At 33.0% G+C, this 72,089-nt stretch overlaps 4 protein-coding genes and 1 pseudogene across 18 annotated transcripts in view; 3 read left to right on the top strand and 2 right to left on the bottom strand.

Annotated features, from left to right (window-relative positions):
• LOC129314863 (endoglucanase 9-like) overlaps positions 1-4,958 on the top strand; it is a 7,164-nt gene extending 2,206 nt beyond the window's left edge. Inside the window, exons 2-6 of the mRNA XM_054958347.1 lie at positions 1,416-1,919; positions 2,193-2,342; positions 2,692-2,803; positions 2,924-3,087; positions 4,585-4,958. Of these exons, the coding sequence (XP_054814322.1) occupies positions 1,473-1,919; positions 2,193-2,342; positions 2,692-2,803; positions 2,924-3,087; positions 4,585-4,923 (1,212 nt within the window). The 5' untranslated portion in view covers positions 1,416-1,472 and the 3' untranslated portion in view covers positions 4,924-4,958. The remainder of the gene's footprint in view (positions 1-1,415; positions 1,920-2,192; positions 2,343-2,691; positions 2,804-2,923; positions 3,088-4,584) is intronic.
• A 14,203-nt stretch (positions 4,959-19,161) lies between these two features.
• Positions 19,162-41,590, top strand: LOC129315179 (molybdenum cofactor sulfurase). 5 transcript variants are annotated; one of them, XM_054958741.1, is made up of 22 exons: positions 19,162-19,342; positions 19,818-19,916; positions 20,903-20,961; positions 21,339-21,499; positions 22,405-22,556; positions 22,636-22,762; positions 23,586-23,670; positions 23,778-23,823; positions 25,107-25,145; positions 25,220-25,376; positions 27,457-27,559; positions 28,008-28,124; positions 28,278-28,355; positions 28,462-28,563; positions 28,855-28,927; positions 29,185-29,295; positions 33,026-33,090; positions 35,676-35,827; positions 38,330-38,562; positions 39,096-39,232; positions 39,934-40,044; positions 41,207-41,590. In XM_054958741.1, the coding sequence occupies exons 1-22, from the start codon at positions 19,231-19,233 to the stop codon at positions 41,312-41,314; spliced, it is 2,427 nt and encodes an 808-aa protein (XP_054814716.1). In that variant the 5' UTR covers positions 19,162-19,230; the 3' UTR covers positions 41,315-41,590. The 5 variants fall into 5 exon arrangements, 4 of the variants coding, with proteins under 4 accessions (XP_054814716.1, XP_054814715.1, XP_054814717.1 ...); XM_054958740.1 differs by having other exon boundaries at positions 23,586-23,691; XM_054958742.1 differs by having other exon boundaries at positions 23,586-23,691; positions 28,855-28,929; positions 29,214-29,295.
• Positions 41,591-43,005: 1,415 nt separating this feature from the next.
• On the bottom strand, positions 43,006-45,307 carry LOC129315170 (CAX-interacting protein 4-like). The gene is made up of 2 exons (XM_054958727.1): positions 45,149-45,307; positions 43,006-44,526 (listed from the first exon to the last, which is right to left on the bottom strand). The coding sequence occupies exon 2, from the start codon at positions 44,502-44,504 to the stop codon at positions 43,536-43,538; it is 969 nt and encodes a 322-aa protein (XP_054814702.1). The 5' UTR covers positions 44,505-44,526; positions 45,149-45,307; the 3' UTR covers positions 43,006-43,535.
• A 5,481-nt stretch (positions 45,308-50,788) lies between these two features.
• Positions 50,789-56,898, top strand: LOC129315475 (pentatricopeptide repeat-containing protein At5g16860). 11 transcript variants are annotated; one of them, XM_054959168.1, is made up of 4 exons: positions 50,789-53,815; positions 54,380-54,740; positions 55,129-55,182; positions 55,418-56,898. In XM_054959168.1, exon 1 carries the CDS (start codon positions 51,094-51,096, stop codon positions 53,674-53,676), a length of 2,583 nt encoding a protein of 860 aa, XP_054815143.1. In that variant the 5' UTR covers positions 50,789-51,093; the 3' UTR covers positions 53,677-53,815; positions 54,380-54,740; positions 55,129-55,182; positions 55,418-56,898. The 11 variants fall into 11 exon arrangements, with proteins under 11 accessions (XP_054815143.1, XP_054815149.1, XP_054815150.1 ...); XM_054959174.1 differs by adding an exon at positions 54,095-54,205 and having other exon boundaries at positions 54,380-54,459; positions 54,585-56,898; XM_054959175.1 differs by having other exon boundaries at positions 50,789-53,810; positions 54,380-54,459; positions 54,585-56,898.
• A 1,028-nt stretch (positions 56,899-57,926) lies between these two features.
• Positions 57,927-64,271, bottom strand: LOC129316553 (TMV resistance protein N-like; annotated as a pseudogene).
• Between the last annotated feature and the right edge of the window lie 7,818 nt (positions 64,272-72,089).

Here is a 72,089-nt window from a genome sequence, read left to right as displayed (position 1 = left end):
AGAGGCTCAATTATAAACTAATTATTAACCAGATGTAGCAGAGAAGCATCATTAGCGGATGTTGACATTGAGGTTCCCAGACGGACACAATTAAGCAGCTTTGCTATTTTTTACTCATTCAATTATTTTGATTGGCTATGTATACTTTGAATAAATTATTTAAAATTAGGGTATTTTTTGAGAGTATATGATTTAACAAAAAAAAGTGGTTATTAATGAAATGAAATGGGATAAAGTGAGATAGGGTGGCACTGAATGAAACATCTTATCATTTGGGAGTTTTGTTAGAAGAATAAACAATTTTATTTAATTATGATAAAATTTATATATTTGAATTAGATATAAGTTAAAGAATATTTTTAGTCATCTAACTTTACACAAGGTTATATTTTAGTCTCTTGATTTCATAAAGTGTCTTTTTTAATTTTTTAACTCTAATACCATTAATTTTGTCACAAAAAATTCATATATTAAAATTTTAAATTTTTTTACTTTTAAATATTAAAAAATATTTTTAAATATTGACATATTAAGTTTAGTTTTTTTAAAATAATATTGAGTGGCATGTAAAATAATCATTTAAAACTAACAATATTAAAATTAGAAAATTAAAAAGATACTTTTTAAAATTCAAGGATCAAATTAAAATTTTATATAAAATTAAAAGATAAAAAGTATCGTTTAATCTTAGATATAATTATGTTTTTTTAGTGTTAGAGTGAGACAAGTTAAGAAAGATGATGGTAATTGTGTAATAATATTATTATTCATATAAAGTCATTCTATCCTCTACTCATTCTGGGAGATCACAAGTCATTTCATTCCTTTTTAAAAATTCTTTTATAAAACGATATAAAATATTTAGGCATCCAGCATTCCACTTCATCCCATTAAAAAACAAAACTCCTAAACAGTACAAACACTACCCAAACATTCATTAGACCATATTGGCCATTAAAAAAAAATTTCATTACGTTATTTCTTAGAGTGCGACTTAAAAAAAAAAATCCTCAAGTAGACAAAACAAGAACAAAGAAATAATTAAAATAAGAAGAGGCCTGGTGGTTTTTTCCTTTTGTCAAATGATCATGTCATGTCCTTTCCCTTCGTTGTTCTCCTTGTCACATGTCAATTACTTTCATTTCATCTTACTAAAAATTACAGTTAATTTAATATCAACCTTTTAATTTGAAATACCCTGTATTAATTTAAATGTATTTTCTGATAACCTAAAATCACAGGATACTTTAAAAATTTTTAAAAAATATGATAAAGGGTAAAATAATTTGACTTATGTAATTTTAATGAAATTAAAATAAATTTAAGTAGTAAACAAAAAAATAATATAGCTTCCTCTAAATTAAACAAAAAATAAAAAAAAGTTCAAATGATCACATAATATTTATATTTCGCAGGTGGATCTAACAGGAGGCTACTATGATGCTGGAGATAATGTCAAATTCAACTTTCCAATGGCCTTCACCACCACTATGTTATCTTGGGGCACACTTGAATATGGCCATAGAATGGGTCTGCATATCCAAGAGGCTCAGGCCGCGATCCGCTGGGCCACTGACTACCTCCTCAAGTGTGCTACAGCAACACCCGGTCGACTTTATGTTGGAGTTGGTGACCCAAATGCAGACCACAATTGTTGGGAAAGGCCCGAAGACATGGACACGATTCGAACTGTGTATTGGGTCTCACCCAACAAACCGGGTTCAGAAGTGGCCGGTGAAACTGCCGCAGCCCTAGCTGCTGCTTCTATTGTTTTCCATAAGAGTGATCTAGCATACTCAAAGATTTTGTTGAAGACATCACAAGAAGTGTTCAAATTTGCTTGGCAATATCAAGGTTCATATAATAGTTCACTCGGATCTGCTGTTTGCCCTTTTTATTGCTCATATAATGGTTACAAGGTAATTAATTAACACCATTCCAATTATGTTTTTTTAGATTCCAAAATATTTTCAATTCTTTTCCTAGAAATGAGCTTTTTATATGTTGTGTTTCATGTTTATCCTTTTTAGGGTATTGCTTGCTGTGTTAAATTAAAACTTGATGGGCATCATTCAACAATGAGAATAAAAAAAATATTTTATGTATATTATAATTTGGTCTCTCTATTTTTTTTTTTGCCAAATTAGTTGTTTAAAGAGTATGGTCTTAAATAATTTCTCCTTTTGATTTAGGATGAATTATTGTGGGGAGCTGCATGGCTTTTTAGGGCAACAAAAGCTATTTATTACTATAATTTGATTAAGAATTTGGGAGCTGATGACCAACCAGATATCTTTAGTTGGGACAACAAGTATGCTGGTGCATATGTGCTTCTCTCAAGGGTAAATAATAAATACTCTTTCAGTTATATTTATGAGGTAGAGAGAGAATATTTATTTTGATTCTATTCATTTTATAATTTTTTTAAATGCTGGGCATCTAAAGGTTGTTAAATTTAATTAGTATTTTATGTTTAAAATGTGTGTATTTAATGGGAGTAAGATTGGAAACTTGTTAAATAGATAAAGTCAATGATATTTAAGGTTTTATTTGGTTGTGGTTAAACATGCTGGAAATGACTTATAAGTAAGATTAAATGAGTATCTTTGAGTCAGTTATTTTTTTCAATAATCAATGTGTTTGTATAACATAAATAAAGTTTGTTTAAGCCTTTAAATGTTATTAATGCAGAGAGCATTGTTAAATCATGATAAGAACTTTGATCAATACAAGCAAGAAGCTGAGAAATTTGTGTGCAAGATTTTGCCTAATTCTCCCTCTTCAACCACCCAATATACAGAAGGTATATACAAAGGCAACACTAATGAGAAGAATATGTGTTAGAAATTAAATTATCCTTCATTTATTTTGTAACATGGTGAAAAAGTAATTAATTAATTAAAGATAGTTGTTTTATTTGTAGGAGGGCTGATGTACAAGCTTCCTCAAACCAATCTTCAGTATGTGACATCTATAACATTCTTGCTCACAACCTATGCCAAGTACATGTCTTTCAAAAAGCATACATTCAATTGTGGGAATCTATTGGTCACTCCAAGCACCTTAAGAAGTCTTGTAAAGAGACAGGTTATAAGTTCTTCATCACTTGTTTGATTTCAAATTTCATGTGGTTGAAGAGATTTTAGAGTCATCCGATCTAAGATTTCAAAAAGAGTAAAATAGCAATTGTGTTAAATAGATTGTTGAGATTTGGGACTACACAAGATTAAAAAACTCCTTGAATTATATATGGAATGCAAATCCCAATAATTAAATCTTTAAGTTTCAAGAAATACAATAATAGTAGGTCCTTTTACTTTAATTGCGCTTTATTTTAGTTTGTATAACTTTATTACAATTTTTCCAATGCTTTAGTTAATTTGATTGACAATAATTTGAAAGAGAAATTGGGAGATCAAATTGTACCTCAAGTGGAAAAGTTTAGATATTTGGGAGCCATTATTCAAAATGATGGCGAAATCAGTGGAGATATTTCACATAGGATTCAAGCTAGGTGGTTTAATTGGAGAAAAGCTAAAGGAGTTATTTGTGACCGTAAGGTGCCTAATAAACTTAAAGGAAAGTTTTATCGCACTGCTATCAAACCGGCAATGTTATATAGTAGTAAATGCTGGTCTCTAACAGGACAGCAAGAGCATAAAGTTGGAGTAGCCAAGATGAGAATGTTATAATGGATGTACGGACATACATGTAAAGATAAAATTCGAAATGAGCACGTACGCGAAAAGGTGAGGGTAGCACCTATTGAGAAAAAAATGGTAGAAAATCGGTTGAGATAGTTTGGGTATGTACAAAGAAGACCAAGGGAGGCACCCGTGAGAAGAGTGGAACATATAACTTTGAGTCCGATTAAGAGGGGTAGAGGAAGGCTTAAGAGAATACTCTTAGAATTTGTTGAATGTGATCTCTTAATTAATAATATTCCTAAAAGTTTGATAAATGATAGAGTACAATGGCGTCTTGCAATCCATGTAGCTGACCCCACCTACTAAGATAAAGGCTTGTTATTGTTGTTGTTGTTGTTTAGTTAATTTGATCCATCTACAATATTTGTTTCTATAGTTTTAGTTAATTTTGTTGATGTGTACTTCTTTTCTAACCTTTTTGTTAACTTGTACTTAATCTTGCCTTTGTCTCTCATATTTTGTTTAAGTGGAATATAAAAGAAAGCTTTCCCCCTATACCTTTTATATTTTTATTATACCTAATCAATTTATTTTCATGTTGTCATATTTTTACCATGTCTATAAAAGATTAATAGAATTACAATGAAATTAACTCTATCAAAGTCAATTCATGGTCTTTATATATATATATATATATATATTTATTTATTTATTTATTTATATTTAAAATTATAGGGATTAACGTTATAGATAAATCAAACTAGTTAAAGGAATTAGGAGCAACAAAATAAAATTGTAGAGACTAAAAACAAAATGCAATTAAAATATAGGGATCTATTGTTATATTTTCCCTTTTATTATTATTATTATTATTATTATTATTATTATTTATCTCATCATTTCAATTTATTAAAAAAATATGATTAAATACTTTTAGGTGGACTACATCCTTGGAGACAACCCATTGAGGATGTCCTACATGGTAGGGTATGGTCCTTATTTTCCAAAGAGGATTCATCATAGAGGATCCTCCTTGCCCTCCCTAGCGGCTCATCCCCAAAGCTTAGGATGTAAAGGTGGCTTTAGACCATTCTTCTACTCCATGAAATCTAACCCTAACATATTGGTTGGAGCCATTATTGGCGGCCCAGATCAGAGTGACACATTCTTAGATGATCGCAAAGATTATAATCACTCAGAACCTACAACTTACACCAATGGTGCCATTGTTGGAACTCTTGCATACTTTGCCATTGCCAATTTGAAGTCAAGTTAATTTAGCCATTGTCTCCATTAGGAGTTGGCCTACATGTGCCAACCCAATACAGAAAAAAAATGAATGAAGGCATTGAATTTAGTTGAATGTGTGAGTTTTTAATTTATGTGATGTTCATGAGCTACAACTCAAACCTAAGTCTTGGATAAGTCCTAAACCCTAAATCTTCTTATATTAATCTCAAAGATTATGAGGTTGGTTCTTGATGAACTATAAGCTCATTGGTACAAAGTTCTTTTACTTGCACGAATCATGTAATTATCAAGTCAATTATCCCAAGTTTGCTATTGCCATTCATAGTTTTATGATAAATTTAGAAAATTAAACGTAACTTTGCCATGTTATAGTACCACACAAATTAGCAAAAGCATGACCATTGAGCTTTTTGAAACTTCTTGTTTACATAAAAGAATTGATGATATATATGTCACTCTATTATGCCTATGAGGAGAGAAAAATATAATATATTGATAAATGGTATTCTTAGAGCTTGTTTAGCTTCTATTTTTTAAAATTTATTTTCTATTTTAAAAAATAGAAAAAAAAACTCTTTTGGATGAGTGATTTTTTTGGGGGGGTTAAGGGTGGTGGTTTATGATATAATTTGGTTAAGTTAATTATATCTTTTGATAATCAAATGTAGTGTGTTTTTAAAGAAAAATGAAAGGTCAAATGACAGATTGACCCCTAAAATATATGTTTGGGAGCATATAAGACTTTAAACTCATCTTTGATGTAACGTTCCTTTTCAACTTTTGAAAATGATACAATTTAACTTTTATCATTAATAAAAATTAACTTTAACAGTAATAATCTTAAAATTACTTAATAAACAAGTCTTGTTATGGAATTAACAAGTAAATTTAAGCCATTAACAAGTCCTGTTGAGTAATTAAAAAGTAAAGTTAAGGATTTAATAAGTAATGTTAAGAAATTAACAAGTAATGTGGTTGAGTTTTGGAGTTATGGAATGAACAAGTCTTATCATGGAATTAACAATCAAAGTTAGGCTATTAACAAGTAAAATTAAGATACTAACAAGAAATGTTGTTGAGTTTATGAGCTACGGAGTGAGCAAGTCTTATCATAGAATTAACAAGTAAAGTTAAATAATTAATAAGTAATATAGATGGAGTTATGAAGTTATGGAATGAACAAGTTTTGTCACAAAATTAAAAAGTATAATTGAGAAGTTAACCAAGTCTTATTGAAGAATTAATAAGTAATGTAGCTAAGATTAGAAGTTACGGAATGAACAATTCTTGTCACTAAATTAACAAAAAAATGTAAGCAATTAATAGTTAAAGTGAAGACATTAATAATTAATGTAGTTGAGTTGATGAGTTACAAAATAATGAACATGTCATGTCACATAATTAACAAATAAAATTAAATAATAACAAGTCTTGTTAAGATATTAATAATTAAAGTTAAGAAATTAATAAGTATTGTAATTGAGTTTAGGAGTTACAAAATAAAATCTTGTCAAGGAATTAATAAGTAATTAAAATCAAGCAATTAACAAGCTCTGTTAAGTAATTAATAAGTTATAAAAATTAACTAGTAATGTAGTTTAGTTTAGGAGTTACAAAATGAACTAATCACATTAATAATAAGTCTTGAACTCAACAACATTATTTGTTAATGTTGTAGCTTAACTTGTTAATTTTGTAATTTTACTTATTAATTTTGTAATAAGACTTATTCATTTCATAATTCCTAAACTCAACTACATTATTTTTTATTTGTTAATTCTTTAATCTTTAATAGGACTTGTTGATTGTTTAACTTTATTTGTTGATTTGGTTACAATACTTGTTTCTTTCATAACTCCTAAAGTTAACTACATTACTTATTAATTCCTTCACAAAATGTGTTAATTGCATAACCTTACTTGTTAATTCCGTGACAAGAATTGATTACATTACTCATAAAATCAATATAGCGAGTTTCTTGTTCAATCATTTACAAGACTTGTTAAACATGTAATGTTACATATTGATTCCCTATCACTACTTGTTAGATCACACTTAATAAATTTTAGGTGAACAAGTAACATAAACCTCTAAAAAAAGAACTAAAAAACATTAAAAAAAAAGGACTACGTATGCAGCTAGCTTTTGGCCAACCAAATTATTTCTTCTTACTAATCCAACCCTCTTAATCTTAATTATCATAATCTAATTAGAACTCATAATCATATCATTCTTAAAGTCCTTAATAACTCAACACAGCATATTTGCTCCTCATTCTTCCCTTTCATCCTCTTCTTCTCTGTGTTGTCTACATCTCCTGGTGAAGTATGTTCAACTGGTAGTATTATAAACTCTTCTTTGCTTATGCTAAATGATGCTATGAAATCAGGTCCCAACAAGGTTGGAATGAGTCCAACTAATAGTATTACAGACTCTTCCTCCTACCATATATTGAGGCATGTTCTTTTTTGCTAATGTCGTGAACTCGATGAACTCTAAGATAAGGCCTTGTTTGGTAGGAAGCATTGAGAGGGTGGGATTAGGATGGAGATTAAGTAAACCCAACTTATCATGTTTGGCATGCATTATTGGTGAAGCCAATCCTAGTTCTAATCCCACGCTACATGGGATTATGTAATACCACCTACACCTTAGTATTGTAAAAACAATTTTGGAATTAATTTTTTTAAGACCAAAATGCATTTGTTCAGAGTTGATAATCTTGCAATGAGTGGGATCCCATCATTGTTGTGGTTGAAGTTGTCATTTGTGTCATGGTCATATTCGCTTTTGATTTTGGTGTTCATCGTCCTCACTTCTAGATCTAAGTTTCTAGTTCTTTATCAACTCCTTCCCTTTTCCATTCACCTTTGGATATGAGTTTCTAGGTTCTTCATCACCATCATGGTCATACTCTTATACCAACATCCTTGCCATTACCACTTTTAACCTTGTTAGTTGTTATCGTGGTTAAGGAAGAAAGTAAAGAAGAAACAGTGTGAGAGAAGGAGAGGGGGAAGATGAAGAGAAGCATCAATAGAGTTGCATACAAGTGCTTAAGGCTTTGATTCATATTACCTATAATCAGAATTAATAGAGGCATGGAAGGGAGAAGGCCATCTTTTTGTCAAAGGTTCAGTAGCAAAAGTAGAAGGAAGAAGATGATGGCATTTGTGACTTTTTCACCAAATTTTATTTGTTCTTAGGTTTGATTTTTTTTTGTTTAATCCCATAACATACCAAACATGATTTAAAAAATCATTCCCACTCTCAAATCCCACTCTTAGTTCCATCTGCAATCATTTAAAATTCAATATCTCATACTAAATAGGGCATAATAATCCCAATCTTGATGCAGTTTGATTGAATAGGAAATATGTTAGTATGAAGAACACATAAGTTGCAGTTTTGTGCCTTTTTTCATATTATCATCTTCCATTTTTCCCTTTATTTCTCGAAGGGCATTTCAATCATTTTGGTTCAAAAATTTATTTCATTTCAAACCCAAATTCCCATAGAGTATTTTCAAAATTTCTTGGATGCTCATTAGTAAATTATTTTCTACTATGATCCTAATATGAAGTTCTGCCTAAACAAAATGTGGGAGATAAAGGCAAGCATGACTAAGGTAGAGAACATCTTTGTTTAGAAGTCTCAATCTTTTTTTCCTGCTAACAAAATATATATCTATTTTATTAAAACATAAAAGTCCAATATAATAAAAAAAGAAAAAAATAATAAAAGAAAAGAAAATCAACCACAATCTTGAAACTTCTCCCAATCAACATCTAATAAAAGATCTAAAAGGAATTGGAAATCTAGAAACCCAATTCAAGGGACACAATTCCTTTAGTAAAGCTTTAGCAACCCAATTATCTATTGAGTTAGCTTCTTTGGGAACCTAAGAGAAAATGTTTTTTCGTAACAAATTCCTCATAAAGAGGATGTTCATAAAAATATGAAGACATTTCCAATTATTTGGTACAAGACCAATGCTATCAATCATAATTTTTAAATCAACTTCAAAACAAACATCATTAAGTTCATTTGTACAAGCAAACTCTATTGTAGAATGAGCTTCATAAATAAAATAAGTACCATCAAGAAGCTATCCATTAGAATCTCTGACAGCAAAAACTATATAAGCTACTTTTTTAACATCATAGAAAGTAGCATCTACATTAATTTTTAGTTCATTTCCTGCTGGTGTTGACCATGGTTTGGAAAATTAGACAGGATTGGTTGGTTAGACTAGTGAAATAGTGATTTGGTCGTATGTTTATCTAATTTGTTATGTGAATTAGCTAGAGGTCAACCCGGATTAATTCAGGTGACCTGAGGAAAACTGGGAATACCATTCAATCTTATGGGTCAGACAGGTGAACGAGTTACTTTTTCCCTTTTTAGAGGTTGCCAGAAAAATAAAGAAGAAGCACTAAAAGAGAAGAGAAAGATGAAGAATTGAGAAGAAAAAAGAAAAAAAAATCAATGAAACATTTTAACCCTAACCCATAGTCTTGCTATTCATGCTTAGCATCTTGAATCATTATCTAAGGTTAAATGCTGAAGTTCTTCATAGGCTCATAGCCTCGTACAGTTTAAAACTCTAACAAACTTCTTTGTGCTTTCGTTTTTCTAAATTATGCCAATATGAAAGCTTGAGTTATGAGAAGTGAGAATGAAAACGAAAAGGTTGTACATGAGAGAGAGAGAGAGAGAGTGTATTTAAAATAGATAATGGTATAGAGATGTCATCTTGCTTGACACTTGCACAAAAGTTACACTTTCCAACCAAAGTTCTTGGACATGTTTCATATTTTCATATTTTTGCTTTTAAGACACATTAAATTTAATAGGAATTGGTTGAACCATAAAATATTAGGTTGATTATTTGACTAGAACTAATATATTTTATTTAAATATGAATATTTTATGTATTTAAATTAGATTATATTATTTTAATTAAGATTGGTTTGACTTTGAGTTGACCCTTAGTTGAACCACTAAACCTTGACCTATTGTCATTGTAAGGTCCCCTTTACTAATTTTCAATTAACTCCATATTCAAGGTAATCAAGGAATTATCCCTATTAGGATTACCAAGTTTGTAAAATTACAAATTAGGATCTCAATTTTTTTTAGAAAATTTAATACTACCCAAAATATCTTTGCAAGTTGAAAATCATAGTTTAATTGTGTATTTTGAGCTTTAAGGCGTATATATATTGATTGTAAAATCCATAATAGTGTCAAAATACTAATGTAAGTAAGAGATGTGTATAACATGTGATTGATGATTATATGATTGGAGCTCCCCTTTTTGTTTTTGAAATTAAGGGGTTGAGTAATGAAAATATGTTGCAATTGATATTTGTGAGGTGTGGTATGTTGCATAGGTTCATCATGGTCTATTGAAAGTGTACTAGGGTGTAAATTAAGCTCATAGCACTTGAATTGTGAATTAAACACCCAAGTTATTTGATAAGATTGAAACTAAGTGAATTTTGAAATAGATGTCCAACTTTTGTTTGGAAAATGGTATTTGTGTGAAATTAATGCCATTAGCTAGAATTAGAAGGAAGCTTTTTATAAATATTTAGATCACCTCAATTAGACTTCGGATAGAGAAATTGGGTGCTTCGGAAGTTCGCCTTGTTATCAAATATATGCAATACACTCTTTTTCACCATATCACACAACTGGGGTGTCCAAATCACAACACATGTGTCAAAAACCTACAACAACCCTTAAACCGTACTTAATGAACCATTTTAAACTCATGCAACACACGATAGTCAACCCAATACACATATTTCATAAATTTACTGCTTAACCCCTTGATTCACAAAAACATGAGAGGGAGTTAATCTTTCATAAAAACCATCAAATATTCATCTAAGACAACCAAATACACCTTACCCTACTTCCATTAGTTAAGCTTTACAATCACATAACACTAGCTCGAGGCATAAAATATACAAGATATTCTCAACTATAATGTAAGTAGCTAAAAGAATTGCATAAAATCTTGGTTAGTAAATTAACAATTGAAATACACATAAAAGTAAATCTAGAGACCTACTATTAGGATTTACGCATGATTCTTGGCCTTTGGTTGTTTTTTCCAATCTTAATCTAATAAGTTAGACTCTATAATATTAAAGAATGAGGGGTGAGTATAACTATTTAGCAACCAAGGGCAACCTAGTCTATACAGTTGCATATCGATTAAATATGAATGCAAATGACAACAAACTCCATTATGATATTCACATATATCAAATATAGTCTCAACCACAAAAATAACAACATGTGATTGGGTATGTAACACATAATCTTCAGATATATTTCAATTATGCATATCATGGGGTTGCAAAAATAACAACTATACCCTCTTACTTAAAACATGTCAAACCACAACAATAACAACCATGTGGCCAGAGTTATAAATATATGATTAATGTCAATTTTATACCCTTCTGATACCTCCAACATGAAATCGGTGGCTATTAAGTAATTACATCTATAACTTGAACTAACCCAGCCTTCCATTTGTGAGAAGTTATCGAGTCAGGGTTAACTTCCTTACTCTTGTTTGAGTGGTTTGACATTTTTCTCTTTATTTTTCTCACTTTTTGATATTTGAGTAGCCTGACCTTATTACGAACCCAATCCAAGGGTTGAAATCACAATCCAAAATGCATATTAGCTCTCTGCAATGACACACCATATAAATTTAATTAATTATCCTCTTTTACTCAATTAATTCATAGTTAAATTTTCCACAATGTTATAGTCATAACCGATTCAATGACCAGTCCAATTTTCAATTCCTAGTCATTGATCAAACAAGATTAGGAACACATAAAGGGCTATCATTAGAATAATCATCCTTATAACTCCAACCATTAGCCTTCCAAAATTCAATAATTATATTAGTAACTCATTTGTTAATAAGAATTGGATCAACCTTAGATTTTTCATACACAAATGAACATCTAGCTTTCCAAATATACCATAAAGTGCAAGCTAGCAATGCCTTTTGTTTTTGGTCTAATTTTCCATCTAAAAACTAAGAGGATAGCTATTGATTCATAGAAGAAATATTAATATCATATTCTAGACAACTTTAACCTAATCACAGAGTAAGGAAAGGTATTCTAAGGATTTTGTCTTAGAAGAACAAATGCTGCAACGATAAGTATTACATCCTCAATTAAGAAGACTATCAAAATTTGATAAAGCTTTATACACTAATTTTCACAAGAAAAACTTAATTTTGTTGGGTATTTCCATATTCTAGATAGTTTTTCACAATTCTTGAGGAATTATAAAAGAAGAGGATGCTTTAGTGGACATCCAAGCAAGCTCCAACATTCTTGCAACCTTAAAACCCTCCTTCACTAAATAGTTATAGCCTTTTCCCCTAACCCAAACCCATCTATATTCTTGGTTTGAAAGAGCCTTTCTAGTTTTACAAATAGCATATATTTCCTCATTAGACAACTAATTTGCTAGAAAATTTAGATACTATTGATCACCTCTAATATTAGACTTAACTTTCATTTCCTTCATGTATCAAATGGACACGGGGAAGAAATTTTCATACTTAGAAGAGATGGAATCCATACATCAAGCCATACTCTAGTGTTTTTCTGTTTCCAATGCAAGAAAATACATGATCTTCCAATACTCTCCTTCCCTCAATAATGCTGCTCCAAATGCAATAAGCTTTCCTTCCTTTTTTTTACCTCAATAAATTCACATTTTTGGAAATATATACCTTTTAAAATTCGCACCTAGAGCTTGTTAGGATTCTACAAAATACGCCAACCTAATTTAGCCAACAAAGCAATATTAAAAACTTGAAAATCCTTAAAACATGAACCGCCTTGACATGTACTTTTCTTCAATTTATCCATAGCAATCTAATGGATGTTCCTACAATTCTCGTTGTCTTTCCACTGGAAACTTGATATACTATGATCAAGCTCCTTGCAAATTGATTTTGGGAACAAAAACAAGAGATTGAGTAAATTGGAATGGAATTAATTATAGATTTAATTAGTACTTCTCTTCCAGCTTTAGATAAGAAATTCCTTAACCAACCTTGAGTCTTCTTTCTAACTCTATCCACAATAATGTTTAGAGCTTGAGTGTTGGATTTACCCTAGAAAATGAGCAGACTAAATAACTTCCCAGAATATCTACCAAAGTGATTTGAAAAATTTGGCCAATTTTCTCCTTGAGTAAGTCTAGTGTATTTTTTTTTTTGAGAAAAGGCCAAATTTATTTTCATTTATTTTCTGTTTTGATGCAAGACAATAATCATCAAGGATATCCTTTAAGCTTCTACAACTATCATGGTTAACTTAAAGGAAAAATATAGAATGATCTACAAAAAGACTATGTGTTACAGGAGGGCAGGAACGAGCCAATTTAATGGCTTGAAGTTCCCCTAGCTTTAGCTTGTTGATCAATTTGGAAAGGACATTACTAACAAGAATGAAAAGACGAGGGGATCTTAGGACCTCTTTCCAGATAGATTTAAGCCATCCTCTTACCAGCCAACATAACATTAAACTTGATAGAGGAGACACCCCATAAAATGTGGTCCACCATCTTTTTGAGAACCCATTTTAATTAAAACATGGTATAAGAAATCCCACTCAACTCTATCGTAGGCTCTATCCATGTCAAGTTTGATGGCCAATCACATTTTCTTGAGATTTTCCTCTTAAGATAATGGAAGGTGTCATGGAAAATCACAATATTATCTTGAATCAGCCTTCTAGGAACAAAACCTCTTTGACCTCAGAAATGAATTGATCAAGAAAAGGATTTAGTATGTTACTTATTACTTTTGAAACCACATTGTAAGAGAAATCACATTGACTAATTGGATGAAATTCATTAACAGTAGTAGGGCATTCAATCTTTGTGACCAAATCTATAAGTCAGCCTAATTAATGGGATTTAACTCAAAACCTTTGGAAAATAAATTTTTAACAAGTTAGCATACCTGATCATCCACAATGTCCTAGTGCTTCTGGTAGAAGCCACCTGTGAATCCATCTAGTCCTAAGGCTTTAAAAGCCCTGAGATCAAAATCAGCAGATCTAACTTCTTCAGCTGTGACTTCACTCATTAAAACTTCATTAATCTCATCAGTTACAACTTTATCAATAGCATTCAGGACAACATCAAATTTCCTACTTCCATAATGAGAAAAAAGTTGATTATGGAAATCAGAAAATTTATTGACATTTTCCTCTTCTTTATCCAACCACTTCCCATCATCACCTTTGATCCTAGTTATCTTATTTCTATATCTCCTTTAGATAGCGATCAAATGGAAAATTTTGTATCATATCTAAGCCATTGAATGCACGATTTCTGAGCCCAAAATAGTTCCTCTTGCTGCCAAAGATTATCAATTTTTTACTTCAATTCAGCTATTTGCCTTGCTATGTCCTTATTCCATTCCCCTTGTAAAAGATGTTCAACTTTCCCATCAATCTATTATTCAATCTAAGCGATTTCCAAATTCGTTCTTACTCTAATCTGATAACTTTCCTGAAAGATATTTAATATTATTTGCAAACTCAACAATGATATTTTCATTATTAGTTCCTCTCCAATTATCCTTTATCATTTTAATAAAATCAGGGTGGGAGAGCTCCTCTCATCAAATCTGAAAAGTTTCTCACCCTTCAAATCCTTAAATTCGAAGTCAACAAAAATGGGGCAATCAGAACCTATAGCTTCAAGAAGACCCCCCCCCAAACATTAGGAAAAATTTCCCTCGATGAGTATTAATTAAGACACAATCAAGTTTCTCCTGAATAAAATCACGATCATCCCTATTATTTGCCCAAGTAAATTTTCCCCCCCTTAATTCCAAATCAATCAAATCACAGTCTATAATAAATTTTCTAAACTAACCTTTTCCGAATTATAAAGAATATTGTTAAAATCCCTCAACAATGACCATGTTGAATCTTCCCTTAGAGAAAGCCTCGATAAATGCCTCCACCAATGAGATTTTGCATTAACAAAATTGGGACCATACCCAAAAGAAATATTACCAAAAGATTTCCCCTCCCAACAAACATTCCTAGCCCGAATAGAACCAATGTCAGGCACATTAAAATTAATTCCTATATTCACCTTTTCCAATTGCACGTGAGTCTCATTAGAAGAATTGGGGCCCACATTAAGAGTATGATCAACCATATTCTTAGCTGCAACTATATTTAATATTCCACTGTTAATAACATTTTTTTGCAAGCCAATTACTTCAGCCTCGGATACATAAACATCATATCTTTCCTCTTCCATATCAATATTCCCTGTACTTTCTCCACGCAAATTATTATTTGGCTCTTTCCCATACAAAACTTGATCTCCACGCCCAACATCTCTCTACTCATTAATGATAGGAATAATCTCTTCATCTTCTTCTTCAAGGGTCCCCAGAAACATTTCTCCGTTCAGGCAAATAATCTTTCCATATAGCTTTTGAGAAGTTGGCATAAATATCAGAATTAAAAACTTTGGGTAACTCACTGCTATTACTTTGATGATCATTCAAACAACAATTTTTCAGTTCATGACCTAATCTACCACAATGAAAATAGAACTTCTGTAGTCTTTCATATTTAACTAAATCCTTTACTCGAGGTAAGTTTGGATGTTGAACCCAAAGAATAGTAGGTAAGAGGGTTTAGAGGATTCACAGTCACCTTTGCTCTTCCAAAAAATTTAACAAGTCTATCTCTTTTTAAAGGATCTTCAACAGCTAAAATTGTGCCAATTCTTGAGCCCAGAAGAAAAATATTCTCAGCAAATAATCCTTCCTTAAGCAAATCATGAAATTGAACCCAGAAGTCACAAGAAGTAACTTTAATTTCTCTAAGGTTAAGAAAGGGAGTATGTTTCATTAGGGAGAGCATATGTCCTCTAACAATCCAGGGACCATCCTCCAATATACATTGCGATTTGTCCTTGTTTTCAAAGGAGAAAACAAAATGATTATCAACACCATTCTGAATCTCCAACTCACTAGCAACTCTCCAAGCGACTTTGGTCATTCTCTCAACCAATACCCTTGGAATAGGAGCCAGTGAGAAAACTTTCCCCGTAAGAAATCTACATTCTTCCCCTCAAACCGTGACCTTCTCAATTTAATCTTTACATTATTAGGATTGCCGATTTGACCCCCTACCCCCCCCCCCCTGTCAATCTCCATGACTTGGTTTAACTACTTCCCTTCTTGAAGAAAAAACCACACAATAGAAAGACAAAAAGAGCATTGCAATTAAACTCAAAATAAAGCAAAGATGAAGGACCAGAACCAGTATAGTCACTCACACAAGATTCTCAGAGCTGAGAAAGGAAGCTCTCAGAGCGAGAGAGAGTGAACTTGTTTAGAAGTCTCAATCACCAAAAGATGAAGGAGTTAAAAAATCTAAGTATATATTAGTAAAATTAATTTCGTTAGTGTCATGTCATGATTCTTCTGTGTTTTTTTTTTTGGGCTAGATTCTCGTATGTAATGCTTCTCTTAATTTTATTTACGGTCAATTCAACTGTAATGCTAACAGTTTAGCTAGACATAGTTCTAGAATTACTAAAAAGTTTTGTATCTTTGATCAACCCCACTTTTTATTACCAAAGAGGGTGGTTGATAAAAGTTTTTTTTATTTCTTTGCTGTTTTGCTTTGTGCTTTGTACTGTTTATAGTTGTGGTTGAATTTTAGTTCTCATTTCTACTAATAAAAAATAGTATAAGGATTAACAAATTAAGGGCTGTGAACACAAAAAGAAATAAAATCATAAAAAATTAAAAATGAAATACAATTAAAATATAGGGATCTAATATTGTATTTTCCCAAGTTCATACGAAGCATGATTCGCGCAAATCGTAACAAAATAACTTCAACAAATTCCATTACAATAATTTATCAGTAAAGACAACAAAAAAACTAATGAAACACTCGTGTGTACAAGTTCTGCCCCACCCATCTTGACGATTTTCTAATAAATTTTTAGAAGATAATAAAGGAAAAGAATGAAAAAGCGAGAAAGTATATTCTATGTTCAGTCAAAAACGCATCCTTCTTCAAAATTGTTTTATAGGGAACATATTTGACTCTAAAATATTTAATTTATTGTTGTATTGACTGAACCTGATATATTAATTGAATTATTTACCCAAAGGTTAACTAAAGATCCTTCACACATAGCTCAAGATTAAAGAATTATTTATATAATAAAAATAAAATTTAAAACATTCACAACCATTGAAATATTAAATTTTGTCTAGAGTCGGGAATATGGGTCGGGTTACGTGAGTTAGCCCAAATAACTGGTGATAAGAATAGGATTGTGTTGAAAAAATTGATCCAAATATTAACAAGTTTTTTTGGCCTAAACCATATAGCCTATGAATCATATAGTTTAACCTTGATAGATTTGGGTTGACTCGTTTAATCTATATTATTTTAAAAAATTAAAAAATAAAAAATGAAAAAAATTTATGAATATAAACAATATTAGGTATGACTTAATTAACTGGATCAACTTATATATTTTGTACAAACATAATCAATTAATATTTTAATATATTCAGAATGAATAATGAAAGAATATCAAATTAAAACTTATTATTTAGGTATTTTTTTAAATTTATAAAAAATAAATTAAAAATAAATAAATGAGTTGATGAGTTAACCCATTTAATTAGCCAACCTTCAAGGGTTGGGTTGGATTAAGATTTTTTTAACCCATATGAAAATGGATTGAACCCAACTTAATTTACATTTTTCTCAACCCATATGGATCATATTGGCCCATATTCTCACTTCTAATTTTAATGGTGAAATAATAAACTAATTAGTAATAAGAGTGAAATAGATATTCCAAAAAATGCAACTTAGCTAAGATAGAGGCAAAACGGAAACAAGAAATGCATCCCCCAATTTTTGAGGTAAGATGTAATTTTGAATATTTTAAAATATAATTAATGATGTATTTCTAAAATATCATTTATTAAAAATATAAGAAATAAGATTTTTTAATTGAGACAGTTATAAAAAAAAGTAGAGAGAGATATATATATATTTTCTCCATACGGTTGGCTGGATAAGAGAAAATAGAAGTTAGGGAAAAATTGTTAGTTTCAAATTAACAATAATAATTTTATTATTATTTATATATTTTTATATTTATAATATATTAATGATGGACTAAAAATATAATTGTAAATTATTTTATCATGTTAGAAAAAAATATTTTGTCTAATTTTAAATTTTATTTCTTAAATTATTAAATATATAATAATCTAAATTCTAGAGTGAAGTGACAATTAGGATGAAAATGAAGGGAGGCATCAATCAACAAGAGATGAAAAGATTTGTAGACAAATTTGAAAATTGAATTTTCTCTTCAAAAATTTTTTATATTAGAAAAGATAAATTGGAGATAAAAATGTGTTTATTTTTCTCTAAATTTCTTCCCCCTCCCTTTTTCTCTCCTTAACTAAGTGGGAAAAAAGACATATTATTTTCTTCTCACTTTTCTCTTCTTTCTATTTTTTCTCCTACTAAGCACATCATTAAATAGGATAAACATGGAAATGATACATAATTTTAAAGATAGTCATAACATGTGTGTGTACGCATATACTCCTTCAATTATGAAATTTGAGACATTTTTAAAAAAATTAAATGTTAAAAAATATAAGATATTTTTAATATTTTAAAGAGTAACCATTGTCTTTTCTTAAAAATGTTCTTAATGAATAAATAATTTATATTTATTTTAAAGTAAAATAATTTATTAAATAGAGGTAAATATAAAAATATAATGTTAAATTGAAGATAAACAATTAATTTATTAAAAATTTAATTAAAAATACCTTATATTTTTTAATATGAGGAATATATTATTGAAAAAAATTTATATACTTTGCTTTATATATTTAAAGTGTTTGTATTTCATTAAATCATGTGAATTTTTTATAAATTATTTTTTAATAATAAATTTTTTATTAATTAAATTAATGCATAAAGATTCACATGATTTGATTATAAATATTAATATTAATACCAAAATGAATAAATGAATGAAATAATGAATAATACGCGTGGATCTCAGGGGAATCGGCTATGACCGCTAGGGGCAATCGAACCTCGGTTTTATATTTATTCATTTATTCATTTCATTATTTCATTCATTTATTTATTTTGGACTAGCCCAAACTTGCTTGCTTGGCTTCTCGAGTTTCATCATCTTCTTTCCTTCTCTGGAGATTTCTGTGCAATTGAACATGGAAGCTGCCAAGGAAGAATTTCTCAAGGAGTTTGGCCACGATTACGGGTATCCCAACGGTCCCAAGAACATTGATGAACTTCGAGCCACTGAATTCAAGAGGTTACAAGGTCAATAGTTTATCTCCGTAGAGAATTTCACTTAAAGAAAGATAGGAAAGTGGGAATGTTATTAATTTTTCTTTGACTTTTTTGACTTGTATTTTGGTTCCACTACGGTATTAATATGAAGCATTGTTTACTGTGATTTTCCTATCATATAGACAAAATAGAAGAAAAGAAGTACCTGAAGCTGCTTCTGTGAAACATCTCAAACAATGGTGGCACGCTAAAATTCAACAATCCTCTTTCCTTTCCATTACAATTGCAAGAATGCATTCACTTATTCTTCATGTCCGATATATATGTAGAACTGTGAACAGTTTTGATTAAGATGACTTTGATTAACGGTGAAATATTTGCTTAAACTTTGTGAGGGCAAAATGTGTGATTTCTGTTTCAAGTAGAAGGTTTTCTGTAATCCTCACTACTTATCGTTTTCTTTTTTGTGTGAATTAACTATTTCTGTTGCAATTCTAAATTCTAGATCTCGTATACTTGGATCATGCTGGAGCCACTTTATACTCCGATGAGCAGATGGGGTTGGTTTTCAAAGATCTTACTAGTAATGTATACGGAAATCCTCGTATCCTGATATGGCAGTGATAACATTTATGATTTTCCTTTTCCTTACACACGTGTTAACATGTATGTTTATACGAAGAATTATTTGGTTTTATCTCATCTTCAATTCATGTGAATCAAGGTCTTAAGGCTCTGCATATCATTTGCTTGCCAGTTGAAACCAGTCTGTATTTTGGATGTTTTGGCTTAGTGGTTTGATTTGATTTTCAAAAAATATTTTCTTTCACAGGATTGCCAAATGACAGATTTTAAAGAGAAACAGTGCTATTTCATTTCCTTTATGAAATACTTCCATTTAGCAAGGCCTCTATTTGGCCTTCAATATTACCAGTTATGCTGTCTGTTAAGTATTTTGTAACTTGAAGTTAAAGCCCAAAATTTCAAATTTTAAAGCATAACTGTGTTGTTCAGGATGCTGCAAACACTCTTCTATCAGCAGCAACTGTGCTTGCAGTTAAGGTAATTGGATCTGGCTTGTGCAAAATCTAAAGCAGGGGTGGAACTCTTGCAAATTTTCTAATGATCACCTGTATTAAGGCCTTGTGTGTAAGAAGAAAATTTCATCTATTCTGTGCTTGATGTGATTAATGTGGTCAGTGGAAACTAGAGAAGAATGAAACAATTTCTAAGTACTACTTCCCACATCCTCATTTCACACGCTGATATCTCATTTATGTTTATCAAGGAATTTTGCTTTTGGGAATTGGGGATCTTAGAAACACACACACACACACACACACACACACGTTCAAACTAAACTGGATTTTTTTTTTTTTGGGCATTGGTCAGTATTTGGTGTTTTAAATTAATGGCCCCTGAGGATTTCTGCTTGTTATTATACTCTTCTAATTGTCTTCAATTCAGTAAATATTCTGGCTTAAAAGAAATCCTCTTCATAGAACTTGCATTTTTAGATGTGGGGCTAACTTATATTACTGGTAATTTGCAATGACTGTATCAAGTAAAATTCCTTAATCTTCACACCAGATAGCCAAAGTGACTCCAGTTCTGCTACATTGGAGATCATGAAAGAAGCTCGTCAGCAGGTACATTGAGTTGTCTTAACACATTAGCTACCTGTTATAAAAGTCAATAAAGTTAATTCAAAAACAGCTTTTGTATTAAGAGATCCTTAGGATCAATGACTTAAAAATCAGTCCTGTCTACCTAGGAGATGGTGAATGAAGTACTAAGTTAAATTTCACAAGGGACGACTGAATGCAAATTTTTCTTGGGCAATGTGCCACTGTAGATGGCATTGTCCTTTTGCTTTGCTTAGCAACTTTGTAGGTTGGGTCATGTTGCTACTACTCGCTTACTAGGCTTTTGATATTTTTCTTTTGTTTTCAGTTTTTGTAGAGAGAATTAACATGTCTATAAAATTTTACATTTGGCTTGAATTTTTGAACTGTGAACCATACAGGTCCTTGACTACTGCAAAGCATCTCCAAAAGACTATAAATGTATATTTACCTCCGGGGCTACAGCAGCATTGAAGTTGGTTGGCGAGGCTTTTCCATGGAGTTGTAAGAGCCATTTCATGTATTCAATGGAGAATCATAATAGTGTTCTTGGAATAAGAGAGTATCCTTTCTGATAACTAAATTATTCAGGACTATAGATATGATGAGTTTATGAGTACCAAACACAATTGGCTCTTCAAGTGGCATTGAAGCCACTTTGAACTATATCTACGATTAACCATTCTGTGATACCCGTTGATCAGTTGTGATGAGTGATTGGCTCAAATGATGTGTTGTTAGTTCTGTTGGTATTTGCTCTTTTACCATTTGTGATCCAGGAACGGATCTTGTGAGATCTGGGTTAACTACTTGTTATTCTCATCTCTTTCCTGTTTTGAAGAAGAGACTGTTGCACATTAAAAGATCATATACTTAACTGTCTTTAACACAAGGAGGCACAACTGCACCAGTGGTATTCTGGTGGGTAATGTTGAGTCACACTATGCTGTGAGGAAAAGAAATGGAATCATGAAAAAATCATCATGTTTAAACGTGTAACATTTTAGATGGCATAATTTATAAGACTTGCTATCTCGTGCTTGGGCATCATCTAACTTTTTCATTTTAATGTGATTATAGCTTAATTTGACTTTATCTCTGTTGGAATTTGATTATTTTATTTTTGTATGTTTGGAGTTGGAAGACACCTTATCGAGGTCTTTTGGTTAATGGTATATTGGAAGAGTTAGTTTTGGTGAGGCACAATAGTATTATATAATCCATGTAGTTGATCCTACTTGTCAGGATAAGACTTATTGTTGTTTTGGGAGTTGGAAGACAATTTTTTCCTCTACCTTTGTATTTATATATTCTCTTTCTATTTCTAAGAACATTTTGTTTGGTGAAAGGGGAAAGAAACTCCTGCTCCATTAGGATTCTTAAAACATGTTCCATATTTTTTTCACGATGATTACTTTCATATATTGATGATCAATATCTCATCCTGTGCACCTTAACTAGTATTAGATATGCTCTGGATCAAGGAGCTTCAGCTATTGCGGTAGATATTGAAGAAGACATGCATCCTGGTATATCTGGAGATACAATTTCCGTAAGGATATCACCTCACCAAGTACAAAGGAGAAAAGGATATGGATTGCAAGAGCAAGAGCCTGCTGGTAACTTTTAAAGTCAGATTATTCTTGGGGTTTTGGACCTTCTATATGATATCTGGTTTTTCATTTTTTTTATATGCAGGTGATGTGTATGATTTGTTTGCCTTCCCCTCGGAGTGCAATTTCTCAGGGTTGAGATTTAGCCTTGACCTGGTGAGGATTATCAAGGAAGACTCGAGAAGGATTCTGGGAGATTCTTCGTTTTGCAAGTAACATACTACATTGTTTAATCTTGTTATCTCCTTATGTGTCTATTTATGGCTTTAAATCTCTTGTTTAACTAACATGTAAAATGACTTCGTGATGTTTATATTTGCCGCTACAATGCCTGTCTTATAGCACATATTAGGACAATAAATGTGATTGTCAAATTCATGTTATTATGCAACTTTCCTCTTGCTTCTGGTGTCCTAACTGGGATTTTTTATAATGTGCAAATAAAATGTGTGATAGAAAGAGATGAAGGCAACTTTCTTTATTCCTATGCAAAATTCATGGTTTATTGTATTGTTTAGAAGCTTAAATTGTTTTTAGATGCCTAAATCCGAAACAATTGTTTGTTATATATGTATTGGTCAGTATTTATGGTTTTGATATTACTTTTTTTTTGGATTACAAGGATATTTCAGCAAAGAATCCTATATGCATATGTTTACTTTTTGCATTGTCTGTTTTATATGTTGTTTATTTTATTTGTTTTTCCATTATTACAATATTTTATTTATGGCTGGTAATGTGATGGTAATTCCTACAAGGAATAGAATGACCTATTCTGGCTTATGTGGAGGCAAATCTGATATATTCGATTTATCTTAAGGGAATTGTATCTACTTTTGAATATTTTGTTTGCCTATGAAAAGATTCCTTACCAACTGGCGCATTAGTTTCAACTGTGGACATGATCATGCTGTTTTGCTGTTTTCCTTTCTTTTTCTCTATTCCTACTGGTCTTGTATTCGTTGGTGGCTTTGTTATTCTTTGTGACATCCTCAAAGCATTGATGATAGACATTTGCTCATGTTGTTTTTGTAGGAATGGCCAGTGGAAAGTCTTGATTGATGCCGCAAAAGGATGTTCTACTAAACCTCCTGATTTATCCAAGTATCCTGCAGATTTTGTTAGTATTTCCTTTTACAAGGTATTAGTTTGTGAAGTTTGAACTTGTTTTGATTGACCATCAATGACTAAAGAAATTGATGTTTTACCTTGTTGATTTCTGTTAAGATGTTCGGCTATCCAACTGGGCTTGGAGCTCTCATTGTTCGTAGTGGTAAGAAACTTGAAGAAATATTATATATCATAATTTGTTATGTTTGGTGGTTAAAAAAGTATTGTTATCTCTCTCTTTTTTTTAATATTAAGGATTATTATCTCTGAAAATATTGGATTTCATCCTCCAATTTGTTGGGTCATTTTGAGTGGTATCTGTATCAGAAACTGGTCTATATTGTTATGTTTGATATATGACTTGAAAGATATGTTTGGCTGTATGATTTCCAATTGGTTCTGTTAAATGATTATGCTTTGATGATCGGACTTTTAGCATGAGGTTTTCTATCTTAATTCTGTACTATCCTGTTCCTTTCAGGCCATCAATTACCAACATGAGCAGTCTCGTAAGTTCCATATAGGTGGTAAAGATTCCTATGTAGGGCATTCTTAGCTCAATTTTATGCAGGATCAAACAATAAGGGGTTCATTATTTGATATATTCAGGTTAATCTTAGTCGTTTTCTTTTATCTTCTGTTAAGAGGTAGTTGGACATTTGGGAACTCTTGTAGGTTGAGGAGGGTCACGTGGTTGAAAAAAGACCAGAAAGAGGGAATATGAGTTCATCGGTTTGGTCCTTATATTAGCCTAAATAGAGTTTATGTTTTATCCTATGTATGCGCTGTCATTGAGCCTTTCATTAGTATAGTTTGATTAGCCTTTCATTAGTATAGTTTGATTAGTCTTTCTTTTTCCTTCCTTGCTTTTTCTCTCCTTATTTTTATTTAATTTGTCTGAGTACAAAAATTATCATGTTTGCTAAAATTAGAAATTAGAAAATGAATTTATACTGTATGATACTCACTTTGTTTACCCACTTTTTCCACTTGTATTTTCTTCTTTTATTTACTTTTTAAATTAATATGAGTTCATCGGTTTGGTCCTTATATTAGCCTAAATAGAGTTTATGTTTTATCCTATGTATGCGCTGTCATTGAGCCTTTCATTAGTATAGTTTGATTAGCCTTTCATTAGTATAGTTTGATTAGTCTTTCTTTTTTCTTCCTTGCTTTTTCTCTCCTTATTTTTATTTAATTTGTCTGAGTACAAAAATTATCATGTTTGCTAAAATTAGAAATTAGAAAATGAATTTATACTGTATGATACTCACTTTGTTTACCCACTTTTTCCACTTGTATTTTCTTCTTTTATTTACTTTTTAAATTAAACAAGATGCTCAATTAGTCATGGTATTGATGGAATTTTCATGCTTGCTATACTAGTCTAATTATGCAAATGTTAGTCTCCTAATGATTGTCTTCATCATTCCTTTTCAATTACAGATGCGGCCAAATTGCTGAAGAAAGCATACTTTAGCGGAGGTTTGTGGCTTGATGGCTTGATGTCTATTTATGGTTAATACTTCGATGAGTCATTTATGCTGCCCCTATCACAGGTACTGTTGCTGCATCAATTGCTGACATTGATTTTATCAAGAGAAGGGAAGCAATTGAAGACCTGTTTGAGGATGGCACTGTGTCATTCTTGAGCATAGCATCTATTCGCCATGGCTTCAAGACCCTGAATTCCCTAACAGTATCAGCAATATCACGGTACAGAAGAGGATATATATGTATCTATGTTGAAAAAGCCCTTGTTCCTGCTGAACTCTTAGCACAGAGATATTATCTTCTTATTATCTTATCTCTGTCTATTTGAATTTTGTTGCCATTTTGTCTCCAGTTTGGTATTGCTTATAATTTGCAAAATCTGCTTTTTAAAAATATTAATAAAAGTTACGAGAAGTAGTTATGTTGATGACATTTATAGCTTCCTGAAGGCTTCTAAGTTCTTTTTTTTTTCCTTTTGATAGGCAAGCACCAGTAGCATATAACATGCTTGTAATTTTTAATATTCAAACACAATAAAATATTAAAAATTTAAACACAATATAATGTAATGCCAATGAAACATTTACTCGTAACTTCTAACCCCACCTTTCAGAGAGAGCTTTATGAAATACTAAACTATGCCTCTGATCTCACTGAATTGGGGGTTGTGAAAGCTGATTGACTGCAAGATGAAAAATAGCTAAGATGAGTCAAAATACTTTGCCAAACAAATTGACTGAAGGCTTTTTGTCCAACATCATTCCACTCCAAATTTAAGCTGTTGAGTAGAAGTTCATGAATAATTTTATTATAATCTCTAACATACACACCCTGATAGGATCCATGATGGGTAGAGAGAAATAAGGAAGATAATTATCTATTAACACATGAAATCAAAATCTAACTTTATAATATTAATAAAAGAATAGAGAACCGATAGGAGGAAATAAAGGGAATAGATTCATCAAGATGATATAGAACAAGAATCTTGTTCTATAATTCTCTCAATAGCTATGCTGAGGAGAATCTTCAAAGGACCAAAAGTCTGTTTTATTCACGATATGACTGCTTTTGAGTTGCTAAACATATTTACAATACTAAATACAATCTAAAATAATGAATAAAATATAGATAACTAGATAGTTAAATAAAATTGAATAAAATATCCTAAAATTTATATCTATATAAAATACTGAATAAAATCTAAATAAAATTTAAAGAACTAAATATCTGTATAAAATTTAAATAACTAGATATCTGAATAAATATCTAAATATCTAAATAAATATCTAAATATCTACATAAAATTTAGATAACTAAATACCTAAATAAAGTATAAACAATATTATTAAATAGAAAATATCTAAAATAAATTAAAAATAATATTTATTCATAATATTTCTCTTCCTAGATCGTACATTATCTTGGAACTCTATCATACCCCTCCCATGAAAGGCCTGTGAATTGAAGTTTAGGCAAAGTGAAGTCTTATTACACCTTGTGTTGAAACCTAATTTTGATTGAGAAAGTAAAGGAAGGAGTGCCAAGGGATAAACAGTTGACTAGTTTTTATCATACCTCCAATGGTCATAAATACTAAACTGAAAAAGTAATAAGTTCTATGATTCCTGTGCCCCAAGCATTGTTTACCAGAAGTTGCATGACTTATTATTCTTTCTTTTTGGCTTGAGCATGACTTGTATTGCTAATGCTGCATGAAACATGTAAAAGCAGAAAAAGGACTGGAGTAGAGTTGACTATTAGTCATCTCAGACCTCATAGCCATAAACGTAGTTAAATTTAGAAGGAACTTTAGCTTTGTAACTAATGGGGGGATCACCACAAATAATGAGCGCAAGTAACAAAGAATGTATGGATTCATCGAAGTCTTTGGATTTGCTATATCTGCCTTACATGATGGATGTTTCTTAGCTGTTGTCATGAACTATAGTAATCCAAAAGGTTAAGCTGTTAGTTGAAAGCGAAGGATGAGAATGAGATGTGCAATAAGGTGCAGACAAAGCACGTGCCAGTTGCTACCTTATTCTATATTTTAACATGATGATGGGATGATGATAGTTGAATATATGGCCACTGGCATCTGAAATATTGTGTTCAGAAGTGGCCTCCCTAAAAGCTAGAGGTTTTGGGTGAAAGCTCAGAGGAGGTTTATTCATATCTCTGTCAGTATGATTTTTTCCTTAGACCCAGGAGTTTTTATCCTCCCATCTATGCTGTTACAAAATTTCCTTGATTAAAATTCTGTATGCTCTGAGTAGTACAAAATCCTTTTGCCTTGTAGGCATACAATATCCCTTGCCTTGTATACAAGGAAAATGCTTTTGGCCCTTAGGCATGGGAATGGATCCAGAGTGTGCGTACTCTATGGATGTCATAAATCAAGGGTATGTTACTTTACAGTTTGGTTTTTGTCCAATACATGGTTTGAGAATTTTAAGACTTATGTATGTTGTGAGTTCCGAAGTTACAACCTCTCAGTGTATAGCTGTAAATACTGTACAATCTTACGGATCTAATTCAATTTGTAAATTACTTAAACAGCGTTGGGTTTCAATAATAAATTGCCAGACACAGCTGATGGTGAGGTTACACTCCCATAATCAATCAATGATGGAAAACCTGTCCTTGTATTTGTTTTCATTATTGTGGAAGGACTTATGGTCGCTTCCTTGGGATTGTTCATTGCTTCATAAATACATCCTTTTAGCATGTTCTGTCATGAAATGGGTTTTTGTGGAAGCACTTATGTAGCTGACCACGTAGTGGGATAAGGCTGCTTATTGTTTCTTTATAGGTGGATTTAGCTTGATCCTATTGTTTTTCTGAATCCAGGAATTGTGTCATGAAATGGGTCCAACAGTCTCATTCAACATGAAGAGGCCAGACGGTTCTTGGTATGGATATCGAGAAGTGGAAAAGCTGGCATCTTTATCAGGAATTCAGCTACGGGTACAAATGAGGATTTTCTTCATTTTTAAAAAATTATCTTTTCCATCTGTTAAGGCTATATTTTTTTAATTCTGTTGTCCTGCTTTTGCTTAGTAATATATATTTGCTTATTGCTATGATGCTGATTGTGTATCATATCTGCTATCTGTTTAGACAGGATGCTTCTGTAATCCAGGTGCTTGTGCAAAATACCTTGGGCTGTCTCACGTGGATCTGCTTTCTAACACAGAGGTTACTGCCTGTCAACCGATTTTATTTGCTTGCAATTGACATTATTGTTTTGTTGAAGGTTCATATGCATATATCCTCAAAATGATAGTTAGACATAAAAATACAGGCCGGCCATGTTTGCTGGGATGATCACGATATAATTAATGGAAAGCCAACTGGAGCTGTGAGAGTATCCTTTGGCTACATGTCAACATATGAAGAGGCCAAGGTTTGAACTCTTTTCATCATCCTATCTTATTCGACTATTAAGCTTTTAAAACTCTTCTGGATTTTGGATTCTGAGTTCATTTGATTTTTGTTTGGGTAGCTAACATTTACTAATTACCTTATGCTCATGCTCACAAAAAAGTAAAAATGAAGTGAAAGAAATTTCACGATGATGAATTTGTGGTTTGGCTTGGCTTTTTGCTTCATGTGTCAATTTTTGATGATTGTTGACTGCATTCCCAACAATGTTAGCTGATCTGTTGTGATCTAATTCTCGTGTTCGTCTTTTCAGAAATTTGTTGATTTTGTAGCTGGTTCCTTCGTTTCATCTGAAAGTCCCATCAGCAATATAAAACAATTGAATGGTCAGCTCTCTTTACTCAATAGATTTAAATTTAAATTATATACATCCTTCCCAGTTCCCATCTAGAGGGCTTGTATATTTTTTTCATTCATCCTTCGCCTCATTTGACCAAAGATGGGAATAAATTTGCGTTAAATGCAAAATAAAAGTGCACACATGTGTGTAGCTAATTAGTTGGCTTGCTGATGTCAAACAAACTAAAATTTTCAGCCAGTGATTCTTATTGTTGAACTAATTATGAACATTTACTTCGTACAGGCTTTTACAGGTGTTCATTGTCTTCTGGTTACTCTCTTCAATCTATTACTATATACCCAATAAAATCCTGTGGTGGTTTCAGCTCAGGCAGTTGGCCTCTTAGCAACAATGGTAATCATTTACTTTTGGCAGATTATCATCTTATTAATATGAGTTATATTTAATTTTCATCAACTTCTATCACAAGAAACAAGGTTTAAGAACAGAGAAATTGCAATTCCTTCTTTTACCTCAGGCAGAAACATGACTGGTAAACTCATTTCTCATTGGGAAAGTTCACTTTATTACAGCGAAATTTGTTTGGATCATTTTCATACCATGTGGTCAGTTCAATGCCTTGGATTTGAAGCCTGTTTATATAACCGATCCTCTGGGAAATATTGTTCTTTTTATCATATCATTAGTTACAAGTCTGTTCCTGTTTAGAAGGGGATTTTCTCATTTTTCCCCTTTTCAATTTCCTTGGTCTTCTATACAACAACAACAACAAGCCTTTATCCCACTAGGTGGGGTCGGCTACATGGATTGCAAGACGCCATTGTGTTCTATCATTTATCAAGCTTTTAGGAATATTATTAATTAAGAGATCGCGTTCAACAACTTCCAAGAGTGTTCTCTTAGGCCTTCCTCTACCTCTCTTAATCGGACTCAAAGTTATATGTTCTACTCTTCTCACTGGTGCCTCCCTTGGTCTTCTTTGTACATGCCCAAACCATCTTAACCGATTTTCTACCATTTTTTCCTCAATAAGTGCCACCCTCACTTTTTCGCGTATGTGCTCATTTCGAATTTTATCTTTACGTGTATGTCCGCACATCCATCGTAACATTCTCATCTCTGCTACTCCAACTTTATGCTCTTGTTGTCCCGTTAGAGCCCAGCATTCACTACTATATAACATTGCTGGTCTGATAGCAGTGCGATAAAACTTTCCTTTAAGTTTATTAGGCACCTTACGGTCACAAATAACTCCTTTAGCTTTTCTCCAATTAAACCACCCTGCTTGAATTCTATGTGAAATATCTCCACTGATTTCGCCATCATTTTGAATAATGGCTCCCAAATATCTAAACTTTTCCACTTGAGGTATAATTTGATCTCCCAATTTCACTTCCAAATTATTTTCGAATAGTCCTTTACCAAATTTACAATATAAATATTCCGTCTTACTTCTACTCAGACGAAAACCTTTCGACTCCAATGTCCTCCTCCATAACTCAAGTTTGCAATTAACCTCTTCTCTTGTCTCTGCTATAAGAACTATATCATCCGCGAAGAGCATACATTTCGGGATTTCCTCTTGAATATGTTCCGTCAAAACATTTAAAATCAAGTTGAACAAATAAGGACTCAGAGATGATCCCTGATGTAGTCCAATCTTTATAGGAAAATCCTTTGTTTGACCACTAGGCGTTCTTATACTAGTTTTTACCCCCTCATACATATCTTGTATGGCTTTAATATAAGCAATCCGTACTCCCTTTTTTTCCAACGCTTTCCAAAGCACTTCTCTTGGTATACGATCATAAGCTTTTTCCAAATCAATAAAAACCATGTGTAGATCTTTATCTTTACAACGATACTTTTCCATTAATCCCCTTAGTAGATAAATCGCCTCTGTAGTTGATCTACCTGGCATAAAACCAAATTGATTCTCAGAAATACTTGTCTCCAATCTCAACCTGTGCTCAATTACTTTCTCCCACAATTTCATTGTGTGGCTCATGAGTTTAATCCATCTATAGTTAGTACAATTCTGAATATCTCCTTTATTTTTATAAATAGGAATTAATGTACTTCTCCTCCACTCATCAGGCATTTTCTTGGACCGTAAAATCACATTAAATAACTTAGTTAACCATCTCACCCCTTCTTCACCTAAACATTTCCACGCTTCGATAGATATACAATCAGGTCCGTTGGCTCTACCATTTGCCATTTTCTTAAGAGCTTCCTTTACCTCCTTATCACGTATTATTCGATAGAATGACAAATTTTGTTCTCCCTTACCAGTTACTAAATCCTCCAAGTTACTAGATGAATCCTCTCCATCATTGAAAAGTTTAGAAAAATAAGTCTCCCATCTATTTTTAATTTCATCATCTGTAACTAAAATTCTGCCCTCTTCATCCTTAATACACCTTACCTGTTCTAGATCTCTTGATTTTCTTTCCCTACTCTTGGCAATCTTATAAATATTTTGCTCTCCTTCCTTCGTCTCAAGATTCTTATAAAATTCTTCAAAAGCTTTAGAACGAGCTTCACCCACAGCTCTCTTAGTTTCCTTCTTAGCCATACGGTACCTCTCCCAATTTTCCTCATTGTTACACAAATGTATGGCTTTAAAACAGTTCTTCTTATACTTGATTTTGTCTTGTACACTATTATTCCACCACCAAGACTCCTTATCTCTCGAACCAGAACTTTTCGATTCTCCCAAAACTACTTTTGCAACTTCCCGTATCTTTTTCGCCATATCCTCCCATATGATGTTAGCACTTCCCTGAGAATCACAAATTCCTTTATCCAAAAGATTTCGCTTGAAAATATCTTGCTTCTCACCTTTTAATTGCCACCACCTAATTCTTGGTGTTACTACTTGTCGACGTTTTTGGATTTTACTCATAATACACACATCAAGGACTAGGACCCTATGTTGTGTCGTTACAGCATCTCCGGGGATCACCTTACAATTTTTACAAAGTTTTCTATCTGTGTTCCTAACCAAAAGAAAATCAATCTGTGACCTTGAGGCTCCACTTTTGTAAGTGATGAGATGCTCATCTCTCTTCTTGAAACAAGTGTTGGCAATCTTAAAATCATACGCCAATGAGAAATCAAGAAGAGTTTGTCCTTCATTGTTTAGCTCTCCAAAACCAAAACCACCATGCACCCTCGCATACTGACCAGCTTCCCTCCCGACATACCTATTAAAGTCTCCTCCAATAAAAATCTTTTCACTCTGTGGTATGTGTTGAATCAACCCCTCCAGATCCTCCCAAAATAATTCCTTAAGACTGGCTTCTGTCCCGACTTGCGGCGCATAAGCGCTAACAATATTAACAGTCTCACGTCCAATTATCATTTTTAAAGAAATAATTCTGTCTCCTATTCTGCTAACTTCTACAACGTTCTTCTTCCACTCCTTATCTATAATGATGCCTACTCCATTGCGTGCACTTACTTTTCCTGTATACCAAAGTTTGAAACCTTGAATATCCTTAGCTTCTTCTCCACGCCATTTTGTTTCTTGCAAGCAAAGGATATTGATTTTCCTTTGAATCATAACCCCTACAACCTCTACAGATTTACAATTTTATGTCCCAACATTCCAAGTACCAAATCTAATTTTGCTCTTATGGACTAACTTCTTTAGCCGCGTGCGTCCAGAATGACGCGGTAGCCCTTGCTCATTTAACACTACATCCGGGCGCCGATGCAGCGGCTCTAACTCACTTATCACTGTACTCGAGCCATGCAGCGCGTTACTTACGAGCAACGACCTAGCATTAACATTATAACGTCTATTGTCCATGTTCATGATAGATTCAACAAATTTTTACATTGGCTGTTGATGGCCTAACACAACCCTCCTACTTTACCCGGGCTTGGGACCGGCTATAAATATAGGCGGAGTTCTCACCCTTGGTCTTCTATATTCTACAAAATTCTCACCCTCTATTTGGAATATTCTCTTTTATCTCAAATAACCAATGAAGATTTCTCCTTTAAAATACAAAATGTCATTAATGTATATTCTCATCTGAAATTATTATAATTACAAATGTGTATTATCTGGTCTGAAGAAGGAAAGATACTCATTTCTGCAAATTTTGAGCAGGCCTGAAATATGATCGAGAGTGGATTCTTAAAAGCATTAGTGGTGAAATTCTTACACAAAAAAAGGTAAAGCTATTATTTGATGCTTGAATCCTTAAATGTGTGTGCCATAACGTATGCATGCATATTTTAGGGATTGCACTTGGCTTTGTCTTTGTTTATGGTGGTAGAGTTTGATTTCTTTTTTTCGTTTTTTTAAATAATTATCATTTTCTTCTTTCTCATTTCAACATAGTGAAATGAATTCTTATATGTGTGCTCTCTTACTTTTTGGAGTTCCACATGCTTTTCGGTTTAAATCTTGACGAGCCCACTAAATGATACACAATTTGATCATTTTTGTCATTTTGGGCTCCTTATTCCCTCAAACATTCAAGTATAGGAGCAATGCTTATCCTATCAGGCCTTGTGTTATCAAGGCTTATCTTATGCAGCATGCCAAACAGACTCTAAGAAAATTTCCTTCGGTCTAGAGTTGTAACACATGTTTACAATTGGGAAAGTGCAAGGTTAAAAGGTAGAATGGTGTAGACTGTCTCTTGGTAATTTAGCAGCTGAAAACACTTCTCATTGGATAGATAATTGTAGCATTTTCTCTACAGTTACATGCTATCTGTGGCTCAAGGTGAGTGGGAGTATTGACTTAAATAGAACAGCTAGGATACTAGGTCTGTAATCATCGCTTTTCATACAAGTGATTCATTTGTGAGCTAGGTTCCATCAAGTTCTGGATTATTTGCTCCTTTTTTTTTTTTTTGGGTTGCCTAAGTTATCCCCACAATTGGTAGTCGTGAGACTAACCTCTTAAGAAATTTGAGTGCCAGTAAAGGGATTGTTTTCTCCCAAACGATGCTTTTCCATACACACCTACAAGAATTGATTTTTGGAAAGATGCCTATGAGGCCCTGACCATTACTATGTGCGCCACACCCACATGGTGATTCTTTGCTTCTTTTTGCAGTAGAGAGATGTTGATTTTGAATTTGGCGCTTAGATTGATCCTACTACTACTGTAATAATACCACATCACTTGCATCACTCAAAGTGAACACCTGTCAGCTCACGCCCAAGTGCTATATCCTAATTGATCTTCTCACTTTTATAATTCCATCTGAACCCAAGCCTCCGGCAATAAAGGTTTCCAAGGGTTTGTATGAACAGTGCAAAAAGTGATGCTGGTTTGTCTTTATTGTTTCCTTCAGATAATCATAACGGTACAAATGGATGAATCTAGGTATGGAGTTGGTTATTTGGTTTGGGTTAATTTGCATGGAGATGAAAGCTCTTTTTTAAGCAGTGAGGGATGAAGATGGGTCTCTGTTTTCCCATTTCATTTGAATTTTCTGCTGGCACCTTGCTCCTCTTTCTGTGTTCATAAGTCTAAATGACCTTGACTATGTTAATTCAAAGATACAACCTCCAGACCAAGAGAAATTGAAAAGGATTCTAAGTCCAATGGACACTGAGATATGATGTTATATCTCGTTGTGACTGGGAATGTGACCTGTTATATGTTACAGGCTGCATAATTTTTACTTTCTTTTAATATTAAGTGCTGATTTAATTGGCTTAATTTTTTGTTATCTGGTGATTGTTATATTGTGCATGTCTATCTACTTTGATCTTGTGTATTCTATAAAATATTTCTTTTTTTTTTTTAATGTTTTCTGTAATGGCATTTTGAGGGCTTGCTGCCATTGATTGGCATGTTCCATTGACAATGAAGCTGAAGTAGTTGGCTGGGAAAGCTTCAGGAAACATCTACAATAAATTAAGTGAAATAAAAGAAACTAAGTTGCAATTTGATTTCTGATTCACTAAACCATGTTGCACCTATATGTTGTTAAAGGGAAGGACACATTATTTGTTTTTACTTTTTACAGGAACAACTGAAAGCAGAGAATTTTTCTGGGACCAAAATGTAAATGTAATCATTTTTTTAATGGTGGCTGATGAGTCTGGATACCCTGCTAAGAAAGTTAGATGAATGGGGCAAATGCTATGGCAAATCTAACTAATAAATCAACACGCTTCACATAAATGCCCTTATCTGTAGTTATATGAATCTAGTTCGGTTGGCCTTGTCTTTTTACTCTTCTAATAAACAGTGTTCTAAGAAGCACATCGTTTCTTGGCAGAATTGTTCCGTGCAATGCTAAAATGCCTCCCACAAATGGTTGTTTGTTTTTTGAGTTCTAACCTGCCTCAAAACACTTCAAAAAAGGAAGAGTATTAAAATGCATTGGAATGTTACCGAGTTGTCAAGGATAACTATATATTATGATATATTTTATTGTCAAGGGTAACTATATATTATGATATATTTTAATGGTAGCTCTGATATCAGTCATCAGTTCTTGTAAATTTAAATGTAACGTGAATAATTTATTTACAATATTTTGCAGTATCCTTGTCCTAGTTTTTAGTTTTTACAGAAACTTGTTTTCCATATTGGATCGCATATAGCTCCTCTTGATTGGATTTGGGTTGTGAGACAACATTGAGTATTGTTGCTTGCACAATTCTTACATTGTCCCAAATGCTAGCCAGTTCTATCTATCTAATTCCGTTATTGATTGTGTCTTTATTTTTCAGAGTCAATACATTGTATATGTAGTGACATTTTAATCTGTTATGTGTTTATTTTGTAGGTTCCTCAAATGTGTTCTATAAGTACCTATATTGACGTCAGTCAAGGGGTGTTGTTTGTGGAGTCCTTACATTGTAAACAAAGATTAGAAATCAAGCTAGATTCGGATGTGGACATTGGTGGTAGAGAGGATGTTGATTTATATGGTCAGAGGTATATGACTGTATATGCGTATTTAATTTTATTTAATCTTGTACGTTTCTTTGTTGTACACCAGGTTCTTGTCAATTGTTTTGGGTGGTTTCTTACTTGGTGATTATTCTGACAAACCTGAACTTCTAGACTAACTTTTCATTGCGCTCAATTATCTGCTTTAGTTACTAAATAATCTTCTATCATAATTACCAAGGTCTTAATTGCTTTATGTCTCTTCTTTTGTAGTTTTTGGAACAATTTTATGTAGTTTTCATGTCAATGCTACTTTAAGTTGTATGGCATACGAAACAAATGCTTTTCCCCCACTAAAATGGACTTCATGTTGAACTTTTGAGAAATAAACCACCGCTTCAGTCCCTTCTTAGGAGAAAAAAGAACTTGGAAAATGTTTTAAATTTGTTTGATTGATTGTGTTTTATGAATATACTTACATAAACACCAAAGAATATATATAAAGAATACTGTGAAACTCTCAAATATCATACACATACAGTCAGTTGAACAGAAGTTGTGTTTTAATACTGAATAGCATATTGATACTTTCATTCTGCTATGATCAAAATTTTATTGATGTATACGGCTCACACATGTCTTTTCATTTAATTTAAAAATAAAATTGTGATTAGTGTTCGTTATAATTTCTGCCAAGAGGTTAAACCTTTAAAGATGGAGGTGGCAAATGGTTGAAACAAAGAGCATTGTGGAATGAACCATGTGACATCCTGAATTTTGGGCTTAGAAGCTTAAGAACAAATTTGAATTAATTAGGCTACCCAGCCCAATTGAGCCAGCTGAAGTGTAGAAAAGTCTAGGATGGGCCAGAAAGAATAAGTGAGGCCTAAGAGAGCGATGGTGGCATCTAAGATCAGTTTTGGAGAATAATCAATGCACTTGCTGTATTGGGTAGAGGTAAAGTTATTTGACAGCTTTATTAGGTCCTAAGCTTTCTAGAGAAGAATCACTGTTAGATCACAAGAATTGTAGTATATCTGAAAAGGGTTCAGTAAGTAACATCATGGTCAGATATCATAATCACGGTAAAACTAGCAAAGTTACTGCGTTACAGAGTACAACAATTCTCTGGGAAGATGATGGTCCAAGATGAGTTCAAAATATAGAGATCTCGAGTCTGGTTAACTAATATAGAGAGAGTATCATTGACTTTTTCTTAGATGGCGCAATTGCTATCTAGGCTGAGAAAGGAAAGTAAAGAAAAGCAGAGAAAGCTTAGAGAAGGAATGATTGTATTGATTGGGATGATTAGAGGCCAAGATTATATTTTTCTCATGTAAAGGACCTCAAGGGCTTTCAATAGGAGTTTAGAGCACCCTCAAACGAGTATTTTAGATTTAGTTATGATTTTTCAAAGTTTATTGAAAAAATCTGAAAATACCAAATGAATAGTAATCTGAAAAAAAAAAGAATTTTGAATCTTTCTGGGCTTTAATTAACACGTTCCTTGAATTGTATCACTTCCAATTGCATAATGAAAGTGTTAAAAGTGAAGATGTAACAAGCCCACATTTGTTGCTCTGTTGTGTTTGTCAATAGGCATTCACAGGATCTTTGTTAACAGCTTGAACTTTGGGATATCTCCTGTCATGTGTAAGGGTGGTGCTGTTGGCAGATATATTTATTTCTATTTCTATGTTTTAGATATTGTGAATATAATATTTACTATTGGCCTTATCAGTATTTAGATGTGATCTACTCTAAATTGGAGTAGAGATAAATGATTGGATGATTTTCTAGCACCATAGCAGAATTCTACTAAGCATTCCTAAAAGTTTGGTTGAAAATAGAGCACAATGGTGATGTGCAATACCCCACCTAATGAGATAAGGCTTGTTATTGAAAAATATGAATAAGACCTCAATTATTCTGTCTGATATAACTTCAATTTCTTTGTTTGATCTATAAATGAATGTACAGTTATTTAAGGAATATCTGGAGTTGTAGAAGTGGTACGGATTTGTTTCTTATTTTTTTCATTTAATGAGCATCTTGTATTTCATAAAAATTGGGAGTGATATATAGCAGAATTCTACTTCATATGGCTAGCTATATTCTTTATATATATATATATATATATATGTTATGGATACATGAAATGAAAATTGACCACATAGCTTTAGCACCCATGGAGAATTTTTTCCCTTTTATAAAAATAATTTTTTCATTGGTAGAGCAAAATATGCTGAGTGTGATACATATTTTACTTGAATCTCTTAGTCTGGCCCTCACACCAGGACTTGTACCTTTCTCCTTGATTCGTGATCTTGTTTAATTATTATGGTTTACTCATGACTCATTAGTGCTTCTTCTAAATCAAGTTTTTTCTTTTCTTTTCCTTTTGGCTTGGCAGTTGGCACCGTATGAGGTTTTACTTATGTGTTAATGAATCTTTCGCAATTCTGTTACAAATACCCTGATTAGTAAGCAGTAGACATGCCCTTCTATTTTTTCTCCCTCATACTTGGGATAATTTGTGTTCTTCAGGTATATAGTTCATAGTTACAATGAAGACATCAATGCTTGGTTTAGCAAAGCCACTGGTAGACCATGCACTCTGTTACGTAATTCTACTTCTGATCATGATTTAATGTTGTACGAGGCCAAAGACACAGTTACATGTAGAGACACAAAGAGCAAGCTCAATTTTGCCAATGAAGCACAGTTCTTGCTTGTGTCTGAAGAAAGTGTACTTGATCTCAATGACAGATTAAGTCCATGTATGCTCTTGTACTCATTTTCTGATGACATGCAATTCCTTCTGTAGGAAGAGTCAATTTCTTTTAAATATGCAGTAGTTACTTTCACTCTTTGTAGGATGCTACCTTGAATATTATGTGCATTTTATTGAAGAAGTTCTTAAAAGTGTGTGTTTAGTTAAAATTTCGCAAAACAGACATTTGTCAAACTGAACTGAAGTTTGCCAACAGCTCTTATGATTTATGTTTACAAGACTGGCTTTTCATGTGTGTTCTCCGTTTTGCAAACTGAGCCTGAAATGTAGCCAAGCATCAATTAGGGCAAAAGTCTGTTTTCTAAAAGTCCTTTTGCTTTGCAAAAGTATAATCTGAACATAGCCTTCTATGGTCATTGATTGAGCTATTTATTACATTGCAAAGGGGATTTCAATGTATATTAAATATTGACTTGATTAATCCTCATTAAATTCTTTTGGGATACAAGAACTTTCCATTTCAACTTTTCCACTACTTTTCATTATAGAATTTGGACCAATTATAATTGATGTCACTAGATGTACAGAAAGGCTTATCTGTAGCAGACACGCAAGTCAGTCCAAGTAGATTTAGGCCAAACCTTATGGTATCTGGAGGCCGGCCATATGATGAAGATGGATGGAGAAGCCTTAAAATTGGAAACCATTATTTCAGAGTAAGTTCTTTAACCCTCTGTTATTTCGTGACAAATTTAGAGAGGATGTTTTTGTGGCTTAATAGCCTTGGTGCCACTCTGGTGTTCATGTTCCATATTGGCAAAAATTATGCCTTCAATTCCTTTTTAGACTTCAAGTTCTTTGCAGCGCCATTTGTTGCTCTTGCTGCACGTTGAAAAACCTTCCATATGAATTTTATTTCCGATGATATGATGAGCTTAAATGATATTTGGGCTTTAGATTATTGATTATATTTCTGAGCTATTATTGTATGCACTGGTGCCATTCTATTCCTTTCATATCTTTAATTGTAGAAAATAATTTTCTCCTCTTTGCCCAAATTAAATTGGTTGGGTTAGATGACAAACCTTGCTAACTTTTATGTTTGTCACTTCTTGATTATTTTTATTTTCTCTTTTGCAGAAGATTATCAGTCACCATTTTGTATGAAAATTGTCCTAATCAAGAATATAAATAAGAATGATAATTGTTAGGATTTAGATCCAACTTATATACTTTCTATGAGGTTCTCTAATTAAAATATAGCAAATATCTGACTTTCAATAGAATCAGGACTAATCAATCGATTAGGGACTAACACACTCGTCATGAAGAATTATCATCGTCGTCGTCGTCATGATTATTAATAAGGACATAACTGTTTTGTCTGATTTTGATATTTTCTTCGTCTGTTCATCAGTCACTAGGGGGATGTAACCGTTGCCAGATGATCAATCTTTCACCGAAAGATGGACAAGTGCACAAGTCAAATGAACCCTTGGCGACTTTAGCATCATACAGAAGAGCAAAGGTTAGCCAAACAAATCATTATATTGGTTACTATCTTGCAAGTTGATTTCAATTGGCTAGGAGCATATTTGATTTCACATTGGAAACTATTTAAACCATGATTTTTTATAGAAGCACCTAACTACTTACTTTCCATTTAAACCATCATTTTTGGTAGAAGCACATCACTACTTAATTCTACCAAGGTTTTGGTAGTTTTCAACGTGAAATCAAACACACACTATTTAATGCCCATACCTTTAACAGGCAATTGTGTGTTTACTGAACCTTCTCTACATGGTAATGAACTGATTAACTTGGACTAATGGAGAATCTGCTCTGCTTGTTCCACTTTCCATACATGGCGTCATGATAGCTTTTTATTTTGGCAGGAGTGTGAAAATGTTTCATTTTGGTTCTGTAATTTTATAAGGGAGAATCACATATAAGGCCCCCCTTGAAGGAAGATAATTGCTCCACAGGCCCAATAAATTCTAATAATCTGCTCTGCAATGTTATTTTCAAAGCTAAAAAGACCGAACTATTCTTGATCAAGTGAGAACATCTTTGTCTCCCATGTTAACCAAAGGAAATTAACAACAAAAGATTTGTAAATAAAAAAAAATCAAATTATTTATAAAAAAAAATCAAATTATTTATAACAAGAAGTCTGTTCATTCACAAGAGTCCTTATGAGTTTACACTTGTACTTGAAGAGAAGAAAATTTACAAGTCAACAGAAGAAAATTAATAACAGAAGGTCCATAAAGAATAAGAAAAGTTCAATTATTTACATCAAAAAGTCTGTTTGTTTGCACAAGTCTATGTGGGTTTACACTTGAGGCCTTTTCACTCATTAAGCATAGTTCAGTCATTTTAGCTTCGAAAATAATTGCACTAAGTCCTTGCAGGCAATTCTCCCATTTTATAAAATATTTTTCAGTCATCTAAACGTAATAATATCAGTCCTCAAATGTGAACATTAAGTTTAATTTTTTAGAATAACAATGATTTGTGCAAAAAATCATCGTTTGAGATTGTTGAGGTTAGAGGGTTAACAAGATATTTTATAAAATTAAGGAATCAAACTGAAACATTACATGAAGTTAGAAGACCAAATGTGCACTTTTTCCTTTCACTTATACATGAATTAATTCCAATTCTGAGTTTACACAATGAAACAGGGGAAGATCTTGTTTGGGATTTTGCTTAGATACGAATCTAATGATGGAGGGGAACAAAGTGATTCATGGCTTCGTGTGGGACAGCATGTTCATCCAGATCCTGTTTAGTTGGTCAGCAGTTTGATCAAAATAAGGAAATATTTGAGTATATAGCCTATACACACAACATTCCAATAACAACATACAAGGAAGGAAGAAAAATAAATTCAATCTCCATGAGAGAAAAGAGAGTGGAAAATCCCAGTGGTTGGTATATTTTATTGTTGATCTCAGCCAAATATTTTATGTTGTATATTGACAACAAAGAGAGTATATGAACATGTGGATCCTTTCCAATGTAGAAGATTTCAATTATAATTACATATAGAGATTAAAATAAGTTAATCATGATGTCAGTTTGGCTTCAAATATTATTTGTAATCATGATGTCAGTTTGGCTTAAAATATAATTTACTTGGATTACCGAAGAAAATACAGGTTACTTGCACTTTTTTAATTAGAAACATATGTACATGCATACATGTGAACTTTGTTTGAATCGTGTATTTTTAAGTTTTAACCCTTGATTGAGAGTCTCTAAAATTAATTCAAGAAATCTTTTCTTGTCTTAAAATGCCTTTGCTTGTTTTTGTCAATGAACTAGAATTGGGAAAAAAATAATTTCATTGGTATTAGTCATATGTGCATTATAAAAAAATGATGTCATGGACTTTCATTATGAAAGTTAATTTTAGATATTACCAAACTTCTTAATTTTAAAAGGGGTAGGTGCAACTGTCAAATATTAGCCTAATTCATTTAGAGAATATTTAAATGAATATTTATTGTTTCTTTTAAACTATTATTTTTCACTTTATTTTTATTAATTTGTTGGAATTTTATATTATTATTATTAAATTTTTATTAGGCTATTTGAGTTAAATTATTTAACTTTTTATTGGGATTGTAGTAACATGTATAAAAAAATTTTGTTTAAATTTTTGTTGGATTATTTGAGTAGAGATAATGATTGTTTTGGCATATAAATTAAATTATATTATTTTTATATAATATATCTAATGCATATCTACAAATATAAAAGGGAAAATTATTTTTAGGTTTCACATGTGCAATCTAAATGTAAAATAAAATAAGTTTCTATGACATTTTATATTTTTTTAATTGAAATTGTCAATTTCGTTATATTGGAATTGTCAATTACTATTGGTGGAATTGTTCGGTGGACTTTTAAGCAACAATAATTAATTATTAAATGACAACTAATAATTTCAATAGAGGACGGGATTTCGAAATAACTTCGTAATTTTATGAAACTTTTTTTTATATCTAAATTACTTTTATGAGACCTGAAAATGATTTTTCCAAGGTAAAAATCTTGCCATCTTGGTTGAGTTTCGATGTTGAACTTTAAACTCTCACGTGCTAAGCTTGCAACATTCTCCAATTCTTACTTTGAACCTACCTACTTTACCCCCCCCCCCCTCCCCCTTAAAAAAAAAAAAAAACCCCAAACAGCCAAAAAGAAAAAGAAAAGAGAAAAAACCATCAAAATTATTAGCATCATCCATTTGTTCATGATTCACAAGGAGCAACAGCAACACCACTGACAAATTGTTAGATTTAGTCTGGCAAAGAGTTTAACTAAAATATGTCTTTAATTTTTAGGTACAAGATAATATGTAACTAAAGAGGATTCCGATGTTTCAGTCAGAAGCAACAAACATAAAGGCACAGCAGGGACAAGAAACCGTCTTCTGTTCTGCTGCCTCGTACATACAAAGCAGGATAAATGAAGGACCTTTAGCAGATAATAACATAATTTTACCGAATCCAAAATAAATCCACAGATAGCAATCAGTTCTCCTACCAGTTTATTTTATTGTACACAGGTATTTAGAACCAATCTTGTTCGAAACATTATTAGGAATTAAATATAAGCACTTCTCCTAATAGAGATTTGATAAAATACCCAGAGAGACCCTCAACCTCATGGATTTAAGGGACACCTCTCCCATGCTAGTCATGCATGATATGACGCAACAGTTCAACCAAGCAAAGCCAAAGCAATCATTCCAACACGGACAGCAATCAAGGATGTAGGCATAATACATTAATACCTCTGGCCGAGAACCAGTAGAATGATCTCAAGAAACTTGAACTTCACTGCATGCATCTTTGCCTCCCAATTATAAAATTATGATATGACACCTAATGACAGTACTCAATTATTTCACACGGAAAGGAAATCGTGTTTCATATATGGACTTCAGCTACTCCACGGAACTGTCTTCCCATGGATATGACAGTTCGTAGTAAACACTCCACTATTCTATTCATCATCTTCAGAATGGTGTCTTCGGCCTTTTGCAGATTTCTTCAAATCCCTGCCCATTCTTGAATCATCCAGATCACTTGGATCAGTGTCGGTTGATGATTCTGCCTTCCTAGTTCTCCGTCTATGTCTTCTCCCAGAATCCTCAGATGTTTCAGAATCAGAATCTGATCGACAGCTTCTCCTTCTCCTCTTCTCCTTCCGACTCTTTCTTCTATGCTTACGGTCATAATTCTCCGCTGAAGACTTGCCCCTCTTCCGCCTGTGCTCCCTCCTCCTCTTCCTCTTCCTTAAATCTGAATCATCCGAATCAGAATCACTAATTTCTCTCTTCCCATGCCTCCTTTTTGATCTCCCTCTCTTCTTCCTCTTGCCAGAGCCAGAATCAGACTCATCTTCATCAGAGTCCTTCCTTTTTCTTGAAGAACCTCCCTTTTTGTTGATTTTCTTCCCGGATCTTTCCGCAATAATTCTCTCAATCTCTGAGTCTACCTCGGAGTCTGAACTCTCACTCTCATCCTCCTCATCACTCTCATCCGAGCTCTTAACAGTACTTCTTTCAACCTTAGCTGCCCTTCCCTTCAATTTATCCAGTGCAATCAATGCCGGAACTTGCATAGCTTCTGCATCCTTCTCCTCATTATCATCCTTGACCTTTACATAGTTCTTACACTGAAACTTGAGATGCCCAACACGCCCACACTTCTTGCAGCATCCTCGATCCACGTCCACATTAGAATTTGATATTTTAGCAAGTGCAAGGAGTCCTTGGAAGCTGGCATATGCATTTTCAGCATCTGGTTCTGCATTTGCCGCTATCTCTGAAGTATCCTTCTTGTCTTCCTTGTTGGGTGCATATGGATCATAACCTATAGCACTCTGCCATATGCCATGGGTTTGAAGGGCTGCACTACTGTGAACCCGATTGTTTGCAGGCATACGAACTCTACCCGCAGTAGCCGGCATCTTGAAATTTTGATATTAATCCCTGTAAGAAACAGACCACAATTCTCAGGAGATTTAACAAAAATCCAGAACTAAACCATAGGCGGGCCCATAACACAATCTGCGCCCACTGAAATCTTTGAAATATGCATAGTTGATAAAATACCCTTTTAATTTTTGTTCCAGACACTATGACACAACTCAAAGCCAAGTCATTTACAAGATCGTACATCACAAATACCTCGAGAATTTGCCAAAATTGTTGATAATACAAAAAGATTAATAAACAGAATGCCAATACACAATAATCTAACATTGCAAAACAACACAATCCAAATCATACAAGTCGCTAGTATCAAAAATGAAAAGGGAAGAAGTGTAATAGCCAATTACACATCATTCAAGAAAAAACTAGTACCCAAAATATATATATATATATATATATATCCATATGTAAATATTCCCAAATTCAAAAGCGTCAATATTCAAATGATTACACGACCAGATTCAAAGCCAAATTAAAATGAAAAGTTTTAAAACAAATCAAGAAGAGCCACGTAGGGAACAGATAACACTGGGAACAAACTCCAATCTAGATTCAAAGCCAGATACAACAAATCAATCTCCCCGGATTTTGGGAGTATAAAAAACCCTAGGGTTCGAACCTTCTTCACTACTTGCCCGAGCACAACCACGCAGGGCCGACAGCGGTGGACGGCGTCCGAACTAGAATGCTTGTTCTTCGACGAAGAGAACTGGATCCGCTCCTCAGCCCTCGCGAGAATGGGTTTTATCGCAGTTACAACTAATTTTGGGAAGAATTTGGTGCTGGATGAGAAAATTAACCAATTTTAAAGGAAAAACATGATTTTATTAGAAAAAAAAAAAGTTGTTTTTGCGACTCATATTACAAGGTCAAATTAAAAAAAAATATATCCTTTTTTAAATTTTAAAAATAACTTTTTAAATATTTAAATTATAATTAATTTATAAAATTATCCTCTTTAATATATGTTTTTTTAAATATTAAGAAATTCAAAATGTTAGAAATCTCTAAAATAAGAATGACAAGTGCGAGAGAGAATACATCAATGCAGGAGAGATAGACATGAGATAGCAGCAATGTGAGTGAATCACAATCATGACAATGAGAGACAAACACAAGGTGAGATACATCGACGGTATTCAATGAAATAGAGTATGCCAACGAGAGAATGGAGCTACAGAGTCATAATTTTTTATTTTATTAGTTCATGTATTTGATTTTTTGTAATAAACTAAGAGTTTAAAATTTTTTATGAACTATGTTTGATCTATTTTAGGCAGATGATTATATATTTTTCGTATTGTTGATCTACAATACTACATCATTGATATATGATTATATATAAATTATAAACAAGTTTATACCTGATTGTCTGGTTATTTTGATCTATAATAGTATATCAGTGATATATTATTATATATTATTGTTATATAAGTCATATCAGTAAAAACTTACTAATTTATTTATCATTATACAAAGACATATATCAATGATGTAGTATCGTAAATCAATAATGAAGTTTTCTCTTCAATGTCTAATGTCCTCTTCATAATATCTAGGAAAAATAGAGAGGGAGAAAGTAAAAAAGCTCTACGATGAAAATGGTTATCCAGGCAAATCAGATTAAAAATTTTAATAAAGAAAAACACTATATGAGAGATGAATATGATGATTTAGGAAAATTAGATCAAAAAATTTGATGAAAAAATATTTAGAGATAATAAATTAAAGAGAGAGCACGAACAATACTATTTTTGATAATAAAAATGAAAAATTCAATCAGTTAAAGATTAGTTAAATTAAATATATTTTATTTTAATAATAAATTTATTTTAAGGATAAAAAAACAGATCTAATTAATTTTATGAATGAGCCATATTTTAAAATATTTAAAAATTTTATCCATAATTTATGAAAATTATATTTTTTTGAAGCTATTGATCTAATTTTCTAAAAAAAAATATATTCAACCATTTTTATTGTAACAAAATCAATTATAAATAGGTTAATGTGCATTTTTATTGTTAAACTTTTTCTCATTAAGTAATTTTACTCTTGTATTAATAAATAAAATAATTTTACTTTTAAATTATTTTTTAAAAAGCGTTAGGCACCCTATGGAAAGAATTTTTTTACTCCTAAAAAAATAGTTCAGAAATAAAATCACCTCACTTATTAGTATAAAAGCAAAATTATTGAATAAAATTACACCTTAACCCATTATAAATCTGATATTATATTTTTTAAAAAGTATTTAAATATTTATTTAATATAGTTGGAAAATTAATCATTGTCATTATTATCAATATATATATATAAGTAGAGTTAATTTTGATACTTTTCTTTCAATTTTGTATTTTAAAGTGCCATGTGATGGTTTTCTTTCCCCTCTTTCAAAACTGTTAATTTTATTAATCACCAAAAATATTAAGGGAGAATCTCAACGAGAGCCCTAAGAATTAAATTAATAGTATGCAAGGTTTAAAATATTTTGAAACTTTTCTGTAGGCACAAGGACTCAATGACAATTAATTTTTTTTTAGTCTAATTAAAAAATAGTATGCAAGGTTTAAAATATTTTGAAACTTTTCTGCAGGCACAAGGGACTCAATGACAACTAATTTTTTTTAGTCTAATTAAAAAATACCTTTTGATTTTTTTTAATCGCTCAGTTCTATTGTGAATAGGAGTGAAAATAAGTTGAATCAAGTTTTAAAATAAGTTAAGTCGAATTAGGTTTAGCTTATTTTAAAATTATGATAGCCTTTAATTCTATTCTGAATGGTGGAAATAGCCTTTAATTTTAATATTGCTTTGATGAGTTTCCGGGTGCAATTCAGGAATCATCATTCTACTTTGGGCATATTCTGATTTTTTTCGAAAGCAAGCCGACCCTGAGACCCATCTCTGGTGGATAATTGTTCAACAAGTTTAGAAGGTTGGGTGAATCCAACGCAACGATATATATCCATATGTTGGAATTCTTCCAATTCTAAAATTTAAAATAATTAATCATTTAGTGGCCATATTTTTAATTTAATTATAACTTAATCTTGACTTGTTATATCACGATTTTTATAATTTTAATTTAGTTATAATTATTTTTATATTTTAGAAAAGGATTGTGATACAATTTTATTTTTGAAGTATTTTCAAAGAACATTGTTGCTCTTAAATAGTTATCATAGTAATATTTGTTTTAAACTAATTAAATTAGAGCAATATTAGCCCCCTCTTTTAAAAATAAAAAAATCCGTTAACTGAAGCTAGTTTAGAGGGCAAACTATATTTATGATTTTCAAATGACGGAAGCAATATTACTTTGATTTAATTAGTTCAAGAGAGATATTACTATGATAAATAGTTTAGGGGTAATATTATTTCTCTAAAAATAGTGTAGAAGTACAATTACACTTTAATCCTTTAGAAAAAGATTATAAAATTAAAATTGTTTCAAAATTTAGGGCTAATATTTGAAGTTACTAAAATTTTTAAATTTTAAATTTTTTTAATATTTATATTTTTTTCTATAATATGGGACCAATATTTTAGGTGCTTAAAACTATAAGAACTTAGTTTCATTGAGTCAAAATTCAAGATTAAATTACAACTGAGTTAAAATTATAACTCTATAAAATCGATTTATAATGAGTCAAAATTTAAAAATTGAATTACAATTGAATCAAAATTATATAGATCAAATAATTAATTTTTTCAAAATCTTTAATATAATTGGTCTGATATATGGCACCAACAAAAATGAAACTGTCGAAGATCTTAATCACTTGGTAATGCAGCGTTCGTTTAAGGGTTTCACATTTGGATTTTCTTGAGTCACTGAATTAGCTTCTTGCAGAGTGGATTGTCTAATGTCCTTAGGAATTATGATTGTTGTTATCTTGACTTTTTGATTTTGGGAAAATTAATCAACTTGTCCCTGTAATTTTAATAATTATAATCCAATCCTTAAACTTTAACAAACTGTAACTGGATATTTACAATATTGATTCAATATAATTTAGTTTCTATGTTTTTAATTGTTTGGAATATTAATTTCTATATTTTAAAAAAATAAAATAATAAATATTAAAATTATTTTGAAATTTAAGGATTAACATTTTAAGATCATTACAACTTATAATTTTTATAAAGATTATAGAGGTTATCTCTATAGTTTTGTTTTTTAAAATATAGATACTAATATTTTAAATTAATAAAAGTATAGGGATTGAGTTGTACCAATTTAAAATTCAATGATTGAGTTACAATATAATTAAAACTATAAAAATTGAGTAATAATCAATCAAAATTCAAGAAATGAGTTAGTTTATAAGGATCAAAGAAATAATTTTTTCTTTTAATTTTATCCTTCACCCAAATTTTTAGTTTTAGCCTCAGATTAAATTATTTCTGCTCTGCGTAGTGGCACCTGGAATATTCTTGTTGGGAGAAAAGTCTGCAAATTATATGATTTGGGTCCTGTGCTAATTATATTATGAGAAAATATTATCTTGCTTCCCCCCCCCCCCCCCTCTCTCTTCTTTAGAAAGGTGAGCAACGCCCAAATTTTTAAAGAAAATGTGCAAGTTATTGATGGTATGTGTGAACTATAAATCTCGTGAGGAGTTTCATGTTCAATAATGTCATTATAAAACTTGCGACAATTTCCACTTTTTTTAAAATAATTTTCATTTATTTATAATTTTTTTGCCACACATTTATTTATAATTAAAAAATGTTAAAATATAAAGCCCAAAATAATATTTTAAAAGGACTACTATTGGTCTTGTAAATTAGAATATGACCCACAACGTTTAATTTGATCATCATTATATAAACTTCTTCAATCATACCCCTTAAATTTGTGAAGAAAATGCTGAAACATAACTAATATAAAAGTTTTAAAAAGTTAAAAAATATAAGGCATATTTTGAGAGGTTAAATATTAAAAATATTTTTTAAAATATAACTATTGTCTTTTTTTTTAAAAAAAAATTCCCTATTAAATAACTAACTTTATATTTATTTTAGGATAAAGTATCTTATTAAATAGGGATATATATATATATATATATATATATAAAGATATAGTAAATTTGAAAACAAGTAACTATTTTATTGAGGATGAAATTTATTTAAAAATACTTTTATATTTTTTAAATGGATGGAGCATATTTTTATATCCTTAAGTACCTTTTAAGACTTCAAACTATAATTAAGTCAATTAAATAAAAACATGTGGTTATCAAATACTTTCAAACCGGAACTAAATAATCAAGTGTGAGAATTCCAAGCCAAGCGTTTAGTAATTTTGTAAGTCTTTCCTCCTCTTTTATTTTTGAAAAAATGATAGTTAAGTTTTAAAATATTGAATAATAACAGTTAGATTTTAAATAAATATTTTTTAAAAAATAAATTATACATATCAATTTAAATAATTACAAACAAGAATTTAAAATATAATTTAAGAGTTATATTTAAAACTTAAATATTTTATTTGCTATTGAAACTTTTAAATTTATAATTATCGAAATTAATATTTTTTACTTTTTAAAAAAATTGTTGAGGATTCAATAATTATTAATTTAAAATTTTATAACCTAATTGTCACTCCTTTTTTTTTTTTCCGCCAAAATTTCTTCCTTTTCTCATATTCGAAACTCCCTCTCTTGAGAATTATCTGACGCTCACTTTTAATTAAATTATATTCAATAAATTAATTTACTCTTTTTAAAATTATATATTTTCATCTCTGAGACATTTTAACTAAATTTTTTTATTAATTATACCCCAATTAAGAATTTTTTAAAAAAATTTATTAATAACATCTATTTTTTCAGTTAAAAAACACCTATTTTTTCCTCATATTAATAACATTTTAAAAGACTTAAAATATTTTATATTTTTTAATATGATATTTTTTTAAAAAAATATTTTTTTAATATAAAAATATAAGATATTTTTTAAAAAATTAAATATTAAAAATTATAAAATATTTTTAACGTTTTGAGATGTATTATTATTTTTTTAAAAGTGTCAATATTAATAATAACCTTATATTTATTATAAAATATTTAATAAAAATAAATATAAAAAAATAAAATTAATTAAAAAATAAGTAATTGTTTTATTAAAAAATAAAATTTAATTAAAAATATTTTATATTCTTCAACGATAAAAGTAACTTATAATAAGTGATTTAAAAAAAGAAAACATACACAAACTTAAGCAAAACTATTAGATTTAGACCAAACGGCGCTAAAACATCTTCGGTGCTCTTTAACTATCGTTTACAGGTTGACTGGAGATCGTCTTGCAATTGCTGCCGGAGTCGCCTTCAAAGCTTGCCTTCGCCATCGTCCTCCGCTACAGCCCCGGTCAGCACCAGCTATCTCTGCCGCCAGATAGGACGAGGAATTGGATTGACACAGTTCATTTTGTCGGTCCTCATTCTTGACGGAGGCAGAGCGATTTTGGACGAATACAGACGCAGAGGAATATAGGGGAGAGATATTCAGAGATTAAGTAGAGAAGGTTCTGTTACTGGATAGGATTAGCATTAGCATGCTCTTAGCCTGGCTTCGATCGAGACCCAGCAAGCTACAAGATTTGCCCAAAGCCCACCACCTCTTGTTCTTTTCTACTGCAGCTACTACAGCACCCTCGCTTCCACCTCCTATAACAGTTGATATTTTGAAAGAATGCAAGACCTTGATCCAAGCCAAGCTCTTGCATCAGCAAGTCTTAGTGCAGGGTCTCTTCCACTTTCTCAGCAACCTCATTGGCACCTACATAGCTTGCAATTCCACTTTCCATGCTATTTTCCTTCTCGAGCGCCTCCAACCCTCCCCTTTCCATGTTTTCTGGTGGAATCAATTGATAAGGGTTGCAATTCATGGTGGGCTTCCTGATCGTGTTTTGGGATTTTACTGTCGCATGAAGAGAATGGGTTGGATGCCTGACCATTATACCTATCCATTTGTGTTCAAAGCTTGTGGTGAGCTCATGTCATTCCAGCATGGTGCTTCGCTTCATGCCAGTGTGTATCGAACTGGGTTCGAGTCGAATGTTTTTGTTTGTAATGCAGTGGTTGCAATGTATGGACGTTGCAGTGAGCTACAATACGCACGAAAGATGTTCGATGAATTGTCTTACAGAGGTATTCAGGACTTGGTTTCTTGGAATTCTATTGTTTCTGCTTATGCCCAGGGTAAAGATTTCAATAATGCACTTAAAATGTTTGAAAAAATGTCTAATGATCATTGGATGTTCCCTGATGCTGTGAGCCTCGTTAATATACTTCCGGCATGTGCTTCAATGGGTGCATCATCAAAGGGTAAACAAATTCACGGGTTTGCTATTAGAAGTGGATTGGTTGATGATGTCTTTGTGGGTAATGCTGTTGTTGACATGTATGCCAAGTGTGGTCAGATGGATGAAGCAAACAAGGTTTTTGAGAGGATGATGGTCAAGGATGTCGTTTCTTGGAATGCCATGGTCACAGGGTATTCTCAAATCGGTAAATTTGATGATGCTCTATCTTTATTTGAGAGGATGCAGGTGGCAAATATTAGTCTAGATGTTGTGACTTGGACTGCTGTTATAGCAGGATATGCTCAGAAAGGACACGGTCATGATGCCCTGAATGTGTTTCGGCAGATGTGCTGTTGTGGGTCACAGCCAAATGTGGTCACTCTGGTGTCTTTACTTTCAGGTTGTGCATCTATTGGAGCTTTGCTTCATGGGAAAGAAACCCATTGTTTTGCAATTAAGTCTATCCTCAATGTTGAAGGACACGATCCAGGGGATGATTTGATGATAATTAATAGCCTAATTGACATGTATTCTAAATGCAAAAGAGCCAAAATTGCTCGTATAATGTTTGATTCTATATCTCCAGATGATAGAGATGTGGTTACTTGGACAGTGATGATAGGAGGGTATGCACAACATGGTGATGCCAACCAGTCGCTACAACTATTTTCTGAAATGTTTAAAGTGGATAATTCTATAAAGCCTAATGACCTTACTTTATCTTGTGCTCTATTGGCTTGTGCTCGTTTGGCAGCATTGAGGTTTGGTAGGCAAATACATGCTTATGTGTTGCGAAATCGTCATGACTATGTTGTTCTTTTTGTGGCCAACTGTCTCATAGATATGTATTCTAAATCTGGAGATGTAGATTCTGCTCGTATTGTTTTTGACAGCATGGAGGAGAAGAATTCTGTAACGTGGACATCTTTAATGACCGGATATGGCATGCATGGGCAAGGTGAAGATGCTCTCTTAGTTTTTGATGAGATGAGAAAAGCAGGTCATGTGGTTGACAACATAACATTTCTTGTGGTTCTTTATGCTTGTAGTCACTCAGGAATGTTGGATCATGGAATTAATTATTTTTATAGAATGATCAAGGATTTTGGGGTTGTTCCTGGAGAGGAGCATTATGCTTGCATGGTTGATCTTTTGGGTCGTGCTGGTCGATTGGATGAAGCTATGAAACTCATTGAGAGCATGACCATAGAACCAACCCCTGTAGTGTGGGTGGCCTTGCTTAGTGCTTGTCGGATACATTCAAATGTGGAACTTGGGGAATTTGCTGTAGAACAGTTGGTAAGGTTGGAATCTGAGAATGATGGGTCATATACATTACTTTCGAACATATATGCTAATGCTAGACGTTGGAAAGATGTGGCTAGGATCAGAAGTTTAATGAAACATATGGGGATCAAGAAAAGGCCCGGTTGCAGTTGGGTTGAAGGAAAGAAGGGCACAACAACCTTTTTTGTGGGAGATAAGTCTCACCCACAATCTCAGAAGATATATGAAATTCTCTCTGACTTAATTCAACGAATCAAAGTACTTGGATATGTTCCTCAAACAAGCTTTGTTCTCCATGATGTGGATGACGAAGAAAAAGGTGACCTACTTTTTGAACACAGTGAAAAGTTGGCACTTGCTTACGGCATCTTAATATCACCTCCAGGGGCAACTATTCGAATAACCAAAAACCTGCGCATATGTGGTGATTGCCATAGTGCTATAACTTATATATCTAGAATTGTTGATCATGAAATCATTCTAAGAGACTCAAGCCGTTTTCATCATTTCAAGAAGGGAAATTGCTCATGTAAGGACTACTGGTGACGATGAGTAAGGCAAAATCTAGTTCAAATTATTGCAACAAAAAAGGGGAGAAGAAGAAATAGCTAGTTTGATACAGAACACAAGCAAGGAAGCAAAAGAAGGAATGATGTGAATTCCAGATTGACTTTCCATTGGTCAGGTTCGCTCTTGTCAACTACTCAAATACTTAAGTTTGTTATTCTGAGATAATTTCTTTTATTCTCCCTTTTCCACCTGATGTATTTTACTCTCCTGCACCTCACCTTTTTTCTACTTACATGAAACTTTCTATTTTTAACCTGTGTTTTGCCTCTTTCTGACGTGTGATTCATAGAAGTTTAACATTTTGAATCCAAACTGGTACAAGTATAATTAGCAAATCAAGAAGTGCTGCAAACCTTTTATAGAAGTTGACTAGTGGATATCTTCATCCTTGTAGGGTGCTGAGTTGGTTCTCTTCCCAAGAATCATCTACTGAAAACATGATAAATAAGTTCATACGAGATAATTCAAATTTGGGCATTTTTTAAGCCAGAGTCGCACAGCTCAGGTTGTTTCACACACATTATATTTCCATGATATAAATATGTATGCTCTGCTGGTAGTTTTTTGGGGTATTTAATTGGTCTTTAATTTGTTGTGGATTGTTTTCATTTTGTGAACTCTTGCTGTAGAAAACTTTTGTGATTCCCTTTTTTTATTTGAATGGTCACTGGAATTGTAGATGTCTAGTCATGAAATGTATTGCAATTGGGAAGAAGACATAAGCCTCATTTGATTGCTAGAATTATGACCCAAGAAAAGGTAATCCAGATTGCATTCCATTCCATCATTCAACCTGTTTGGTTGGCTTCTTTTCTAAGCAATGCCGCTCACCCAGCAATGGAGATTGTTGCAAATGAAAGAATGTCCTCATCCTTCTTGATCAGGAAAGAACTTTTTGGAATGTAATGATATGTGTATCGTTCTGACATGCCCTTCAAGAGCCAAAAAATGTCCATTGATTTGAAGCCCTTCTTGCTCTGGCCATCGTAATGCTGTTGAGCAAGGTGTCACCACAAATGGAGCAGCTTTTGGTGTTGCCTGTGAGTTGAGATATGTGTTTTCTGTGTTATAATCCTATCATTATGTGAAGCCTTCATTAATTGTTTTTTTTTTCCTTTTGGCTGACTCTTCCTGCATTCTTCCATTTATTCTTTGTGTTGTATGAAATGTCTACTTTATTTAGCATCTTCAACTTCTTTTCTTTGAAAGTGCTTAAAGTTGTAAGCCCAATGAGTTCTGTGACTTTTTGAACTGAAGGTTGTACAATTATTTTTCAGAAGTCAATTGTCAACACAAATGAGTAGATGCTGAAGTGGAAGCTCATATTGACTTTTACCTCACTCATATTAACTTTTGCAACAAAAACACTTGATATTTTGACAAGTCTTCAATTTGAATTTGACTGTCCTTTTTTATTCATTATGATAGATTTGGATGTCTACCTTGTTATTTATAGCATAAGGCTGTCCCTTTGAAGTTCAGGTAATATGCTCGTAATTCTTTATACTTTCCTTTTGTTGAGTTATTTGACACTTGGGCTTTTAGGGCAACCTGGCCAATATTGTAGAGATTATTAAATTAGTTGATTTATTGTTATTATTTGATTGCATTTGATATATATCTGATCCGATATGGGCTTAGTTGCTTGGTAAGTGGGATCCCTTAGGTGAATCTCTGATGTAATCTTACTATTGAGCAATATTAATAAATATTGCAGCACACCAGGAGAAGTAAATAACTTTCTTGGTTCAATCGCTCTGCCCTTTCATCATGGCACCAAAGGGCCCCAAATTTAATTCGGTGTGGCTTGGAAAACTACAGGCCAGGAGGTAAAGAACATTTCTTAGCATGATGAGGAAAAGTCATCGACCTCATCCCAGCTGAACGTTCATGTCCCTCAAAGCGCCACAACAGAGTGGTCCCAGCCCTGTCTTCATCACGCCACACTGTTTGAATGGGCAAAACAACTTATGACGGAGTAGCAGCATCAGGTTGTTTGTCACCAGCAAATGAAAATATGCCTACATGTCCAGCGAGGCTACTCGTCCCAGTCCTGAAAGCCCACGCTACAGTGAGTGGGTTGAAATCAACAGTATGGTGAAGTCATGTCTCATCAGCTTGATGACTTCAGAGATCAGTCTCAACTTCATTCTGTCCGAGACAGCTCTTGAAGTGTAGGTGGCGGTAAAGCAGACATTCTCATCTCTGAAAAACAAAGCTGCAACACTGACTATTAAAACATTCCTCCACGACTTCCATCAAAACTCTTGTGGTGTTATCGATTATTATAACACTCTCATGAGGCACTGGCATATGAACAGTATGTATGGATGTGTTCTGCAGATGCTGAAATATTTAGAAAAATTAAAGAGGATCTACAAATTTCTCTTGGGCCTCGAGTCTGGATTTGATGACATTAAGTGAAGAATTTTAAGTCTTGAAAAGCAAAGAAGTCTGATTCATGGTGCGAAATGAAGAAAACGAGAAGAAATTGCTTCTTCAACCTGCCCGGCAAGTGGAGGAACCAATCAAATGAAGGAAGGCATAAAAGAGGTAACAGACCCTTTTGTGAACATCGCTCCAAACCAGTTCACGCCGAGTATTTGTGTTGGAAGCTCCATGGCAAGCCTCCCAAGGGGCAATTCTGGGCATGTGGCTCAAACCAATAAAAATGGATTGTCTCTTTCAACTGATCAAATTGAAGTGCTTCGGAAACTCCAGGGAAGCCTGAAACAGTCTAGTGATTTAAGCCCTGGTCTGATGGCAAGTTCATAATGTCAGTTATCTGCTCTGGCCACTGTGTCTTTGGAAGGTAATATTTGGGTCATTGCCACTGATCATATATGACGGGTAACCCTTTGTGTCACTGATTTTATTCCCTGCTCGAATGACCAATTTGTGTCCATTGCGGATGGATCTAATTACAAGGTCAAAGGAAAAGGAGCAGCCACTGTATCTGAAAGATTGAATCTTAAAAATGTTTTGCTGGTTCCCAATCTTAGTTGTAATTTGATGTCTGTTAAGAAAATTACTGAGGCTTATAAATTGCCTGGCAATTTTTTCTCATGATTAGTGTATTTTTCAGGGCTTAGGGAGGGAGACGATTGGCATTGCTAAGGAGATAGCTGGTCATTTTGTGTTGGGGAGCAATAATAAAGAGAATGAAATTAATAAAGCTGGACTTGCAGCTGTGAATAATGATTTTACCCTTTGGCATTATCGTTTAGGTTACCGCAGTGTTGATTACATGAGAAAAAATTATATCCTCAACTTACTGTGAATAAAACTAGTCATTTTGATTGTGAAGTGTGCCCGAGCTATTGAACCTTGACTAGTCAGTGAGCCAATCAAGATACTGGCTTAGAGTTAATGGTCAAAACTGTTCTCAAATTACGATCAAATTGATCATAAATAAAACATTTATTAAATCGATTAAAATGTGGTTTAATGATTTATTACTTTAATTGAGCAAGTTAATATAGATTTTCATATTCTAAGTCAAGTATCTAAGCATATTAGAGTATCCTATCCTTCACATTTGTATACACCTCAACCTTTTATTTAATACACAGTGATGTTTGGGTCCTTTCAATATTCTGAATATCAACGGTGCAAAATGTTTTTTAATTTTTGTGGATGATCACACATGAATGACTTGGACTTATCACATGAAAGACAAACCACTAGTACCCCTCTCATGGATTCGATTCTCGTATACACATCACGTCTTATATATAAGAAAATTTAAGGGTTTTTCCATCGTCTTTGTATTTTATATGTTTGAAAAAAGCGACCTTATTTATCACAATGTAATTCCTTTTAAAAAATGCCAAAACTAATGAATCCTTCTTCCTACTTTTATAGTTTAAAGTTATCTACAATTTATCATTGAAAATAAAAGAAATATATCCCACACATACTTATACTCGTGTATTATTACTTTACACTTTCGAATAGACGAGACTTCATATGTTAAATCAATATATGCGTTTCTAAGTTCAATTGACATTAAATTCATGACTAATGGTTGGTTTGGATGCAAGAAAAAGTGGGAACAAAATATTTTTTAAAATTTTCTCATAATTTTCCTTCCTCCTTATTTTTCTCCTTATCCGAAGGAAGTGTAGAAATCCTCTTGTCTCAATTTCAAATCTTCTCATAAACAACATGACAATCTATGGGATTAAATTGCATACAATGTAGAAGCCACTTAAATGGGGAAAAAGTGATGACTTCAAACAATACCACTAAAGAGAATGACTTGTACGTACATGCAAAATATTAAAGGCATAAAAACAAGAGGAATTGTAGAGAACTGATTTCTGATACACTTTCAAGTGCATTTATCCACAATTAATTAATATAACAATACTTATAAAAAATGAAAGCGGCACCTTCCTGGTCAAACTGATAACATATGTATCATGTCCAAATATTCCATTGGAAGTGATGGTTTGCTGATTTCTTCAAGTTCTCAACATCTTCCTTATACAGCAAACGACACCCACATTTGACTACTTCTAACCCATAACACCCATCATAACGACATTCTGGTTTGAGGGAAAATTCAACTTCATTGCACTGACTAATTTTTGTTTGAGCAGCAGACAAGTAAACAATATAAAGATGAGGTTGATATGGCTCCAAACGGAGCTCCCTGCATAAAATCGGAAATGGAGCACTTCTAGATCCACAATCTTCAAAATAGCAGAAGAACTCATGTTTACATGCCTTTGGATCGACATGATTCACCAACACAAAACACAAGGCAAATCCTGCCAACTCATCAGTTGAGGGCCGGCTATGATGAAGTTGAATTTTCACGAAGAAATGATTATTTTGATGATCAAACCATGGTGAGATTTCACTCCCTGGGGCAACTATCTCAAATCTTGGTTTTGGATTAGGCATTGTCAATTCCTGCATGGGAGAGATTGATATGTTCAATAATTAGAAGTAGATATTCATGATGTTTGATTCCTATCCTTAACCTTCAGCATTAGGAAAAAGAAATAAATAAGAGCGCGTTTGGATGCATAATAATTTGGATTTGAACCAAATCTTCCATTTGGATATATAATCCAAATCGAGATTCATATTTTATTCTAACCTCTTTATAATTTCAAATTCCCTATATAGCCTAGTTATTTGAGAATGACCATTTTCTTCACGTTAACATTACCAGTGCCTTTGTTATTCTCACCACTCCCCTCATCTCTCGTATCATCTCTTACTAGCTGAAGAACAGTGATAAGCTCATTATTTCCGATCTGTTCTTTTTTCTTCAAATCTTAGCTCTCTTTTTCCTTTAAATTTGTTTACACTATCTAAACAAAGAAATTTAAATGCATGGGTTTAAATTCAAATCCGTTAATCTAAACGCTACTTAAAGATGAAGGGAGAATGGATCAGTCATAGAGGATGACGGCATAGAGGATGAGGGCACATACCTGAATAGCTCTTCTAATTACCATTACTGGATCTGTAACATCATTGATGCTTCCAGTGACATGCACACGCTTGGTCGCTGCAAGGAGATTACATGGCCTCCATGGATCAAATCTAGAAGTTTCTAGGGAAGTACAGTTGCTTGCATATATCAGTTCAATTGCTGAGGGAAGCTGAGGTAAAGATTGTAGCTTTCGACAATATTCTAGGAAAAGATCTCGTAGCCTTGACAGCTTAGATATTGTGCTTGGCAAGCTAATAAAATTGTTTCCAGTTAAATTTAGACAGCGCAAAGATGATAAGCAGCCAATATCACTAGGAAGTGATCCTTCAGAAAGATTGCAGTAACTCAAGTCTAAATATTTCAAAGCATGGAGACCCATGATTGGAGGTATTTGGAAGCCTGTGGAAACAGGACGACTCTGAAATAACCACTGAAAGGGAAGAAGCAAGTTTGCTGACTTGGACACTAGCCCTCTGCATCCCTTAAACGATAAAACTTGAAGATTTTCCAGCAAAAAGATGGATGAAGGTAGTTCTTCCAAAGCAGTTCCACTACCATCAAGATTCTCCAAGCACTTGACTTCCTTTAATCCCTCTGGAAGCTTAGAGAGTTTTGAACAACCGGAAATGTTGAGAGTTTTGAGTGACTTCAAACTACTAATGGTATTTGGAAGACAAACAAGTTGTTTGCAGTCTCTTAAGCTCAAAACACAAAGACCAACCAAGTATCCAATTGATTGGGGCAATTTTGTAATGGAAGTTCCCTCAGCATAAAGAGTCGATAGACAATTCATACTCTCCCCAAACTCTGGAAGTTTTTTAACTAGTGAGCAGCCAGTAAGAATTAAGTCCTCAAGGGAACTCATATCTATTTTTGTTGGAAGTGTTTTAAGATTCTCACAATCTTTAAAATTAACTAGAATAAGTTTCTTGTGGAGTGCAAGGGATGCATGAATCTCAACTAGGCCTGTACAACCTTCCAAAACCAGTCTTTGAAGATTAGGAACCCCAGAAATATCTGGGGACCGCAGGAAGTTCTTGGAAAAGCTCAGATCAATGAACTTCAGATATTCCAGAAACTAAACAAAAATGAAAGAACAGACGAGGATTATCTTCCAAAACTCTTCTAATGCAGTAAATCGTTTAAAAGATCTTCACAAGAGAAACTTACCTTTATTCCAATCCAGAGCTGTTCAATTCCACTGTGAATCATTTTAAGGTCAACAAGTTCATCTGGATTGATACTCAGTGGCAGTGTTTTTAAGGGACATCCTCTCCAGTCAAAAATTTTTAATGCACTAGGAAGACATTTCACCCCTAGTGAAGGATGAACATTATGTAATATGAGGAATTTTAGCTCACTTGTCTTTGAGAAGGCTTCAGGGTTCCAGCGTGTTTCATGCTGCTGGGGTAAGTCCAAAACTAAACCTTGGATTGCATCAGTTCCCTAATTAAAAAGGAGGGAACAAATAATATCTGTCTTAATGATGAAGCATTGAGATATAAAGTATGCTACAGTCCTAATGAAAGGATACATGTATCACATTCATCTAACCTATAATCAAAGCTACCTTTAAATATGCAAAACCAATGGTTATACTCCCTCCAGTTCATATTATAAGATGCTTTCTAAAGGATTTTTTGGTTCTTAATATAAGGCAGTTGATGAGACATTAATTATGTTTTTCTAATATTACTCCTATTTAAACTCATTAACTATGAGAGAGAATGCAATGCAAATCTGAAAAAATTAATTTAAACAGAGGTAAAATTGAAAGCTTATTTTATTTTTAGACAAAGGTAATAACTTAACCACTTCTTCTCCATGGTTCCGGTGAGGTAGTTAGAGTCTCAGAAATGGCTTATAATAGGGACCGGAGAGAATACATGTTTGTCTCTCTGTGTGCGCATGTGTTAACAATCAAGGAATGAAACATATAAACTCCCTCTGTTTTCAAATAAAAAGCATTTATCACATTTTCCCTGAATTGTCCTTCATAAAGTCAACGATTTATTTTCACTAAACAAATTTATTTCATTGATTACAGGGATAATTTAGTCCAATTTTTTTCATTTCAGACATAATTATTACTCTTAACTAACATTCTTGAACTGTGTGAATTGATCATTTTCTCTCATATTTGAAAACAAATGGAGTACACTACAATCCCAATGAAAGGAAAGGTGTATTCATCTAATCTATAAATCAAAGAAACAGTTATTTATGCAATACCAATACCTTGATTTTTGTGTGTGATATGTGCCTACCTTATTTTGTACCAATACACGATCAATATCCTCTTGAGACCACAACCTACTACGTTTGCCAGGATTATTAGGAGATTCCTCAAAAACAATATTCCTGCCCATTTCCTGAAGCAAATCATGCATCCATAACTGATTCAATTGCAGTTTGACCAGAGACTTTTCAGCAAGAGTTTCGATTACAATTCCCGGACATAGACCACAATTTTCCCATATTTCTGTCACTCGATCTTTATCCATCCCTTTGAAGAAACATGCAATATCTAGGAACATGTTTCTTTTCCAAGGGATGTAATGCATTGTAACTTATCTTAAGTGTATCAAAAATTTTTGGGTCAGGAATTTCTTGATTTGTTTCAATGCACAGTGCCATGTTTCTACTCTTCTTCCACAAAGAAAGGAACCCAGTACTTCAAGTGCCAATGGAACACCCGCAGCATATTTGACCACTTCATAGGATAAATCCAAATAACCTTCTCCAGGATAGTCTTTTTTAAAGGCTTTCCTACAAAAGAGTTCAAGGGCTTCATCATTGTTTAAACCCCCAAACTTCACAGTGTTTATAAACCCCATGAGCTATCATCAAGTGCTTGTCTCTTGTTGTGACTACTACTCTGCTCTTCCAGGACCAAACCATTCATAGTTACCAGCCAAACTCTCCAAGTGCTTCAATTCACTCACATCATCTAGAACAAGTAGAACTTTTTTCTTGCTTAGAAGGTTCCTTATGTTTCTTTTTTCCTTCATGCAAATCATAAATATCAAGGCTTCCAAAGCAAGATAGAAGCTGTCTCTGTACATGAACCAAACCATTTTTATCAGAAACCTCCCTAACATTCTCCAGAAAGATACTAACTTCAAATTCACTTTGAATTTCTTTCAAAGACTGCTCTAGCAATGGTTGTTTTACCCATCCCGCCCATACCCCAAATGCCTATGAAGCGAACACCTTCTGATTCTGACCCATACCTAGACAAGAGTTCACTACCTCCACTCTTGCATCAATCCCCACAAGGTTATCTGAGCAAGATGGCAATTTGGCTGTAATTTTCTCTGTATGTCTTCAACCATGCTTTCAATGAGTTTTGATTCATGCCTGTACGGTATGGGGAAAAAAAAACACAAGGGAAAAAAGCCTGATTGAGATATGAATAAACCATATAATAAAAAGAGCAAACCCAAATATCGAATATACAGCATTCAGAAAATGGCAATGCAAGGAAACAATTTATCAGCATAACCATGCTTCATGAGATTAATAAAAGTAACCAATTACATAAACACATAATAATGAAAGAAATTGAATTACAAAAAGGATAACATGTTATTATACCTAAGCCATCTCTCTGTCTCAGGTAAAGAAAGAGCAACGTAAAAAAAAAAGAAATTAGACAAAAGGTGGGAAGGAGGAAGTTGGGAGAAAATTGGAGAAAGGGAATTCAAAATGTTCTAATATTAGGTCTTTCATTACCATAGGTAAGATATTCAAAGAGAGCACAAGGGGCAACTTAAAAAAGCATAACTTTAATAGTAAAAATACATTATACTACTAGCTAAATTCTAATCCTAGTTTATTTTTTATTAGAATACTTTATTCTTAATCTCGTATTGTGTATATTCATCTATAATTCTCAACTTATCATTATATTAATATCTTCTCTAATCTCTTCCAATCCTCCAGCATTCTCTTTTATTGGTAAAATCGTGACCTCAAGTATCGAAGTAGGAGAAGAAAAATCCATCTTGAAGCCTCATGTAAATCAAACACCACTTCTGCAAGATATGTTAGCCAAGACAACTTCAGATTGTCCAACACATCTCTCTGACAACAACTTGACTGGATATGGCAATTGAGTTGGTTAAGTCTAAACTTTACATTCTTCTATTTGTGGTTCAACTTAAACGATTTTCACATCCCAATTAATGATGTAGCTGAACCGCTGAACTTTGAGTCCTTGCATTAGTGCAGTGCTGGTAAGAAACCTACAAATTCAGAAACTGCTTAAAACATTGCATTAACAAGATTTTAGGAATATTGTTAACAAAGGTCTCATTTAACAATTTCCATGAGTTTTCTCTTTGATCTTCCTTTACTCCTCTTTACAGGGTTATTGGCTTGATACTCAGTAGGTTAAGAATCTTGTGACTTCTGTTTTTTTTTTTTTTTTCTCCGAGAGATTATGGTTAAATTTTTGTTAGTCCATGATTTAATTTATTATTTTTGTTAATTTTTGTCATGAATATTTTCATACAAATCCTCTATGCACGATTCAATCTATAGGCCATCAGATTACTATGGCAACACTGCATTGAGATGTTCAAATACCAATTTCACTATTAAAAAAGATAACTAGGTTAAATGCGAAGCAGACTTACTTATCCTTGGAGTCCCAGCCAGAGATTTCAGCAACTTCTTTCAAAGCATCCCTCCATACCTTCACTTTTTCCCATTCAAATCTCTCTTCATGCTGTCTAAAAGCCTCGGCGAACGATCCCCTTTGGTGTCTGACATCAGAAGGATCCACCCCATAGAAGACTGGAATTACCGATTGCCTTAGATTTCTCCTGCACTCAACGATCTTTCCGAGCTCATCCAAACACCAACTGGAATAAGCATAATTGGGCGAGAGGACGATGATTGCGAACATAGATCCTTCAATTGCTTTGAGAAGTTCCGACGAAATCACTTCTCCTCTTGGTAATTCTGCGTCGTCCCTGAAAGTCGTGATTCCCCGTCGATGTAACTCAGCATACAAATGATCGGTGAATCCTCTGCGAGTGTCTTCCCCTCTGAAACTCAAGAAAACTTGGTATGCCCAGCGTCGAGCTGAAGAAAAAGATGAAGAGGAGGGGAGGAGGAGGAATCAGCAAAAGGGCGTGCCATTAAGAAATCTCGAAGACTTGCTCTACCAAGCTTTGAGGTTCTTTCTACGAGTAATGTTGCTGATAAATAGAAGAGAGACACTTCCACTAGCAAAGCACGGCGTCCGGAGTCAAGTCAATGTCAACGCGATAGTATTCGCAAACAGTACTCCATGTTTCGAGGAAACTGGAAAAGCATAACGCTGCCCGCATGAGAATAATAGTTATGATGTAAGGTATGTTATAAATTTTTTTATCAAGTTTAAAATATAAAATATTAAATAATTTTTATAATTCTTGTTTTAACTATATATTTACTTCATTTATTTTTTTTAAAAATAATACATTCAAATTTTAATTATTATTATTAAATTATTTATATAGAAAATTTAATTAGAGTAAAATTAAAAAGATGTAAATTTTTTTAAGAAATTATAATTTTAACCAATATTTTTTGAGAAGTATAAATTAGTTACCAAGCCAAGGGGAAATTATGCAAATTGACCCTAAAAATTTTAGTTATCTCTTTAGACAAAGTTTAGTTGCCCCCATTATTTCTTAAAAAAAAAAAAATTAACTTGTCCCCTTAAATTTTTTTACTTATTTTACTAAAAATTTTATAATTTATTACTCTAACCTATATACCATATCTAAAATAAGAATAGTTTTAGAATAGAAAAGTAACAATTTAATAAAATATTTTAAAAAAATTATCACAAATTAATTCTCTTCTACGCAAACGAGGTATATAGATTAATTTAATAAAATTAAATACATGAAACTAATAGACATAAAAAAAATTTATATAAAAATAATTTTTTATTTTAATTTTGTTTTTATGCATTGTTTTTTAGCATTTAATTTTACTAAATTATAACTTTAATATAATTTAATAAATAATTAAATGTATATTTTTAATAAAATATTAATATTATTTTCAAATAAATTATGCCCTCATCAACTTATTTTTCTAGGTCCATCACTACTACTACTCTATATTTTGATCTCAAGAGAGTAAGTCTAAACAATGGGGACAAAAGTTTTCTTCCAAGAGGATCCAATATGAGTGAAGAAATGTACAATTGTGCCCATGAAATTGATTTAATGGGAGCCCAATCCTTAATTTCACAGTTTAAGTACTCTTGCACCTATTAAAAAAATTTTTATGGATACTTTTACACCTTTCTTTACTAAAGAATATTAAGTGTTTATATAGGAAAATTTTGTCGGTATTTTTACACCTTTACTTATAAATCAATGATAAAATTGTTAGATATAATGACTCGTGACATTATGCTTAATTTAAGCTTTGATATGATAAATACAGATGAGTTAACTATATTTATTTTAATTATTTTCATATATATAACTATAGAACAAGTTCTTTAAAGTGTTTTTACTTATATTATTCTATATTACATTTGATTTGAAAAAATAATTTGTATGCATCTGTTCATCAAGAACAAGTTACTAGGCATGCCAAAAACGTTCAGTCTCAGTTGATAACAAAAGGTCCCCAGGCTCTTTTATCATAATTTACCCGAATATAAAAGATACACAAGACTTGGTAGAGCAAGTGTTTTGATTATTACTAGAACATTACAAAATGTAAATAGTTACAAGTCTGAATTAAAGATAAAAATTACTTAATAAACTTAAGAACTATGAGTACAAAATGTGAGTCTTTCGAGTACTGTCTGTTATCTTCTTCTGTGATTTGGCGCTCTATTTATAGTGATAGAGCAATGGTAGCTTCTTTCTTAGAATCTGGAATGTTCTTACAAATAATCAAGGATCCTGCGAAACTCATGACATAGTCTTTAATCATTGTATTTTGTTTTTAATAACCAGCCCATTTCGTTGAGATACTTGGGCATAATGATGCTGTTCCTACAAGATCCGAGATCATTTGAGATCGTGTCTCAAAGGTCCACAAAGTGGGTTTGCAACTGGCGAGATGTCAACATGCTTATCTGGCCCAGGCTTTCTATTGAACTCAGGCTAGTCCTTTTGTTTAGATTGTTGATTTGGGCCTTACTCTTCATTCACTTGGCGCATATAGCTTTATGGCCTATTCAAACACTTTGGTAAGTGATGTTTTATATTTAGCCCAAACAATGCCCTCACATGCTAGTGGCTAATAAACATAAGCCATGTGGCACGTTTGAAAGAGACAAAAACATCACTTCGTCTTTGAGTGCCCCTTGTCAACATAAATTCTTGTTTTTCTTTTCTAGTCATTCCCTTTGCCTTGGCGTTTCTTGCTATTTAAGCTTCTACATTTCTCACTTCGTTCTTCCTTTGCTCAACAATGGCTTCTTCCTCTGCTACCACCGCATCTATTGCTACCCCCTCTAACACTCCTACCGGCAGCTTGCCTGATTCTTTAGTCACAATCTGAAATCCTATTGCTTCGTTAGGAGGATTGATGATGGTAATTACTTTATTGTTTAAACTCACATTTTTCTAGATTGGGCTCTTAATTTGATGCCTCCCCATTTCTCCATTTTTGTTTTAAGAGGATTCATCTTTCTATGACTCTGTTGCCTTTTAGTAAATTTCCTGCTTTCTATTTGATCTTTATATTTTTAGGGATAAAATATTGATTATTCTCTGTCTTTCCAATACTTCTCCTTAGAGCTTTCAAATCGCCAACAATAGTGACATCAGGTATTTAACTATCTCCCCTAACCTTTCTAAGGTTGATCGCTCCTACCCACCCAAATCTATAGTTATTAACCTCAATCTACAATCTGATTATGGATCAAAAAACTTCAACCTTTACTAAATTTTCTTATCGAAAGCTTTGAAACTGGCCCCAATCTCCTTGCGCTTGGTCCAACTGGGTGAAGTGCTTGAGACAAACTTATGAACTACAAGGAAAAGAGATAGGTCTTTATGAGCTAATCCAACTCTCATTAGTCGACGTTGACATTCTAGTTAATTTGTTGACGGCCCTTTTGAGTTTTTAGGCTCCCAACTGTAACGCTTTCATCTTCTAGTTGAGCCCCATGTTAACCACGCTATAAGACATGTTCATGTATTTAGGCCTACCGATCATTGAGAAGGAGAACTTTTATACTATCCCCAAAAGGCATGACTCTGTTTTCATTCTTCCTGCAGACCTGGAAACCAAAATTAGGGGTGCTGGCTCTTACACGAAGATCATGGAGTTATTTTTAAGAAGCCAGTTGATGAGCCCGTCACCTCTACGGAACATCTAGTCTTCATTTAGATCCTATTAAGCCAATAGATCCTAGCCCTTGGGGGAGGGAAGCCCATGTAACTTTACTTACAGATTGCTCAATCCTTACTCTGTGGTAATCAACTAACCTTAGGAACCATATTTCTATGTCGTCTATATAAAGGCATGAGGGAGTCCCTGCTGAAGAAACCCTCTAGTAACTTCCACAGGCTTGTCTGGTTTTTAAAGTTATAGACAACTGCCTACTTTCCTTTACTCCATCGAGAATCTTTCCCCTATGATGCCCACATCACTCACCTTTTCACTTATCTGTTGGGTGCCTATCCTCTAGACAAATCAAAGAATTTTTTTGATTTTTTCTATCGACAAAACTGGTCTTTATGAAAGACCTTAAAGCCTTTCAACATTCCAAACCACTGCCTCCCTACTTGGTACAAATTTTTGGTAGACTAAAAGTATAAGCCCGCCTCGTTATAAAGGGACAAGGTTTTTCTCTAAAAACTACTCCTAAGAAAATATGGCTTCCTTACACTAGGTCTTTCTCTAAATCCTTGAGGATTTATCTAGTCATATCATCCTTAATTGATGGCAGGCTAGTTTAGGCTAAGCCAGTGCATACCCCGAGGACTATCCCCCAAGTTAATATGGAGCTGCTGGACTGGGAGGCTATAGACTAAGTAGCCATTCCACACACTACTCTGAAGTAGTGTAAGGTAGAATTAGTGGGCAAACATGCCTGCCTCCACTTCAACAAATGGTGGCCTAGCACTTCAGATGCATTATAAAGAGTCATACCAAAAAGTGTTGCCTATTGTGTTTGCTTTTTATCACTGATATATACTAATCTGCTTCTAATTTTTGTAGGCTATGATTGGAGACAATCACATGCATTAGTCAATTTCTTGAGGGGCAACATTGATGCTCCTGCTACTTTAGAGATCGAGACGGTCTCTTTGTTAGGGTCTATAGTCAAAGAAATTAAGAAGGATGATGCATCTTCTCATGTCCTAGTCCCGAAAAAACCTAGACTTAAGAAGAGTCATCCCCCAAGCTACATGAATAAGGGGATGGATTTGAAAAGAGAAAACGAGCCCTATCTTCTTTGCCCAATCCAAAGAGGAGGAAAAAGACATCACTCCCTTTGATGTCTTCTAATTTACCTTTATCTACACCTCTTAAACCTAATTCTTAAGGGGACAGGTCCTCATAGAAGTGCCAACACTCCCTGATCTTATCGACCGACTTTAATGAAGGTGGACTGAGCCCCCCTCTTCTTGGAGGTTTAGAGGCCCAAGCTCTAGATCCTTAGGTGGTTGCCTCCACTGCCATTCCTGAGACAATTCTCAAATATCCAAAGACATTTAAGGATCCTATAGAGATTGCCTGCCATATGGCCCAAGAGGTAGCAGAAGGCTTAAAAGATTCTGGGGCTACTGTTGAGGTGCGAGAAGCCACGTCTAACATGATCTTGGATGGTGCTGGTGTCTTAGGGGGTCTTGAGCCTTCTATTAAAGTTCGAGAGATTGCCTCTACTACGCCCCCAAAGGTGACCCCCATTATCTCTTCAGCAGGGGGTACTAAAAGACCTATAGAAGAGCCTTAGGTAGCTTCTAGTGTCAGTCCAACAACTGCTGGTCCTTTAATCCTAGAGATCGTAATGGTTGCCTTGGCCTCTACTCAGGGTGCCTACATGTGGGACAAGTCTGAGCCCATTACTCTTGCGAGCTGAGTAGAGAAAGCCTTATGGTCAACCTTACAATCTGCCCTTATCTCTCATTCCATAGACAAAGACAAAGCCATAGTGGACTCAAGTCAGGTATCAATTTCTTGTATTTTCATCTCCTTTCTCTTTTTTCTTCCCTTTATTACTAATTGCCCCCTTCTTTTTGTAGCTTGCCTCAATGAGGGTGGCCCTTATTAACACCCTTTTGGCCTGCATCTGCATTCCTAATATGGATATAGTTTTGGATGCTTTGAGGGTCATTCAATTCCAACTTAGTTGGGACTCGCTTTTACATTCTGAGTAGAGTTATAAAGAGATGATCTGGGCTATAACTGTTGTAAAGAAAGTCACTTTCATGCCCGAGTTGGAGTTCCTCTGTGACCAAGTCACAGAATGTTATGGCATCATAAATCGTTGCCATACATCCCTCTTGGACCATCTAGTAAGTAGCTGGTCTGTTAGGGATGAATATATTAATGCCAAGGCTTGAGTGACTGGTGCTAATGATTGGGTCCAGGAAATTACTCCTCATGTAGACCATCTTAATTCATTGTAGGCTAAGGTGGCTGATTTAAGGTGTCAATTGGTAGCTGCTGAGGAGGAGCTAGCATGGGTCGAGGAAGATAATATGAAATCCGAGTTGAAGGTTACCAATAAAGCATTGGATTATGCACGAGCCATCTCTAAAGAGAATCCTCGTTCAATGTTGGAAATGAAGATGGCTCTTGATCGACATCAATTACTAACTGCTAAACTGGACATAGCTATAGTTACATGGGATGTCCTCCAGGCTTATTATACACAATAAATTCTCTTTTTTATTAGCCCTTATACCATAATTTTTATGAAAAAAGGACAAATTTTTCTTAAGATTACTGCTTATTTTAACTTGTCCTAAGGCCATTCTAGGCCTCAGGTCTTTACTTTTTATGCTTCTAATCCTTTGTAATTTGCTATTACGACAATCGATATTTTTTAAGTATTTTCTGTTTATAGCCCATTTGTGTGGAAGCCTATCGAGACTAGATAACCAATACGTGTTCCCTTTAAGTGTTTCGCCAACTTTGAACGGTCCTTCTCAATTAGATGAAAATTTACCAATGGCCAAATCCTTAAAACCAGGTGGTAAAACAAGTTTTCATACAAGCTTGCCCTTCTGAAACTGCTTCTTTTTTATTCCTTTGTTATATATTCTCGAGACCTTTTTCCTTTTAGGTGATCATATGATCTAACGCTTGTAAATGTATCTCATCTAACTAAATTAACTCATATATCATGGTTTCATTATATTCCTTAGAGGATCTTCCTAAGCCATTCGTGACACATAATGAAGGGACCGCTATTTTCATGGGTAACAAGGCCTCATATCGATAGGTCAACATACACGGGCTCATGCCCGTGGCTTCTATTTTTTATGTTCTGTATGCCCATAATGCTTTATGAAGTTGTACGTGCCATTCTCTAAGGTTTTCCTCAATTGACTTCTTTAGAATTCCAAGGATTACTTTATTAGAAGCTTCAGCTTGCCCGTTTGCCTGAAGATAATATGGTAAGGATGTTAACAATTTGATCCAACTTTCCTTAGCAAAATTTTTAAAATCACTTCTAGTGAACATGGTCCCTTATCTGTTGTAATCATTTGAGGAATTCTAAAATAAAACATAATTTATTCTCGTACGAAATTAATAACATCATCTTGCTTGACTTTCTTCATAGGGACGGCCTTTATCTATTTTGTGAAATAATCTATGGCCACTAAGATGAACAAGTAGTACTTAGATGAGGCCGGATAAATTTTTCCTATTACATCTATAGACCACCCTTAAAAGGGCTATGGCTTAATGATAAGATGCATGTTTAATGCTGGCATCTACTGTGTTAGCTCGTGAGTCTGGCATTTCCTGCTCCTTTAGCATATTCGATGCAATCTTTCATCATTGATAGCTAATAATATTTGTGCTTATGCACCATTCATTGCATTTTTGGCCCTAACTAATGGGCTCCACATACTCCTTCATGTACCTATCTTAAAACCTCTATCTACTAAGTGAATGCTAAACATTTAAATAGTAACCTATTAGGGCCCTTCCTATACAACTCATTTCTAATTAGAATAAAGTGTTAGGCACGTATCCTTGTTTTGTAGGGATATCTTTGGCTGGAATTTTGTAAATAACTTTTGAAATCATCCCACTAATCCTAAGCTAATTCTTATGAGATTGCACCATACTATATTATCAAACCATGCTAAGAGATCAAAGGATATTCTTTTCATTCCACCACAATTACTTTTCTAGTGAGTTCAAGCAAAAGCCTTAACCTTGATACTATTTGGGCTAGTTCATTGGCTTCCTAATTTTGAGCTCGAGAAATATATGTCAAGGTTATTGTTTCAAAATATTTCAAGATTTGAGAAGCCCCTACATAATACATCACTAAAGATGGGCTCATACACTTATATTCACCAGTTAATTGTTTGATGATCAATTAAGAGTCCCCTTATATAACTACCTCACAGCCTTTCATTTCGTAAAGGATCTCAAGCCCTATGAGTAGTGCTTTATATTCAGCTTGATTGTTAGTACATTCGAAATCTAATTGAAGAGATAATATATTTTTTACACTCGTAAGAGAAGCTATTACTACTCTAGCCCCATATGCTTGTTCTATACTAAACCTATCAAAATCAAGCACCCAAGCCCCGAATCTACTGAGAACACAGGTAATTCTTTTTCACCCTCGGGAAGCTCAGTTGAGGGATGATCATCTAGAAAATCTGCTAATTCTCAGCCTTTTATTGACTTTTAGGGCACAAATATTAACGAGAATTCTGCTAGGACTAAACTCCACTTCCCTATATGGCCTATCATTATAACATTCTTA

Source organism: Prosopis cineraria, unplaced genomic scaffold, assembly GCF_029017545.1.
Source record: "Prosopis cineraria cultivar Desert tree isolate PC_DT_omini unplaced genomic scaffold, ASM2901754v1 PC7, whole genome shotgun sequence".
Taxonomy (NCBI): Eukaryota; Viridiplantae; Streptophyta; class Magnoliopsida; order Fabales; family Fabaceae; genus Prosopis; species Prosopis cineraria.
This window is presented reverse-complemented; position numbering and strand designations above follow the sequence as displayed.

Excerpts from the sequence above, each read along its gene's own strand:
- LOC129315179 (XM_054958740.1), top strand. The coding sequence starts at position 19,231 with ATGGAAGCTGCCAAGGAAGAATTTCTCAAGGAGTTTGGCCACGATTAC. Across the intron at positions 20,962-21,338 it reads TGAAAGAAGCTCGTCAGCAG|GTCCTTGACTACTGCAAAGC; the intron begins GTACATTGAGTT and ends TGAACCATACAG. Across the intron at positions 21,500-22,404 it reads AGTGTTCTTGGAATAAGAGA|ATATGCTCTGGATCAAGGAG; the intron begins GTATCCTTTCTG and ends AACTAGTATTAG.
- LOC129315170 (XM_054958727.1), bottom strand. The coding sequence starts at position 44,504 with ATGCCGGCTACTGCGGGTAGAGTTCGTATGCCTGCAAACAATCGGGTT.
- LOC129315475 (XM_054959175.1), top strand. The coding sequence starts at position 51,094 with ATGCTCTTAGCCTGGCTTCGATCGAGACCCAGCAAGCTACAAGATTTG.